Source organism: Mytilus californianus, unplaced genomic scaffold (genome assembly GCF_021869535.1).
Source record: "Mytilus californianus isolate M0D057914Y unplaced genomic scaffold, xbMytCali1.0.p SCAF_23, whole genome shotgun sequence".
In the NCBI taxonomy this organism is placed as follows: Eukaryota; Metazoa; Mollusca; class Bivalvia; order Mytilida; family Mytilidae; genus Mytilus; species Mytilus californianus.
This window is the reverse complement of record NW_026262672.1, coordinates 1,511,582-1,582,639: the sequence shown is the minus strand read 5'-3', so window position 1 is coordinate 1,582,639 and position 71,058 is coordinate 1,511,582. Positions and strand designations below refer to the sequence as shown.

Genomic DNA, 71,058 nt, shown 5'->3' with positions numbered 1-71,058 from the left:
TTTCTATTTGTTGGATTTCTGTTGTTAAACTTCTGCTTTTCAGGGTCTTTTCGGTTACTACCTGATTCAGTCTGTTGAAACTTAAAACTTGGGTCGTTCATCTTTACTGCTAAAGAATGAATAAATTCTGCAAATGTTCTAAATGGTGGATACACCACTGAATTGTTGAGTTTGTACTTGCTGGCTTGGTCAATCCATCTAGTCTGCATGAAATATGGCAGTTTTGTTACAATTTTATTCACTTAATATGAAGCGTCAAAGTACGCCAAAACTAATTGATATTTTTCATTCTGTTTAACTGATTCGATTTCAGACAAAAGGTCTGAGAGTTCATACAATTTACCGTATTCATCGTTTTTAATTTTAGGAAATCTGTCCAAGCGTTCTTTGAGTGAGGCGGCTACACTTTCAGGTGCTCCACACCTCTCATCGAGCCTCTTCCATATTTTCTCTAAGCCTCTAGTTTCATCATGAGCATTTGCGACGCTTAAGCTTGACGCCTGTTTCTTTGATTGTGGGCGCAACCATTTGTTCAACAGATCTTATTCTTCTGAGCTGGTTGCGTCAAGTTCTTTCATAATGTTTTTGAAACTTCTCTTCCAACTACAGTACTTTTCTGGCTTGTCGTCAAATTGTGACATTCTTGACAAAATAATGTCTTTTTTCATAATGTATTTTGTCAGGTCAATTATTCCAGGTGATGGTACTTGATTTGTATTTGTTTTTTCAGGATCTAACATATAGACTGGAGTTTCTGACACGAGCATAGTCTGTTGTGGTTGAGGTGTTTTGATTTCCTTTGGCAGTGTTGTTGAAGGCAAAAATTCTGGCACACAAGGGTTTAATTTTGTTTCCTCAACTGGAACACAAACTTCCGGTCTCTGACTGGCAACATAAGATTTTACAATTGCAGAAGTGCATATCTCATTGTCCGGTAATTTCCAGCTTTTATTGCTTATACTGTCACATTTATCTTCTAGTATTTCTTTTACCACACTTAAATCTGCTTCTGCCTCTGCCACTTCTCGTTTATGTTTTAAAACTGTTAAATTTGATTCCAAATCGGACCTTTTCTTCTGCATTTCTAATTCCAGTTTATTTTTGTTCTCTTTTTAGCGTTTCTTTTTCTTCAATTATCTTAAGTCTGACCTTTGTGGTTTCTGCCTTTGACTTTTTATCTATATAAATGTCTTTGCTGGATCTGGGACTTGTCTTCGTCGAGTGACTTGACTGACTTGACTGACTAGGTTTGCTATATTGTCTTGATTGACTAGTTTCGCTATGACTTGCCTGACTATGTTTGGTATGATGACTTGCCCTACTAGTTTCGCTATGATGACTTGCCTGACTATGTTTGGTATGATGACTTGACCTACTAGTTTCGCTATGACTTGACTCAATTGCATGACTAAGTTGAATCGGTTGACTAGTTTTTCTATCGTGACTGTCCTGTGTCAATTGTTTTAATTCCGCTGTTCTTTCATCAATAAATCTTAGTCCGTATCTAACTTTCTGTTCGGTAGCCTGATACACCACTCTCTGAATTCTTTCGATTGCACATATTTTATTTTAAGCCTTCCAACAGGACCTCCCCCCCAAGGGTGACTGGGGAATAGAAGTATGGTCACCATTGGTCTTCCTCCGACCGGCAGTAAAACCCTTGCTAAAGTGGGGCGTCCGTTTGGCTGTGCGGGATGTACAAATTTGCAGCCGCGTCCGGTCAGAATGGGGACGTTAAATCCGATGCCTCGTATAAAGAGAGTGCCACGCTCTTTGAACGTTAAGAACCCTTGCAACAACTCTTTGAGGGGTCCGTAGGTGACCTGTTGCAAGGCTAAATTTCTGTCCCTATCCAATATACCCTCATTTCCCGTGGCAGTCTAAATTACTCAGACCTTAATCCCAGACGCCCCTATTACAGAACCTACCTATTGTATTTATTGTTAATTTGTTCTCGTCCTGAATATGCATGAAATATTTGCCACTGGACGTAAAGCAACCAACAATCAATTAATAAATCCAACAGGACCTGTCTCACCTCTTTTAAGACTTCTGTATTTTCTGAATATAGCTCTAAGTATTTTAAACTTCCATCTATAACACTCGTTCTGATTTCTGAGAGTACTTAATAATATCTAGAGACGTTTTCTTCAGAATATCCATAGCTTTCAGAGTGTATTTCCGTATTCTTCCGATACCAATGGCTTGTCTGATTCTTCCTGTTTGTCCATGTCGCAGACTTTCTATTGTAGTGTTATAGGGTTCTAATTAAAGCCAATGTTCATATAAGTTCTTTATTTCTTTATTCTAATCACATTACATACTTCCCAGGGGAAGGTAGAAAGCTGAAATTAATAAAATTTTCCCATTACAATATGTCTTAGTAAAATAAACAAAAATACACCAATTGCATGAAGGTAAGTATCAGGTAAGTACACATGCACTAACAGTATATGAAAACACACACCTAAATCAATCAATCAGCCAAAAGTTCACACATCTAAATCTTAGTTAAACACTTGCAAAGTATCCTATATAAACTGTGCCTATAAATATGTTACATGCTTATATATGCATGCCTAAACCATGACTAAAAACTAGCATAAGCATTCCTAATGTGTAAAATACATAACCAACAATTCCTAGTGTGTAAGTTTGCCTAATATTACATGTACATGTAAGAAAAGATAATAGTTCATAACCCAGACAGAGAATTTTACCTTTTGTGTGTAATAAATTAAATGCAAAACACCTAAAAAATATATATGTCTACGAAGGTAAGTACCTATAATACTTTTATACAGGTTTACAAAGTGTGTATTGCCTGGACCAAGTCAGATATTCATTTTGTATGAACCAAAAATATAACCCTTATTTACGGGTTGAAAACACAAAAATATATACCTGGCACTATTTGTGCATACTTCTAAATTCATAATAAAAATATAATCAGGCAGGGAAAATAGACTTACTCTGTGGGGGACTTCTATTATTCTAATTTTGTTTGGATTGAATTGAAAACGTGTACCATGGCTGAATTTTGAGAGCTATATTCGAAAGGGGATGGGATCTACCCCGAAATGCGTTTTCTCTAAACCTGTACAAAGAAGGATAACTCAATACCAAAAAAGTGAAACACTACACCATGGCTCGAATGTCCATTTCAGTCTACTAGCAACGACAAAATAATTTTCTAGGACAATCTTTTTACTAGAGTACTAATAACGACAAAACAATTTCTATCTACCTGTTTGATATTGCTATGAAAATTAAATAACAAAAATACCGGATTGTCTATGCAATCTTGATCCACCCTGTGTACAGAGCACTACTGTATATCAAAGGCAATGCAATCATTGTTCCTTTTTGCAGGTTATCTCTTACTACAATCTTTTAGGCTATATCCTGATTTTACCCCGTACATTAATTTTTCGGGGAAGATTCCAAGAGCACTGAAATACGCAATTTTATTCAATACGAATAAAAGAAAGATTTTGTTTTGAATCACATCTCTACATAAAACTGTTTTGTTTCTTTATTTTGTAATGAGTCAAAAACAAAATACTTGTATTGTAAATGACATTGTTTTTTTTCACCCCTACAAATTTCTAGACCCTTTTTTATAACCCAAAAGAAAAGTCTTTCAGACGCTTGGATATCTATGCGTGTCACTATCTTATATAACTGTTCCTGATTCTACCTCGTAAATTTGTTAAAACACTGTTCTATATAACTGTTCCTGATTCTACCCCGTAAATTTCTTAAAACACTGTTCTATATAACTGTTCCTGATTCTACCCCGTAATTTTTTTAAAACACTGCTCTATATAACTGTTCCTGATTCTACCCCGTAATTTTTTTAAAACACTTTTATATAACAGTTCCTGATTCTACCCCGTAAATTTCTTGAAACACTGTCTAAAGTGTCTTATGTATGAGAGGAACGAAAAATACCAGAGGGACAGTCAAACTCATAGATCGAAAATAAACTGAAAACGCCTGGCAAAAAATGAAAAAGACAAACAGACAAACAAAAGAAGACATGACACCGCAAATTACCTAAAACCTCTTGCACATAGTTGATTCCTTATTCTTCACATGCTTACTATTTCTTAAGATATACGAGTGAAATATACGTATGATGTAAAAAGGTATATTCTTTGAATCAAACTTGAAACATTATCGGTCATATACAACAAAAACATTTTTTTGAGTTCTCTATCTCCGGATTTCTTTCCTAGTGTATCTTGCTCATTTCAATCAGTATCTACCTAGTAAAGAGTGGGAATAGTATTGATACTATTATAACTGCAGCACAGAATATAAATTAACCTGATAAATACTTCAATAAAACTAAAATTTAAACTATTTGAAAATACACAACCAATACTTTTTTAAATTGTTATTTGGGTGGAGAGTTGTCTCATTGGCACTCACACCACATCTTCTTATATCTACTTACAACAAAAATGTTAATGATATTAATATACCAATATATACCAGCACGTCTAAAGCTTATCCGTATACAAACTGGGACTATTACACTTACGTTCGTGTAATAATACAAGGTATATACATGTATAACCTGGGCAATATAAGAAACTGCCGATAGAAACAACTGACAAATTACCAAAATCAGACTGCATAGCGTTCTTTGAATTGGACAGTAACAATATTATATACATGTGTAAGTACAAAGTATTTATTTATTCGAACAAGTTCATGTTGGTGCAGCTGGTTTCCAGTATCTGAAATAAAAGAAAAAACGTAAAACATGGCCTGTCATATTTAATCTAAATTTTACAAAATTATTGCATGTGACAAAAAGTTTATGTTCATAAATATAAAAAACAACATATGATATTTTCGATTCTATAGCAGTACTACTGAACATTACTGACCATAATTTTGGGGTCAATAGGATTTTTTTTAACGTTGAAGGCTGTATGGTGACCTCTAGTTTTTAAGTTCTGTGTCATTTGGTCTGTCGTGGAGAGTTGTCTCATTATCAATTATATCACATCTTCTTTTTTGTGATAACCTATCTCAACTCAATCAGTCATATTACTATAATGGAATCATCCATTGTGTAAACACATATTCAGAACAAAAAACTATAAAAAAAAATATGGTATAAATAATTTCTACTCACATGTAATCATTATTAGCTGCCCTGTGGATCCTACTTCATTGCTTTCAATTACCCTACAGAACAAAAATGTAAGTATTAGAATAAGAATACTTAATTAATTCATATACAACTAATAAATAAAAAAGAATTAAAAAGACATTGGATTACTGTTAAACCTTTTTTTTTTAAATACATGTAAAAACTGATTTTTTTTTACTTTTCCGCCTTTGTAATTAAATGTTCTCGTGTACATAACCAGACTTAACATTTGGCATTTTTGTTACAGTTTTTAAGTTGATTGATTGATTGTTTGTTGTTTTAAATCCAGTGGCAAATATTTCATTCATATTCAGCACAATCTAGTGTTTAAAATTCGTTAGATATTTGATAACGGTTCAATTTGTTACCATCGTCAAACACATATTTACCTGATTTAATCAGTTGTTTGATATTTCCCAATACAATCAATCCATCAAAGTTATAAATGTTCATAATTTAAGCACAGTAAAATTGTTTCTGTCTATGGAGTACAACAAACACAAAATATATGTACATACTGAATACAAAGATAAAACACAATTTGAACGTCCTCGTGAAAGTTAACGATTGATTCATGTTTAAAGTCAAATCTGAATCATGCAAAGTCGCTGTCACTAGAAAAGCTGTACTGAAATGCGGACTTAGCATACGGATTACTTCTCCGAGGTCTCTGTGGCTTTGTCTTTTTAGTTGTGCTACATTTCATCGGTTTGAAATCTGAAGGAAAAAACAATTTTGCAATATTTTCCTCGCTATCTGATTCGCTTGATGTGTTTTGTTTTGAAGCGGTTGCTGTTTTTTTACGCTGTGCACATTTAGGGTAGGATTGTAAAGCACTTGTAGAAGCGACAGCAGTATCCATAGTAAAAGAACTTGAAGGAGGATTATAATTGGCTGAAGAAGAAGCCGTAGCGTATCCAGCAGGAGCCATAACTGTAGAGGGGGTACTGTTTGAACTCGGAGGAGTTGCAGAGACAGCTTCATCATCGGATTCATCATCGCTTCCTTGGACGATGGTTATAGCATGTGCGTTTTCTACCTCTTTGACGGGAGGGGTCCAAGTTTGAAATAATGGCGACGGATAGGTTAAGTTCGGATCATTGGTTAAAGTAAATGTAGCCTTAACTAAATTGAAGAAGGCGTCGTATACGTTTCTCCTGTTTGACGACGCGTAATTCCTCCATATAATTTCTGCGAGATGTTGTTCAAATTGCTTGGTGTTGGTTCCGTTAATGCGCCTAAAATGATCTTTCGACAATTTCCATGCACCTTCAATACGATTTGTGCAGCATTTGACAACTTCTCCGGTATCTGCATTTTTATATATTTGTTTAAAGCTCGTTTTGTGACAAACGGAAAAATGTTCATACCCGGCTTCATTGAGAGGAATGTACGCGGCCCAACTGTCTGAAAAAATGCGTGAACCCGGCGAAACGGGCTTCTTGATAAGCGGAATTAACGTATTAGAGTCCCTTTTATCAACCGGATACATAATTATCCTATTTGATGATGTCTCGACCATCCCAAAAATCCAAATTCGGGTTCCTGTTGGTTTTCCCCGGTTATACTTAATCTTCCTACCAAATAAACTTTCATCTATTTCGACATCACCATCAAATACTAGATTTTGAAACATTCCCCATTTCCATTCTCAATTTTATTTGATACTCTGTGTGAACATGTTCACAGAACAGTTCTCTAACATAACTCGCCCAGTTGACGGACGTATGTCTGTATTCTATCCCCGCGCTAATTGCACTCTGGTGTAACGTATGCCCATCTAAATAGTTCTTCATAAAGAGCAATAAATCTCTGATATTGTAGGCAGAACCTTGAAAAAAAGAAAACTTTCTCATACCGAATTCGTGGCCATTCGAACACCTAAATGAATACCCATCACTGGCCTTTGAGCGCTTGTAAAGAGTGCATTTACGGGTACACTTGACGCAATCTAAATTCGTTAACAGTAACCCGTTTTGTCTAAGCCAGCTGAAAAAATCCTCATCTGCAGAAAGACAAAGATTGAAAAACGTCCACGGATTACGGAAATCCTGAAAGTCAATGCCTTCATGAATATTCTTTTGTAGATGGTAACTGCCTTCCCAATGTTTTTTCCTTCCTTTTCCACGACCAGACATTTTGGGAATGATAAGAACCTGCTAGAACTTAAATTGTAATCACTTAAATTTAATAAAAAATCAAAATCTTAAAGACCGCCTTCTATTCACAAACCCAGTATAAAGCTACCCTAAATTCACAAAGACCTCCCCTTGTATAAACCCCCAGGCTATTTAGTGGAAAATTGAATATGCAAATAAGTGTTTACTACTTACCATTTGCTCACTCCTATGTACGTTATAACGGATGGTTCCATCCACATATTCAAAACTAAAAAAAAAAAATTAAAAAAATTGTAACTTTATTTCTGTTTTTTAGGAATGAACTATTTTTAACAATGCCTCAAGGAAAGGGTTCAATAATACTATCTTTTTAATTCTTTTTAACCTCAATAAAGCTGTTATATGGTTCATCAGAAATTATAATATAATTTTTGTTTACTGTTAATGTTAGTGTTAAATACATAATTTTAAACTTATATATATATCACCAATAAAAAATGAAGCTATAGCTAGAAGACTTTAACTTTCGTAATTTGCATGCAAAATAGGCTATAAATGTGAAAGACTTACCGTCCATTAGAAACGTGGTATCCATATAAATATGGATATCTTCCCTCCTCGAAATATCTCAAGATATTTGCCATTTTCTATACATCTCCTAAATTCATGAGCGTTGCCCATTCAATAAAAATCTCTGGATTTAATCCATTGACATATACAAACGCACACAGAATCCCCCGCCCAAAGTTTTCATTATGGGTCCAAAAAAGTTCCCGAATTTTTCGTGGCCATTTTTTGGCAGGGCCAATTATTTCTTGGATTGTCATCCAAAGTTCCATGACCTTCCTCGATCTCAACTTTTCCCTCCATAATTGCCTATAATTCACTTATTTGTTCAGTTTCCCAATGTTTCCAAGACTCATTAAACTGGCCCAGTCAAGGAATAACGCCACGTCCAGTCTCTTAACCCTAACGAAGGAACACAAAACTTCACTTTCATGCAAGTTATGTGCGGGAGTCCAAAATAGTCTCCGTACATTTTTAGGCCAAGTTTTGGCATCCCCAATTTCTTGCTGAATCTTTTTCCATAAAGTTTGGATATTTTTATTCCTATCCTTATCCACTTTAGTTTTGGCCATTTTGAAAGAAAGAAGAATAGAAAGAATACAGTTATAAAACTTACCTGAACATGAACTCATTTTTAGGCAAGTGAAAATGAATCGCCTGAACTGTCATAACAAATATTTACCTTAAGCTATATCACCCAAGTGATATTGATTATATGTTACACTATTTTTTATTAATCATCAAATATATGTTCAATAACAAAAAACAATACAATTATATAACTCAATTCGTGAAAAGATAAAAAAAAAAAAAAAGAAGAAAAAAGGACAGAATTTAACATCTCTATATGAAATATCCTTTTTCCGTCGTATGTCAAACCACTGCTACTGACCTGATAACGAGTGAAACATAACTTAAACAGTTCGTACGACGGAAAAAGGGGAATGCTTAATCCAATTTTTTTTATCAATTTATCAAAATGTTATTAAAAAAAAGTAAATAAGTATAGTATTCCTTTTTCCGTCGTATTTTGCAGTATATCTTTTACTGCATGGTCATAATTATCGATTTCCCCTTTTACATTTCATCAATATTTTTTTGTTTATACCCCCTTTTCCCCGCCTAAATAAGTTAAAGATAAAAAAAAAGAAGAAAAAAGGACAGAATTTAACATCTCTATATGAAATATCCTTTTTCCGTCGTATGTCAAACCACTGCTACTGACCTGATAACGAGTGAAACATAACTTAAACAGTACGTACGACGGAAAAAGGGGAATGCTTAATCTAATTTTTTTTTATCAATTTATCAAAATGTTATTAAAAAAAAGTAAATTAGTATAGTATTCCTTTTTCCGTCGTATTTTGCAGTATATCTTTTACTGCATGGTCATAATTATTGATTTCCCCTTTTACATTTCATCAATATTTTTTTTTGTTTTAACCCCCTTTTCCCCGCCTAAATAAGTTTTTACATTCTTTTTTAGTATACTTTCATTGTCGTGATTCCCCCTACATTCCCTATATTTTATCCTTTTGCAGTTTCTCTTTTACTGGTCCGGATTCTCCCCCTTACATTTCAGCCACATTTTATAATTTTTCAGTATTTCAACCCCGATTTCCACAACTTCTTTTTAATCATATTTTTATTTAATTTTTACTGGTCGAGATTCTTCCCCTATACATTCTGCATTTTGACCCGTTTTCAATTCTTTATTACTGGTCCTGATTTCCCCCCTAATTGTCATTATTTTTGTCAGTATTTCAACCCTTATTTCCACAACAACTTCCTTTAAATCATATTTTTATAAAATTTTTACTGGTCGAGCTTCTTCCCCTATACATTCTGCATCTTGACTCCCGTTTTCAATTCTTTATTACTGGCCCTGATTTTCCCCCCTAATTGACATTATTTTTTTCATTTCCCCCAAAAAAAATCCTAGCCCCTTTTTTTCCTGAATATAACCCCAAAGAAAACCCTTTCAGACGCTTGGCTATATGTGTCAGGAAATGATTAAATAATTATTTTAACAAAAATAATGAATGTTACAACAAAATATCCTCCTTCTTTCTTGAAACACAGTCTAATATATACCCCGTAAATTTCTTAAAACACTACCTTATATAACTGTTCCTGATTCTACCCCGTAAATTTCTTAAAACACTATCTTATATAACTGTTCCTGATTCTACCCCGTAAATTTCTTAAATCACTATCTTATATAACTGTTCCTGATTCTACCCCGTAAATGTCTTAAAACACTATCTTATATAACTGTTCCTGATTCTACCCCGTAATTTTTTTAAAAACACTGTTCTATATAACTGTTCCTGATTCTACCCCGTAAATTTCTGAAAGCACTGTTCTATATAACTGTTCCTGATTCTACCCCGTAAATTTCTAAAACGCAGCGATGTTAAGGCAATTTCGATAAGATTTTGTCAGGGGCAGATAACCCCGTAAGGACCTCATTATGTATTCATATATTCATTAATGGCGAAGATTCCGTAAGCTGCGTCTATCGATGAAACTGTATGAAATCAAATTACTTACATGCCTGTTAACTAAAAACGGGTATCCGTATGATGTAATTTGTTTATCGAAACACGAATATTGTATGTTTGTGCTTTAATTATTATGGCAAACAGTTGCAATAGCTGTTTTTGTTGACGAGATTGTCGGCTTGTGGACCCCGCCTCCTTTTGCAGATTAACCAATCAGTAGACGATCGCCGTCAAATAGATGTTTGTGGTTTGCAGAATGAAAAGAACCTTGCAGCGAAAATTATTTTCACTTCTATGTGAAAATCTAACCAGAAAAGTAAGTGTGAGCCTCCAAATATGTATTATTTATGAAACATACTTTGCTTGTTTTGTTAATCATTCGCTTCAGAAATCAAGAAACTGTATACTTATAGATAAAAACGAGTTTAGTGTTGGCAAGCATGATATACACGTGGTCATGGTGGTCAAAACGAAACTAGACTGCAACAAATATCTGAAATTTGAATAATTTATCGAATCCCGTCAATAAATGAACAGATTATCGAATGAAACGAGATCCCTCCATTATACCGAGAGCCCATTCTCAACATTTACCCTGAAATTAGTTTCTAATTTTCGTTTAGCCATTCGGGGAAAGGGGGGGGGGGGGGGCGTTCCACTCTCTCCGGCACCCACATTGCTGGAGCCATGACCCATACTTTCAAAGCATGGAGCTCTTAATTTGTAACACTGGGCACACAAACTTGCTCCAAAGGAAGCCTTGCAAGACGTCATAATTATTTGGACTACCTCCCCCCCCCCCCCCTCTTTCCAACTTCTACTCCCACCATTTAATCAGTGTGAAGTCCATACTATATTATTTTCTGCTTAGTGCTGTTGGTATTAATCAACTTTGAATTTAAAAGGGCGGTAAAGGGTTAATTTTATGCAATGATTTCTATTTACCCAGTGTTTATATTTTATTTCACTTGTTTTCTTGTTTTGACGTTTGACCTCTTAATACATGTATCTAGTGTTTTGGTCGATGTGCGTGCTACATGTTTCCCCTTATTTATTTCCATGTTTCCTGTCGTACAATTTATTTCTCATGCTTGTCAAAAAAGTTTTGCAATTCTATTGAATATTTATAGTTCATGTACAAAAAAAAATGTATGTGATAAAGAACTTCAAATTTAAATGTACTATAAATAATAATTTTTTGAAATCGGATGCAACTTAAGCTTTTAAGGAAGTTAAAAGGTGACAGCAACATGATTACATCTTTATGTCCATTAAAAATGACTGCAGAAGGCTGAGTATCTGGGTAATTATTTGGAAATATCCTGGACAGTGCGTCTTTCTCTGGAAAAAGCCTGTGCACCTTGAATAAATTATCTTATTATCTGTGAACCAGTATTTATTAAATCATTACCAAGTCAGAAATATATATATAACCAATTGCAAGTTTATGTACTTAAATTGCTGGCTAAATAGAACAATTTTTAATACATAGTCAAAATAATATTATAATTTCTTGAAAGGCTTTGTTAATGATTAACTGGGACGCCTTCCTCATGTTCCTATGACCGTCATTATTAGGAAGGAATCGCAGCAAAAAATTGAAGCTTTTCATGACACAATAATATTATTACTAATTAATATGTAGTTTGCTCATCAAGACTGCCCACTTTGACATAATCTTTTATATATATGTATGACTAAAGTGCGATGGTCACGCTAAAGTGCAATGATCTACGCTAAAGTGCGATCAGATGACACGTTAAAGTGCGATGGTGTAACGGGAATGGGATTCAGGCGATGGTTTTTGTTTTTTGCTGTGTTCATATTAGTTTTTCGTTTATTGTATTGTTTCTAAATCATGTCGTTGTTATTCTCTTTTGAATTGTTTTACACAAGTCATTTCGTGATCCTGTATAGCTTTCTATGCGACGTAAGCCAAGGCTCCACATTGAAGGTCATAACGTTATTAGGTGCATACATCAACGATATTTGGTCTTTGGTGGATATTTGTTCGTTGACAATTACACCACATCTTCTTATCTGTTTTTTTGTTTATTTTGTATATTAATCAGTCCGTTATCTTTCTCGTTTGAATTGTTATACACTGGTCGTTTTGATACTCTTTGGTCGTTATAGAATACTATCTGTGGGGTTAGCCATACAGTATTCTATATCCTGTATAGCTTTCTATGCGACGTAAGCCAAGGCTCCACATTGAAGGTCATAACGTTATTAGGTGCATACATCAACGATATTTGGTCTTTGGTGGATATTTGTTCGTTGACAATTACACCACATCTTCTTATCTGTTTTTTTGTTTATTTTGTATATTAATCAGTCCGTTATCTTTCTCGTTTGAATTGTTATACACTGGTCGTTTTGATACTCTTTGGTCGTTATAGAATACTATCTGTGGGGTTAGCCATACGGTATTCTATAGTTAATTACATTTATGAGTTAGCATTGGATAGCGACTTGTCGCATTGGCAATCATATTATGATACTACACCTCTGGTCATTATGTTACTGTCTTGTTGACGAGTATCCATCTCTTTTACAGACATGACGAACCATATTTTAAAAAATTGTTTTTACAAAATAATTCAATTAGAAAGTTAAAAAGTAGCTTTTATTTCACGCAAGTAAAAAATTGAAAACAAAACGTTTAATAATTTCATGCGTCCGAAGCGCTTTTCTGGATTTACCTTCATCAGGAACGCTCAAAGCCAAACATTTGAAATCCGAGGATGTATAAGTACCAAAACAGTTGAAGAGCTATATGCTTTTCCAGTAAATGACATAAATACTTTGACACTTGGTGTATTTTGCCATTTTCTCTCTCTTTTATGATATACACCTTCCCCTTACTAACGTCAGTTTCAGTCTTTGTTTATGAAAAGTTTTTTTTTTTCCAGTATACTGACAGAATCATGTTTTTCCCCGCCGACACAGCGTTTGTTTGTACAAACGGCTTGTAGCGTCATAATACGATTTAACGTTGCAAACGTTAATACTTTCGCGAACAAACGCACTTTATCGTATCGCGGCATCAGACTTTAGCGTGTTCAATTAAATAGCACAGACTATCGCACTTTAGCGTATCAAACCATCTCACTTTTGCGTGACCATCGCATTTCAGCGTCCCCATCTCACTTTAGAGTCCTACATATATATATATAAGTAAAACAGTATTTAAATTGAATAGAACACTGCATGCATCATCGTTCTAAAAATAGAGTATTACATAAAATATCTGAACTGTATTACTGTTGGCAGGAATTAAATCCATTACTCGAAGATATATCCCCGGTAAACAGAAGGGACCCATTTATAAAATTTTCTTTGGGAGAGCACTAGTCAGAGAGGCAGAAAAAAGCCCCATTTGTAATAAAGTTGTTTATTCTGTGACAACAGACCAGTTTGTGGAATCACTAATGTACGCAAATCACATAATCAATTTATAAAAGGAAAAGGCCACAGCTCTGTAGGAACCCATAGATTAAGGGGGGTCTCATATTCTTATTGCTCTGAAAGTAAGTCTCCCACCAACCGCTGAGAAAAAAAAATAACGACATGTACAATTGTTATGCACCAACTAGCGTAACGGTTAAAATGAACCAGACACCATGAACACAAATTAAACAAAAATTGATAATCATAAATTAAATAACAGCTATCACACATATTTGAAAGAAATATATTTTTATTTGGAGCAATGCCTTGCTGATGAATCATTCAGATGATAACTCAAAACAGCTTTCACCAATCTTCCTGAAACTTTGGTGAATTGTTTAAATTTATTGACATAAGTTTCCTTTCCATTTCTATTAGATATTTTTGATACCTGGTTTTGGAGTATAGGGACTTTATTCATATTAACGGGTCGAAATTGTCGCGTTTTTTGGACAATGTCTCAAAAACGCTTAAACACATTTTCATGAAACTTGCTGAAATGTAACGTAAGCCTTACGATTTTTAATATATTTTAAATTTTACTTATTCCAGTTATGGGATTTTATTCATAAGAATTATTCATGAATTGTGCCACTGTGCGCAAGTTTTTTTTTTTTTAATTTTTAAAACCCCCACTTTTAGTCTTTAAAAAAGTGGGGGTGGGTATACTGTTTTACTTCTGTCTGTACATCCTCAAGCCAGTCAGTCCTTCCGTCCCACGAATATTTTTCGTTGCATCTTTCTCAGGAACATATTTTACTTATTCCAGTTACGGGATTTTATGAATAAGAATTATTCATGAAATGTGCCACTGTGCGCAAGTTTGTTTTTTTTAAATTTTTATACCCCACTTTTAGTCTTTAAAAAATTGGGGGTGGGTATACTGTTTTACTTCTGTCTGTACATCCTCAAGTCAGTCAGTCCGTCCGTCCCATGAATATTTTTCTTTGCATCTTTCTCAGGAACATTACAAGGATTTCTGAAATTTGGTTTCAGGGTTTATATGTGTCAGCTATACCGTGTGATGCTTTTTCAGATTCATCACTCAACAACCTTTTACTTTAAGGGTATGGGGGTATATTAGTAGCTCACAGATTCACTTTTTTGTTTTAGATTTTTTTTTTGGGGGGGGGGGGGGCTGGCTCTTTATTTAGCATAGGATGCAGCAATTCTAGAAATCCAAGAAAAAATAGGCATTTATATATCTATGGAGGAAATCCTGATATCAAATTAGGGTTGTGTGGCAGACGTAATTTCTTTATTTAAAAAATTATATGAATCATTATAATTATGTTTATGCTCCTTATTTTAAAAAAAGTACCTATATGTAATTAAATAATTACTTACTCTTATTTTTTTTAGCTCCCCTGTCAATTACAAGATACAGTATGCCATTCCAGCTTTGATGAAATAAAGTAATGGTTTGATTTGGAGAGCTTTATTATTATAGACAGGTAAATTGTTTTATCCTGATATCAGCTAACTATTGTACAATGAGACAACTCTCCCCAAGAGTCCAAATGACACAGACCTTAACAACTATGGGTCTTTGAATGGCCTTCTACAATGAGTAAAGCCCATTCTTCATATTTGGCTACTAAAGGCCCCAAAATCACAAATGTAAAACATTTCAAAGGAGAAAATTAATGGTCTAATTTATGTAATCAAAAATGAATGAAAAAGAAATATGTAACACAGCAACAAACGACAACCACTGAATTCCAGGAACATACATTGTACATACAGAATGTGGATGGGTTAAACATGTTAGCGTGCGTGGCTTTTCTTCCTGTTTTATAATTTGTGCAAATAAATTTCTGTTCTTACATCATGTACATTGTAAGAATATTGTATGATGTAAACTCAGAAATTATTGCAATGTTTTTATGAGGCAACTTTGAATATCGCAATAAAAGGAACTCACATTCCGAAATCTATACATATAACTGTACAAGTATGCAGATTTTTCTGAAATCGCAATTATAAATCTCACATTTTTGTCCATTCTTTAAAAATTGCAAAAATAAATGTACCCAATAATCATGATAATTTCTTAATTTAATCAATGTTAATGAAGTATCTGTACCAGCAATAAAATTTATTTTTACAGACATGACAGATATTAATACAATAATATACTGAACTTGCTAGCAAATTTTTTTTAGCTGTGGATTACTGATATTGATATTGAAGTATTCCTGTCTTAAAAGGAGATACAAAACAAAGTAAATTAACATAAATACATCAAATTAAATATTTATTACATAATACATCTTATAGGCACATCTGGGTTTTTGTCTCGCCTTGACGGAGTCAAAAAGCGAGACATAGGTATGCTGGCGACGGCGGCGACAACAATGTATTAGTTTGTGATTAGGTCTAGTTCATGGTGGTAGGTCAATGATATTTGGTATGCAGTTGTATTAGCATTGGCACATCTCATTCTATGGAGATTGTTTAGCCATGTACCTTCAGTCATGGTTCATCGACTTTGAATATTTGCATAACTTGCATGTTAAAGTATTGCTATTTTAATTTCTTCCTGTTTTATAACCTGTTTCTTCCTGTTCAACATTTGCATTATCAAAATTACAAAAAGGCGAGACATATCTCTGTGATAAAAGTTTATTTTTCATTTAACTTTAAAGTTTTATAAAAGTACATGTAGTGCACCTTATTAAAATGTGTGTGGAAAATTAAATCCTTGTTCAAATGATGAATGAAGACATTATTGTTGTACGTTTGTCTTTTTTTACATTGGCTAGAGGTATAGGGGGAGGGTTGAGATCTCAAAAAACATGTTTAACCACGCCGCATTTTTTGCGCCTGTCCCAAGTCAGGAGCCTCTGGCCTTTGTTAGTCTTGTATCATTTTTAATTTTAGTTTCTTGTGTATAATTTGGAGTTTAGTATGACGTCCATTATCACTGAACTAGTATACATATTTGTTTAAGGGCCAGCTGAAGAACGCCTCCGGGTGCAGGAGTTTCTCGCTGCATTGAAGACCCATTGGTGGCCTTCGGCTGTTGTCTGCTCTATGGTTGGGTTGTTGTCTCTTTGACACATTCCCCATTTCCATTCTCAATTTTATTATTAAATAAGGACAAGGAAATTATTTTGTTAGCATTTTAACAGTAACTTCTTGAAGAAATATGTTTGCACTAACTTTTGATTACTTTTCACATGTTGAAAATTTCATTTAATATATTATATTTGCTTTTTCATATTTCAGGGATGATGACCTGCAGTAGAAAGTTCCTTATAACTCATCATGGCCATTACAGCAGATCTGATTAAAATTTGTTTAGAAAGCCACCAAATATGTCCATGAAAAGTATAAAAAAGACAGCAATTCTATATAATGTACATATATGTACTAAGCAGAAGCATTGACTGTTTCAAGACCAAATGAATTGGAATTTAGTGTTTTGATGCTGAGAGACAGAGGAAAATTAACTAGACAATTTAGCTTCTTTTTCATCATCATGTATCACTGAAGTTGATGTTTACCATCTTAAAGAGCTTTTACCTCAGTTAAAATGAATTCTAAATACGGACAGTTTGGAGATTTGTGAATTTTCTTACAATTGGAGTTTCAAAAAAGGATTTCATGGATGTAATTTGTCGTTTCTTTCATGAAATATTTGAAAAATCTGCAATACATTTGTATCTGACCAAGTGAGAGATCTAAAAATAGACATATGATATTCAGTTGAACTGTAAAGAAGGAGATATTCATTTATAAGACTTATATGAGTGTTTTGTTATTTTTATGGCAACTACGGGGAAAAAATAGCAATTGATTTAAACATTAATCCTACCTAGATATACTATCATATACATGTAGGCATACAATTCACTGATGCACCACTAATGGAGATACATGTAATTATAAAACTAAGAATATGACATATGATTGCCAATAAATTAACAACTCTTCATCAGAGAACAAATAGTCATATTATATATTGTCCACCAGCATAACCAGAGAACAAGAAGATCATATTATATCATGATTTATATTTCAATTTCATTTCATTTCATAACAGTTAACACAGAATAAAGGTATACAAAAAGTTCAAAAGCATAAAAAAGTGTTTTAATTGCAGTTGTTGTTCATCTTAAATTGACTTAGTCATATTGATGTTGGCCTTCAATACTGAGCAAGACCTCTGTAACAGCCACAGAATGTTTGAACAAAAATATTATCTTTACTTATATATTTGTCTATACTTAGAAATCAGAATTTTTTTTCATTTCTTGTCTAAATTAAAATAGGTTATACTATGATACAATTGTATACGTTTGGCAAAAAAAATATAAATTTATTTAAATGATGGTATTATTTGTATCCAGGATTTTCTGAAACTGCAATAATTAATCTCGCATTTTTAATTGTCCTTACATTGTTCAATAATTAAAATTATCTTGGGAATAAATTTACTCAAAAAATTTCTGACTCTTTTTGAAGGATATATAAACTTGGAAACTTGTGATGGAATATTTTCACAGTTTTAGAGATTCTTATATCTAGCATGTTTAGCAAAAGATGTTGGGTATACATGTATGGCAATGAGACAGCATCCCCAAAACAGACAGAAATTGCTTTGTTCTCAGTTTGAAATTGCACACATATTTTTGTATTACAGCTAGAATTTGATATAAAAAAAGATGATCTGGTATAATTGCCAATGAAGTTTTGATTTACACTTAAGTAATTTTTTTACTCTTGTGATTGGTTCAGGTAAATATTAACCACTGATTGTACCCTTGTCAATGATATTTGTAGGCAGTAGTTTTATAAGCATTTACATATCATTTTAATTTCCATGCTGACATAGTTTGTCCTGTCTGCTATGTCATGATTAATTCACCTGACACTTCCTGAAACTTTTGGATTGTGTATATATGTATTAATTGTGATTGAGTTAGTCATTTCTGTGTATTTATATTATATATGGTACATAGAATTTCTTTTATTCTGACAGAAAAGAAATACCATTCAGCATGTTCAGTTGCCTCCAATCTCAGCAGGTGATGGGAAATAAGTTTTCTGATTTTGACATGTTTGAGATGTCTTCAACCTTAAAATATTATGGCACTTGATAATGAAAAAACAATTGATTGATTGTGCTGAATGTCATGTAAGCACTTTTGGCTGTCCATTTGTATTGGTGAACACTGGTAGGCAGGGATTTAATATGAAATGAGCAGCAGAAAAAAATAGGTCACTATTTCCAACTTGATGGTATAAAATTAAATGTAAACTATAAGGTTGAGAAATTGAGATAATATATATGACAAGGTTGTTGATTGAATCATAGGTACATGTACATGTATCTGAAACTAATTGGAAGTGGGTTTTTTATACAGATGCGATTAAAATTAGTCGTGTATATATATGCATCCGATATTTGTCGAACTGGTTATCGCTTTATGATATAGTGTAAGCATAAATAATGAGAGCTCAAGGTACATTTTTTTGAAGTATGGGGTACTCAATGCCGTAGCTTTTTTGTATAAAAAAAGCAAGCCATACAAAATACTGGCCTGGTAACTGGTGAAAATTCATATTCATTCATAGGCAAAAAAATTACCCTACCCCACCAGAATAAAATTCAAAAAGACCTCCCAATCATGATTTACAAATTGATACCAGTCACACTTGAGATACAGGAGATATTCAACTAGTAAAATGTGAATATTTATATTCAGGTAGGAGTTAATATTTATGATTTAAACAGTGTCAATGACAAAAAGCAAACAAAAAAATCATGAATTTTGGTATAAAGTTCTGTATGAAAATGCAACTTTTTTCATTAAAATTTTAATGGTTCCCAATATGCAAGCACTAGAAGAGACTTTATAGTATACTATTAATTATACAATGAACTTGCATTTGCAAAAATGAGAACTGCACTATGAACCCAGATGCGGATTCCGGATTTTGACAAAAAAAGGGGGGCTGCGTGTCCCAACACTAATCGAAGTTATGGACATATAAGAAGTGTATACATTAACCATAAATTGGTTGATACACAAGGGATCAGAGCCCACATGAATCCGCCTCTGCCATTTCAGCCATTTGCGGTGATATACACAAGAAGCGGAATGCAAGAAGATGTAAATATTCTATTTTATGAAAGTCCAGCCTGTCACAATGAAAATTCCCTGAAAAAAAACAATACTAAATAGGAAGCTTTAATAAATTAAGCAAGCAATAAGAGAATATTTGTTTATTCGCTCCAACATGACGTTATTATTATATGAAACGCTTCACGGTGAGTACAAAAAATACACTGAGTTTTTCCGTCAGCCGATCCGACTACTCCCGGGTCATTCAAACGTTTTTCTCTCGCATTTCAAGGCGATAATGCTACTTCATGCTAAATTAATTGAAAAGGGCAGGTGCAAGAGCTATACCAACCCACTTGATTCTGGTATTGGTAGAAAGGCCACATTTCAAATTTTTCAAAAAGTGCTGTGCCTAGTTATATAGCGTTCGTGTAAAAGATATTTCACAACCCGAAGTGCCAAAAAGTCAATAAATCGAAAAAATTCTCCACGTTTTATTGTTTTTTATTTACAACACCTCTATTAAAAACTAGGCACAGCACTTTTCCAGTAAAATAAGTTATCCTGATTACAGGGAGCCAAAAACCAGGGCGATCGGATTTCATCTTGCACCTGCCCTTTTGACTTTTTTAGGAAATGTCCTTACTTTCAGTTTGAAGTCACAAGACACTAGTGTATTTATATTTTTCTATAAATAAAAGTTTGGAATGTGATTCAGAATAGACCCTTTTCCCCCTGTTTACGCTTTTGACGTGAATTTTAACCTTTAAGCAAAGAAAACTAACTTTGAGTTCAATATGATTTTTCCTGTGTATAAAAATGGGATATTTCTTGAATCGCCCTTAACGTCCCTGCGAAAATTCGGACTTTTCAATTACGGGGTAGATTCAGGAACAGTTATACATAGATATATATGATATATTAAAACAGACCACTGAAATCTTTCCTTTATTCAAAATATTACTCCATCATGAATATTCATTGTCTGAAATGCTGATATGACATTCAACCATTTGCATTTACAAAAAACTTTCGTACTGCCGACGACAAAATTATTTTAAATTTACCTGTGTGACGTCTTGCAAATTGACAAGATTTTAAACGGAATATCCCTCGTCAAAAGGTAAAATCAAACGCTAAGCACATCAAACAATTGCAAAACAACTGTCATATTTCTTACAAGGTACAGACATTTCACTTTGAAGAAAATAATGGAGTTCACCCAGCTTTTTAAGCAAAACAAACCAGACTTGATACCAAGTAATATTCATACCAGCAGTCAAGACTCTGCCATTATCCCCTTTCCTAAACAAAGTCCATATTGACATTAGTTGTATATCATTGAATCAGCTCTAGTATTTATTATTATATTTTAAGATATACGATAAACACATGTGATTGGCAAATACAGTATTTGTTTGATACATTTTATAGTTGTGTAATGAATTTTTCGCAGACAAGTGGGTCAAACCTGAACGTCACGCGGGTGAATGGAAAATAATTTTGTCGTGTGTAGTACTACAAGTTGTACAATGATGCCTATACTCGGGCCTTTAAAAACACCACAAAGACCATCCTTTGCACAAAGGACCTGAAATCCCCTATAAAGCATAAAAATATTAAAGGTCCTGAAGAAAAATGTATAAAAAAACTAATTGCAATAAAAATTGCGATTTTAATAATGTGCTATTTGGTGTTATCACCGGTATCGGTTCGGAACCGACTCTATATCCGGGTTATGTGATAGCTCATGTAGGAGAATTTTTAAATAGTTATAAAATAATATAAATGAAATAAATGTCAATTATTAATGTCTTAATATTTTATTGTTGTAATATTTTCTAAGATGGACCCCTAACCAAAACTACGAAAATTTTGTAAGGATTCCGATGGTTTGCTGTTTATTTTATGTCTCGTATATCATCATCTGTTTGTTTTCATCCGTATGGTAATATATTTTAGCGATGTAAGAATAATTGCATTATAACAAAAAAGTCTTACTTTATATTTCCAATTAATATTGTGATTTAATAAGATAGAGAAATAAATATGTATGATTTTACAAAACATTTAGACTTTTGGTTTTGTCCTCACTGCAGCTAACATTGGCTGGTGACATTGCCCAGGCGTCTTGGCTAGACGTTTAACCTTCGGTATCTCAAAATTTTACCATTCGCAATATCAAAATTTAAACTTCAAACATTTGAAAAGAAATACTGGCAATAGCAAGTATTTTTTTTCAAATGGTTAACTATTAATAAAATGAAAAGAAATAAATACTTTTAAGTGTATAATGAATCATCTATGCGCTAAGTAGCTTGTTAATATGATTTATCATATATTTAGATAATTAATGAAAAATATAAGAATAAGTTCTCAATTTCCTTAGCAATGCTGATGAAAATAAAATATATATAATTTAAGATTAATACATTACTTTGAAAGTAAATATAATTTTAAACAAACTTGAAAGGTATTTATCCTGTTGGTGTCTAGATAGACTTGTATTGAGAGTGAATCATGTTGAATTTATATAGCTTTGAATGTTTCAATGAAGAACTCTCATTTTATATTTTCTTATAAACTTTTTAGTAAAATGGTTTATATTTCTCTTTGCACGTTAAGAACCCTTGCAACAACTCTATGAGGGGTCCGTAGGTGACCTGTTGCAAGGCTAAATTTCTGTCCCTATCCAATATTCCCTCATTTCCCGTGGCAGTCTAAATTTCGCCGACCTTAACCCCGGACGCCCCTATTACAGAACCTACCTATTGTATTTATTGTTAATTTGTTCTCGTCCTGAATATGCATGACATATTTGCCACTGGACGTTAAGCAACCAACAATCAATCAATCAATTTATATTTCTCATTTACTAAACTTCAATAGACGATGTCTTTGATCGCCGCGTGTGAGATCTATATATAGAAAACCTGTATATTTTGCATACGTCTGAAGTTTTTTTTTTGTTTTTTTTTACTGTATAAAATAAATACATACAATATACATACAATTATTTTTTAAACAATGTTATTGTTTTAAGGACTGCATTTTAACGCTGATAATTAAGTTTAAAGAATTTATAACGCTAGTTCATTCACCATAAGCGCAGTCAAGTTCTCATTATACATTACATTTTAATTGTTGAGTTGAAATCTTGACAAACAATGATAGCGTTATTTATTTTCGGTTTAATGTCCAGTCTATATAATATTTATATGTTTATGTTTTCTCAATATTTTTCAAAATATACATATATGTATTATAAAATCTTATTGAAAAGGGCCGTAATCTTATGCATATCCGTACCGATTCGGAACACGATTAAATACAACTTTAATACCAATCTAACTCAAGAACTTAAAATAATTTTTTTTTCGTAAGAAATAACTTTTCCCTCATTTTATAAACAATTTCAGGTCCTTTGTGCACTTAACAAACGGCTTTCTGCTCAAGGGAGGTCCTTTGCGGTGTTTTTAGAGACCGCAAAAACAATTTCTAACTTTACTTTTTGACATTGCATTGCATAGAATTGTATTCTTTAAAATTTATATAACGAATTTAACGAGCTCTAAGGGAAATTCAAAACGGAAATTTCTTTATTAAAGAGCAAAATCAAAAGCTCAAATGTGTCATATTCCTGACTTGGTACAACCATTTCTTTATTTAGTAAACAGTGGTTCAAACCGTTAATAATCCATTATTTCTTGTGAAATTCTCTAAAACAGCTCAGACAAAGAAAGACATCACATCCACTACATTTAATTTTAACATCTTTCCTCACTTTGTTAGCAAAACATTGTTTGCAACGCCCCCTTTTGTCATTTTCATAAGGCCAATGTTTAACTTCCTGAGGATCAATGTTTGATAAGCGTTGTCTTTTTCTGTTGCCTCCTGAAATTTCCTCGGAGTTGCTTTGCTCTTTCCAGTATTTGTCTTCAAATGATGTTTTGGAGACTTCCATAAATATAAAACAGTTTGAGAGGTCCAGAAGAAAATAGAAAATGTATGTCCACCACCTTTTACACATTCGATATGTTGGATATTCCGTCCTAGTTTGATCGGCTTTATCCACACCATTCATTTTGACATTTGAACTTTGTACAACAGATGGACTGGCAACCATTTTCTGGGTACCATCTTTCTGTCTACGATGTACCTGTAGGTTGTCTAATGTTGGATCGTCCGCAGAGGACAAGAAAAAATCACTTTATTGTCTTTCCGAGCATAAGCTGTTATCCCCCCTTTTTGAATCTCATTTTTTCTCCCCTTGATTCTTTACACATTTAGAATGTAGAGGCTCAACTAATGGTTTACATGGTGCTGTGATCTCTTCTGGAATGTGTTTCATGGCGTCGACTTTAATGTTCTCAGGAATGTCGCCAATGCCTTCTGTCAGTGACATTTATGTGGCACTGTTCGTAATGATGGTGTCATCTCTGTAGAATCTTTATTGAGACAGGTTTTTCTTTATCATCCACTTTATATTTAGCTTCGACTGATGATGAAACATCAGCAAGCCCCAAGATGGTCCATAACTTATCCTTTCCCTCTTTTTTGTATTTTTTTCGACGGTGACACTTTCATCCCTATGACCTTGAGGGGGTTGTATACGGCACATTTCCTATATTCGACTTTATCTTCATTAGATTATTCATGTTGCTGGTTATTCTTGAAAGTAAATAAATATGTAGTAAATAGACATATTGTATTTCAACAAATGTACATAAGAAATGGCATTGTAAGCATAATAAATTCAAATGTTCTGATAGCTTAATGATTAAAATGTCCATTGGTTGAGGCAATTTATATTTATTCACTTAAATAATTATTTTCCTTGTAGAAGTAATTTTTATTTAAATTAAGTCATCTTAATATTTTCGGCAAAATTGCCAAAAATTTAATTGCACATGTAATTTTTAAACACAGCCCACCACCACCACCCTCCACCACCCTTGCAACAACTCTTTCAGTTGGCCTGTTGCAAGGCTAACTTTCTGTCCCTATCCATTATTCCCATTTTTCCATGACCGTTCAAATTTTTCCCGACCTTCATTCCGGCAGTTTCAAACACATCACTCAAAGATTGCTTTTATTAGTCAGAAATTAAAAGTATTCTAAAATATCAATAACGAGTAAAAACACAAATTATTGTATTCACTTCTGAGTAAAAAGTAAAATCACAAAAATACTGAACTCCGAGGAGAATTCTAAATGGAAAGTCCCTAATCAAATTGCAAAATCAAAAGTTCAAACACATCAAACGAATGGATAACAACTGTCACATTCCTGACTTGGTACAGGCATTTTCTAATGTAGAAAATGGTGGATTTAACCTGGTTGTATAACTAGCTAAAACCTCTCACTTGTATGACAGTCGCATAACATTCCATTATATTGACAACGATGTGTGATCAAAACAAACAGACATAGTAGGTAAAAATGTCAAAAATAGGGGTACAGCGGTCAACATTGTGTTAGGATACCCTCCATTTGAGTTATAAAACATGTCATTTATAGTGCATTGTTTTTCAATCAACATTTTGAGAATAGACTATATGTCTTTTAAAAAAAAAGATGTGGTATGATTGCCAATAATGAGACAACTCTCTACAAGAGACCAAATGACACAGAAATTAACAACCGTACGGCCTTCAACAATGAGCAAAGTCCATACCGCATAGTCAGCTTGAGAGGATAGTTTTTCAATAAATATTTTAAGAATAGACTAAAGACATGTTTTGTTAGTTAGACGAAAGCATAGATAATAAGCTTAACAACGACCAAATTTGTTTGCAAATGAATATTGCCTGTTATTTAGCAAGCACGTCAAATATGAGATAAAACTAACTGAGGGGTTTATTAACCTGCAAGCTTATACGATAAGTAAGAGATTTGGTATTTAATATAACGATAAATTTCTCTCCAGTTCTCATACTATGTACAACAAATTGAATTTGTAAAAATTATGTGAAAACATATTTCTGTACAAACAACAAAATTATTATATTTAAAGTTACCTGTGTACGTTAATTAATTTGGTAACCGGACAGAAAGTCACAAGACAACAAAATCACAAATTATTTGTTGACAATAGTTTGAATATATAAGATACAAGAGAAAGATCATTAAATATATTCTTTCTATTTCATATTTTCATTTCACAGTTTAGGAACTTGTAAATTGAAAAATTATTAAATTTTAACGATCTTTAACCAATTGATTTGATAATTGGTATATTGTTTTATCATCACAAGTTACAGATCAAGTTCCAATTTTGTTCCGGTCTGATGATTTTCTGCAGAGTTATGGTCCTTAGACTTAGAAAAAAATCACTTAAGTAATCAGTCTTTAACACTTTTCTTCGTCATGCTGGAACCCCCAAGGGTGACTGGGGAATAGAAGTATGGTCACCATTGGTCTTCCTACGACCGGCAGTAAAACCCTTGCTAAAGTGGGGCGTCCGTTTGACTGTGCGGGATGTACAAATTTGCAGCCACGTCCGGTCAGAATGGGGACGTTAAATCCGATGCCTCGAGTAAAGAGAGTGCCACGCTCTTTGCACGTTAAGAACCCTTGCAACAACTCTTTGAGGGGTCCGTAGGTGACCTGTTGCAAAGCTAAATTTCTGTCCCTATCCAATATACCCTCATTTCCCGTGGCAGTCTAAATTTCTCCGACCTTAATCGCAGACGCCCCTATTACAGAACCTACCTATTGTATTTATTGTGAATTTGTTCTCGTCCTGAATATGCATGAAATATTTGCCACTGGACGTTAAGCAACCAACAATCAATCAATCAATCGTCATGCTGGAAGATATTGACTTGATATTTGTTATTTAATTTACACCATAAAAGTTATAGATCAAGTTAGAATTTTGTTCCAATACAATATTTTTTTAACTGGTAGGGGACTATGTATTTCCATGCAATACTCACAAAATGCTTGTTTTTTTATGTAACTGCCATTAGTTTAATTTATAGATGTACAAAAATCAGTAAATCCATCAGCAGTCGTTCACCTAGGGCAGAGTTAATCTGTCATAATTGACGCAGGCTCCTTTATATTATTTTATCATTTTGTCACGTCAGGTTCCTTTATAGATTACCTTATGGTATTGGTTACCCTCACGTACCACTAAATTTAAACATTAGAAGCGTGAAAGCCTACTCAATGCACCACCAAGTCATAGATAAATCAAACGAACTGAACATACAGTTTTGGCATCCAATGGAAATATGAGTATTAAATATTTTTGGTGGCATCAGGGTAATTATTACAGAATGTCAGTAATCTCAAATCCTCTGTCTGCCATAAGATTGTCTCCTGGCGGAAGTAAATCAAGTAAGCCACTATGTTTAGTGATTTCTTTGTCGGAAACTCTTCCACCCCAAAATTCAGAAACAAAAAAAGGTAACATTACCAGTTGGACCAACGCCCACTTAAACTTGCATTGAAGAAGGAATTTCCACAAACACTTTCGTTTTTATTTTTTTTAAAGAACTCAGGAGATTTAACTCTTTCAATAAATTTCTCAGTATAGGTACGTCATATGATTAGATGTTATGACCGACAAGCAAGGTCGAGATTTTGTTTGAATCTTTTCTTTAACTTGAAGCAAGGCTTGTTTTATACACACTGGAACACCACGGTAGTACATTTGGTTTCTCTAAAAAGAGAAAGTAATAACAGTAACATCGCTGGCCTTTCGAGAAATGGGTGTCGAAGAGACCAATATAGATTCAGCATGTTCTTCCCATCAGATGCTGATATTAGTGTCATGTTTGAGGTTCTTGATAATAAAGTTCCTTTTAAGTCAAGTACAACAGATTCAGCTAAGCCATCTTAAGAACATTTAGTTGGGATGCTTTCAATATAATTTACCGACAAATCTCGATTTTAATTTTAAAAAAAGATTCAAAATTAATAACTATATGGTATCTTTACGATTAAATTCTTTCTTCACATTGTCCTACTTTTGGTTCATTTAGTTTAAACATAATCATCACAAAACGATATGATGCAATTGAAATAAATATTAAGAATCCAGAAACAAGCAAATTTGCTTTTACAAATATGTCTTCTAAATTAGATCATTACGCAACTCCAAATGTGATGCTTATACTAACTAGCATCGGTCATGATGACCCTAAGCCAATTAGGTGAGCTTAAAATAAACAGCAACACTGCAATGATAAACAATTAGAAAGACATCTACAATGTACATACAAACCTGTTTGAAATTCATTTTCTCTCATACCACGATAGAAGTAATCCAAAAAGATATAAAAGTAAAACAAAAATAACCTAATTGGAAAACATTTGAGTGAAGAAGTATATGAGTAAATGTGTAAGAATTAAGCTAGCCTTGAAATCCTCTGACAAATGTTCAGAAGAAGAATAGGATTCAAATCTGATTCCAGCAACAGTGTGACAATAATCTTTATTCCACCATTTACATTAGCGACAAGTATTTTTTTGCGTAGACTGTTTTTGCTGAAAAGCAGCCTCTGGACATAATGACAAAGAAGATCAATCATTCGAGTGCAAACGGACGGCTCCAACATTTGAGAATTCTGTTCTCACAAAAAAGTTCTACACACGGCAAAAGACCCTTTGACCCGCATGTTATTGATTGGAAACATATTAATGGTCGGGGGAAATGTTTCTCCGATTATATCGTTTTCAAAGTAGAAACCATCTGGTTTGACCTGATTGTATAAATGCTCTTAATATTATTTTAACTAATCCAACATTTAGAGCTTTTCCACACTTTCTCATGATCATCATTTATTTTCGATTTCATCACTATATCCTGTTGTCAGAATTATGAACCACATACAAACCATCCAATTCGAGGGTCCGTATGTGTTGGAAGGCAACATTAGAATGGGGACGTTAAATCCGATGCCTCGTGTAGAGAGTGTCACGCTCTCTGCACGTTAAGAACCCTTGCTACAACTCTTTGAGGGGTCCGTAGGTGGCCTGTTGCAAGGCTAAATTTCTGTCCCTGTCCAATATACCCTCATTTTCCCGTGGCAGTCCAAATTTTCCCGCCTTCAACCCAGTTGACCTCTATTACCGGACCTACCTATTGTATTTATTGTGAATTTGTTCTCGTCCTGAACATGCATGATATATTTGCCACTGGACGTTAAGCAACCAACAATCAATCAATGTCTTAATTTAATATACCCTGATTTTCCAGTGGGATACCAAATTTCTCCGACCTTCATCGCAGACGGCCTCTATGCAGGACCTGCCTATTGTATTTATTGTTTATTTGTTCTTGTCCTGAAATGCTTAAAACAGTTGCCACTGAACGTTTAGCAAACAACAATCAGAATCCATCAAATTGGGCACATTTGAACCTGTCCTCTTTTCCACTGAGCCCGATTAAGATTTTTGTACACCAGAGTAACATCACTTGTCACAGACCTTTTAGATAAAGATAATAATTGTAGGGACTTGAATTTGTCTCAATAAGTCGTAGTGGAAAGTAAAATCACAAATATACTGAACTCCGAGGAAAATTCAAAACGGAAAGTCCCTAATCAAATGGCAAAATCAAAAGCTCAAACACATCAAACAAACATGTATGAGAGTTTGCTGTTTTATTGTTCCATTCGGGTTTCGTTATTTTCCTCCTCATCACTTCTGATGATAATACCATCATTTTCTTCTAGGTTGTCTTCAATTCCTGAACTAATTGAATCATTTGCAGTTATCGATTCAACTCAATTGTCGTCTTTGTTATTTTAATCTACCACTTCCATACTGTCACCCTCTGAATGCGTGGAAAAATAATCATCTATATCAAACTGTTCAACTATCCTCCACTTTATTTAAATCACTTACCAAGGATAGTGTCATCCTCGCTTATATCAGAATAGTAACAATTTAATACCATTTTCAAAAACAAGTTGTAGATTATCAATACAAATAGTTAAAAATTCAATAACTCTGTTGGTAATACTACCCATCCGTAAAGCATTTTTAACTTCACAGCCTTAATTTTTGAAGTAAGGTTCCGTTAAATTTTTACATATTAATCCTAGAGCTTTCAATATGCACAACCCCCCGGTGGATCGCTATCCTTGCCGTGGTCGGGGGGCTTGCGTGTCTCAGTGACCCCAAGAGCTATGCCAGTTGGAGCTTCGTCTCCTGGTAGGGTTACCCATGCTGGACAGGTCGAAGGGTAGAGACCAGACTAAAGTGATCCGAACATCGTACGAGTTGCCCGATGTTTTGAATAAAATAGGCTCTCCAACCCGTTGGCCGTGGGTTGCTACCCGTGTCGGTGGTTGACGAGATCCTTGCGGATGAGGGCTGTAGCCAGACTCCTTACGGTCAGAAAATACCCGGACGGGCAAGACTATAGTTCAATAAGCTGCTTTGGCTCCAATATCATCTAAACGGGAGGTCGGATGGACTCGGTTCGATCAATCGGCTGGTCATGTCGAGCCCTTCAGTTAATCCTCAACAATAAGCTTTCTTGTAACAATTTTCATGATATACACATGTGTTTTAAATAAAGCTATTTATATTTCGGATAACTGAAGAAGGCGATGGCTCATGGGTCAATCAAGTGGTACGCTTTCTATTTCGCTTGATGGATACGCTCTGCTTGAGTATACCATTCTTGGAACATATGGTGCTTTCCGCAGTGGATCTTGGGTGCTAATTTTGGGGATCAGCTACGTTATACATGTTATACTTGGAGCTCGTTTTCAGCATTAGCACTTGACCCCGGCTCGCCACGGAAACACAGCATCGCCCTTGTAGGCACTCTGAGGTGGGTGGATGACAAGAATGGTGAATCTTTCTCATTTCCTATGGCACAACAAAACCAACCCTCTAAATCAGCTTTAATACATAAAAAAAGAAAATGTGATGATTCAGTGCCCTGTCAGGAAGATGACAGTTGGCCCAGATTTATTGTAATAAAAGGAACAGATGAAAAACCAATTTCCAAAATATCTCCCTTTGTGATTCACAAACAAATTCAAAGCGTTGCTGGTACTGTAAAAAGTTTCAAAAATGAGATCAGGCAATTTGTTGGTTGAATGTTCCAACAAAAGTCAATCAACAAATTTGCTTACACTGACAACAATTACAAACTTTCCTGTTTCTGCCTCTCCTCACAACAGTTTGAACAGCTGTAAGGGGATCATTCGAGACAGAAGTCAATACCTTGGTGACCTTACCGTGGAAGAAATCTGTGAGGAACTTTCAAGCCAAGGTGTAACTGATGTTGTTAGATTTCAAATAAAAAAGAATGGAAATATAATCAAATTAAATACATATCTTTTGACATTTAGAACTCCAACTCCTCCTCCATCTATTACTTTAGGTTGCTTCGGAATCAGAGTTGACAGGTTTATCCCTAACCCAATTCGATGCTTCACTTGTCAAAAGTTTGGTCATGGAAGCAAACAATGTCGTGGTACGCAGAGATGCTTCAAGTGTTCTGACGAAGAACACGAGGGAACAACCTGTAGCTCTGAATCTTCTAAATGCGTAAACTGTGGTGAATCCCATTTTTCATCATCTAGGGACTGCCCTGTTTACCTTAAAGAAAAAAAATATTATCAAAATTAAAACAGAAAGAAACATCAGTTACCCAGAAGCTAAACAGATAGCTTCTGTTTCGAAGGATCTCCTTGTTTCGAACAGACCATCGTACGCCAGCAAAGTTGTCCGCTCATTCAGTCACGAGCATACACAAACTCGCATGACCTGGCCAATTGATGCTGAGACATTTACAATGCTGCCTGTTGAAACAGAACCTAACGATAAAATATTAATTCCAAGAAAACCAACACCTTCTAAAACCAGTACTCAGTCAACTCAATCTTCCTTACAGAGCTCAATGTCATCATCTAAAAAAAATGAAAAAAAGAAATCAAATAAAAGAGATGCAGTTAAATCAGACAGTTGGGGCGGTGAATCTGTCTGGGATCTTCCCAGTGACATAGATGATTCTTCCATCTCCAATAGTCCTCCTTCATCTGCATCTAATAAAACTAGTTTATCTTCTGCATCTAGTACAAAGTATTCTAAAGCCCCGTCTCCTCTTCGTTCTCCGGAACAGAGGGATGTCCCAAAGAAGCCAGCAAATACATCCTCTCAGAAGTCTTCTGATTCAAGGTCGCGGGGTAGGGGTCGAGGCGGAGTAAAACCAGCTGCGCATGGTCCTGGAGATCGACGACTCTCCTCACACAACAGATTTTCAACATTTAACGACGAATCAGAAATGGAAATCGAAAGTGTCCCGCCACCCGAAAGATTACAATCTCAGGGTGAGCGAAATAAGAATGCTGGCAAACTCGATAGCATTCGCCCGTCTATTGACAAATCATGACTAATATCATCCAATGGAATTGCCGAGGTCTTAAAATAAATCTTCTCGAGTTAACGCTTCTAGTTCAGTCTTTTATTCCTACTGCATTTTGTCTTCAAGAAACTCATTTAAAAGAAAGTGACAATGTATCTTTAAAAGGATACAACATGTATAGCACATTTTCTAAGGTAGATGAACTTGCTGCAGGCGGATCATCCATTTTTGTGAAGGACAACGTCATTCATAGCACAGTCCAACTCACCACGGATCTGCAGGCAGTTGCAATTCGTTTATCATTAGATAAAACAATTACATTATGTTCTATATATATTCCACCCAATTCAATTATCGATAAAGCTAAACTCAAAAACCTCACTGATCAATTACCCTCACCATTTATACTTATGGGCGACTTCAATGCACACAACCCCTTGTGGGGAAGCAAGTCTCATAATATCTAAGGTAAGATCATTGAGGACTTTGTCTCTCAAGAAGGATTATGCATTTTTAATGATGGATCTAATACTTATCTTCATCCTGGAAACGGGTCTTATTCTGCTATTGATATCACTATTTGCGATCCCTCTCTTCTTCTGGATTATTCATGGCGTGTTCATGATGATCTATGTGGAAGTGATCACTTTCCAATAGTACTTGAACATCTTTTTACTTCTGCCCAACAGAGAGTACCACGTTGGAAACTTGACAAGCGGACTGGTCCTTGTTTGAGAATCTCTGTCAAGCGGAACTTCAGTCAAAGATGTTTGAGACTGTACAAGATCCAATTTTAACTTTTAATACAGTTTTAACGTCAATTGCTGACAGAACTATTCCTAAGACCTCGGCAAATCCGAAACATCCCAGCAAACCATGGTTTGATGATGCTTGTGATCAAGCAATAGGTGACCGTAAAAAATCTGAAAGACGGTTCAATCAACAACCAACGACGGAAAACGAGTAATTTCCGTGTTTTTCGCGCTAAGGCACGGCGGACTTGCAGGCAAGCACGACGAACGTCTTGGAAGAAATTTGTCTCGGAGATAACATCTCGAACTCCGATGACAAAAGTATGGAACATGATACAAAAGATAAAAGGTAAAAATTCTAAAGCCACAGTTAAACATTTAAAAAATGGCAATGATTTATTAACATCTGAAAAGGATATTGCCAACAAGCTTGGTGAAACTTTTGCGAAATCTTCTTCTTCTAACAACTACAGGGGAGATTTTAAAAAAGTTAAAAAACAAAAAGAAAAAATTAAATTAAACTTTAAATAAAAAAATGGTGAAAATTATAATAAACTCTTTTCTCTTGAAGAACTTAAAACATCTCTGTCAAAAGCCCATGATACAGCTTGTGGGCCTGATAATATTCACTACCAACTGTTAAAACACTTGCCAGATTCCTCGCTGGAAGCTCTTTTGCAGCTTATGAATAACATCTGGGAATCTGGTGATTTACCATCAATCTGGAAGCTTGCAACCGTCGTGCCTATTCCAAAACCAAGTAAGGATCACACGGATCCTATTAATTATCGGCCAATTGCTCTTACCAGTTGTGTCTGTAAAACACTAGAACGGATGGTCAATGATCGCCTTGTTTGGTTCCTGGAATCCAATGGGCTTTTAGCCAATATCCAGTGTGGATTCCGCCAAGGTCGCAGTACTCTTCACCATCTTGTTCGATTCGAATCATTTGTCCGTAATGGTTTTGCGAAAATGAACATGTAGTGTCGGTCTTTTTCGATCTAGAAAAAGCCTATGATACTGCATGGAAGTATGGTATTTTAAAAGATCTCTTTGATATGGGGTTGAAAGGCAATATGCCAAATTTTATTTCGAATTTTCTATCTAACAGACAATTTAATGTTAGAGTAAATTCAACCATGTCTGATCTGTATGATCAAGAGATGGGTGTCCCTCAGGGCAGTATTTTATCTGTTACATTATTTAGTCTTAAAATCAACAGCCTTGTTGAAGTTTTAAAAAGTAATATTGAAGGTTCATTGTATGTTGATGACTTTTTGATATGTTATAGAGGCAAAAATATGAATAACATAGAAAGACAATTACAGTTATGTCTTGGACGAATTGAAAAATGGGCCTCGGAAAATGGGTTTAAATTTTCCACTTCAAAAACGGTCGGGATGCATTTTTGTAACAAAAGGAAATTGCATCTTGATCCAGAACTCACTTTGTACGGCAACCCAATTAAAATGGTTGATGAAACCAAATTTCTTGGGTTAATTTTCGATAAAAAGTTAACCTTTCTACCCCATATCAAAATGTTAACATCGAAATGTTTAAAAGCATTAGATATTTTAAAAGTTGTCGGCAATAAAATATTTATCGTGTGTTCATTGAGAAAAGGGGTATACAATAATGAAAACTTTGTGTGTCTTGAGTATCCTTTTGTGTACATACAATGCACTGTCCATTTCAATTAAAATGACAATGAATTATAAAATTTCTTCTATGTTTTAGGTATTTGTTGACATCATGCTGCACTTTCGTCTTAGAGGGAGGGAAAACCTGTCCAATCTTACAAGAAAGCATTTTGCAGTTAAGCGTGGTGCTGATGAAAAGTTGTATGTCTACAAAGTATTGATGAGCAAACAAAAAACCACCAATCAGACAGTGAATTATCCTCAGATGGACGGATGTATGAAATAACTGGTAACTTTTATCTATATATATTGACCTACATTGTAACTATTCTAATGTTTTTTGCATTAACTTAATGTATCCAAACATTATTTTTCTTGGCTTGAACATAACTTGTATACTTACATGACTTATATGCATGAGATGCAATCTATATTAAACCATTGCTTTTAAATAAAAAGAAAACAAATGGACCAACCTACCTTTTTTCATTAAGTTATCTGAACCACACACTAGTTTTATTGACCTGATTAAAACTCAAATATACATGATTCATTTCATACTTAATAACCGTTAGTGTGTTAAAAAAATATCAACAGTGACAACTTACCTACATACATGTATCTCATTTTTTTTCATCAAGTTATTGGAAGCACAGTGGCACACATTTTAATATTATTTTGCCATTTGTACATTAATAGACAAATGTGATATTTACAGTTAGTAAATACAATGTACATTAAATATGTCAAATATATGCATGGGAAACATACCAAAAACAATAAAGAAATTATTGTATAGACTCTATGATCATATAAAAAAACACCTTATTTGGCTGCAGAACACTCTAATCTGGAGTATTTTTTTTTTTAAATGTTTTACATGCTTTTTCAGATGGCGAAAGATGTCCAGTAAAGTCTTTTGTGAAATATATCAGAAGGTTGAATCCAAAGTGTGTTAAATTATTTCAACAAGCAAGATCATACCCTAAAAAAGGCGTGTATTATGACAATGTACCTCTAGGTCATAATAGACTTGGCCAATTCATGAATGAAATTAGCAAAATGGCAAGTCTTTCTCAACTATATACAAATCATTCTTGCAGAGCAACAACTGTTCATCTTCTTGACGAAGCGGATATTCCAAGCAGACATATAATGACAGTTACGGGACATAAATCAGAAACATCTCTAAAAACTTACTCTGGAAAAACTTGTGAGAAAAAAAAAACGGCGTATGTCGGAGATATTACCCCCCGGTGGATCGCTATCCTTGCCGTGGTCGGGGGGCTTGCGTGTCTCAGTGACCCCAAAAGCTATGCCAGCTGGAGCTTCGTCTCCTGGTAGGGTTACCCATGCTGGACAGGTCGAAGGGTAGAGACCAGACTAAAGTGATCCGAACATCGTACGAGTTGCCCGATGTTTTGAATAAAATAGGCTCTCCAACCCGTTGGCCGTGGGTTGCTACCCGTGTCGGTGGTTGACGAGATCCTTGCGGATGAGGGCTGTAGTCAGACTCCTTACGGTCAGAAAATACCCGGACGGACGAGACTATAGTTCAATAAGCTGCTTTGGCTCTGATATCATCTAAACGGGAGGTCGGATGGACCCGGTTCGATCAATCGGCTGGTCATGTCGAGCCCTTCAGTTAATCCTCAACAATAAGCTTTCTTGTAACAATTTTCATTATATACACATGTATTTAAATTAAGCTATTTATATTTCGGATAACTGAAGAAGGCGATGGCTCATGGGTCAATCAAGTGGTACGCTTTCTATTTCGCTTGATGGATACGCTCTGCTTGAGTATACTATTCTTGGAACATCTGGTGCTTTCCGCAGTGGATCTTGGGTGCTAATTTTGGGGACAGGCTGCATTATACTTGCAGCTTGCTTTCAGCATTAGCGCTTGACCCCGGCTCGCCACGGAAACACAGCATCGCCCTTGTAGGCACTCCGAGGTGGGTGGATGACAAGGATAGTGAATCTTTCTCCTTTCATATGGCAAACAAAAACCAAACTTCTCAATTAGCTTCAACAAAAAAAAGAAAATGTGATGACTCTGCGCCCTGTCAGGAAGATGATAGTTGGCCCCGATGTATTGTAATAAAAGGAACAGATGAAAAACCAGTTTCAAAAATATCCCCTTTTGTAATTCATAAACAAATTCAAAGCATTGCTGGTACAGTTAAAAAAGTTTCAAAACTGAGATCAGGGAATTTGTTGGTTGAATGTTCCAACAAAAGTCAATCAACAAATTTGCTGACCATGACAAAAATTACAGACTTTTCTGTTTCTGTCTCTCCTCACAATAGTTTGAACAGTTGCAAAGGAATCATTCGAGACAGAAGTCAATATCTGGGTGATCTTACCGTGGAAGAAATTAGTGATGAATTAACAAACCAAGGTGTATCTGATGTTGTTAGATTTCAAATAAAAAAGAATGGAAATATAACCAAATTAAATACATATCTTTTGACCTTTAAAACTCCAACTCCTCCCTCATCTATTACATTAGGTTGCTTCGGAATCAGAGTTGACAGATTTATCCCTAACCCAATTCGATGCTTCACCTGTCAAAAGTTTGGTCATGGAACCAAACAATGTCGTGGTACGCAGAGATGTTTCAAGTGTTCTGGCGAAGGACACGAGGGAACAACCTGTAGCTCTGAATCTTCAAAATGCGTAAACTGTGGTGAATCCCATTTTTCATCATCTAGGGACTGCCCTGTTTACCTGAAAGAAAAAAATATTATTAAAATAAAAACAGAAAGAAACATCAGTTACCCAGAAGCTAAACAGATAGCTTCTGTTTCGAGTGATCCTCTAGTTTCGAACAAACCATCGTACGCCAGCAAAGTTGGCCGCTCATTCAGTCATGAGAATACACAAACTCGCATGACGTGGCCAATTGATGCTGAAACTTTTACAATGTTGCCTGTTCAATTAGAAACTTCCGATAAATTAATTATTCCAAGAAAATCAAAGCCATCTAAAACCAGTACTCAGTCAACTCAATCTTCCTTACAGAGCTCAATGTCATTATCTAAAAAAAATGAAAAAAAGAAATCAGATAAAAAAGATGCAGTTAAATCAGACAGTTGGGGCGGTGAATCTGTCTGGGATCTTCCCAGTGACATAGATGATTCTTCCATCTCAAAAAGTCTTCCTTCATCTGCATCTAAAAAGTTATCTTCTACACCCAGTACAAAGTCTACTAGGCCCCGTCTCCTCTTCGTTCTCCAGAAAAGAAGGATGTCCCAAAGAAGCCAGTAAATACATCCTCTCAGAAGTCTTCTGATTCGAGGTCGCGGGGTAGGGGTCGAGGCGGAGTAAAAGCAGCCGCGTGTGGTCCTGGAGATCGACGACTCTCCTCACACAACAGATTTTCAACACTTATCGACGAAACTGAAATGGAAATCGAAAGTGTTCCGCCACCCGAAAGATCACAATCTCAGGGTGAGCGAAATAAGAATGCTGGCAAACTCGACAGCATTCGCGTTTCTATTTTCAAATCATGACTAATATCATCCAATGGAATTGCCGAGGTCTTAAAATAAATCTTCTCGAGTTAACGCTTCTAGTTCAGTCATTTTTACCTTCTGCATTTTGTCTTCAAGAAACTCATTTAAAAGAAAGTGACAATGTATCTTTAAAAGGATACAACATGTATAGCACATTTTCTAGGGTAGATGAACGTGCTGCAGGCGGATCATCCATTTTTGTGAAGGACAACGTCATTCATAGCACAGTCCAACTCACCACGGATCTGCAGGCAGTTGCAATTCGTTTATCATTAGATAAGACAATTACATTATGTTCTATATATATTCAACCCAATTCAATTATAGATAAAGCTAAACTCAAAAACCTCACTGATCAATTACCCTCACCATTTATACTTATGGGCGACTTCAATGCCCACAACCCTTTGTGGGGAAGCAAGTCTCATAATATCAAAGGTAAGATCATTGAGGACTTTGTCTCTCAAGAAGGATTATGCATTTTTAATGATGGATCTAATACTTATCTTCATCCTGGAAACGGGTCTTATTCTGCTATTGATATCAGTATTTGCGATCCCTCTCTTCTTCTGGATTATTCATGGCGTGTTCATGATGATCTATGTGGAAGTGATCACTTTCCAATAGTACTTGAACATCTTTTTACTTCTGCCCAACAGAGAGTACCACGTTGGAAACTTGACAAGGCGGACTGGTCCTTGTTTGAGAATCTCTGTCAAGCGGAACTTCAGTCAAAGATGTTTGAGACTGTACAAGATCCAATTTTAACTTTTAATACAGTTTTGACGTCAATTGCTGACAGAACTATTCCTAAGACCTCGGCAAATCCGAAACATCCCAGCAAACCATGGTTTGATGATGCTTGTGATCAAGCAATAGGTGACCGTAAAAAATCTGAAAGACGGTTCAATCAACAACCAACGACGGAAAACTTGAGTAATTTCCGTGTTTTTCGCGCTAAGGCACGGCGGACTTGCAGGCAAGCACGACGAACGTCTTGGAAGAAATTTGTCTCGGAGATAACATCTCGCACTCCGATGACAAAAGTATGGAACATGATACAAAAGATAAAAGGTAAAAATTCTAAAGCCACAGTTAAACATTTAAAAAATGGCAATGATTTATTAACATCTGAAAAGGATATTGCCAACAAGCTTGGTGAAACTTTTGCGAAATCTTCTTCTTCTAACAACTACAGGGAAGATTTTAAAAAAGTTAAAAAACAAAAAGAAAAAATTAAATTAAACTTCAAATCAAAAAATGGTGAAAATTATAATAAACTCTTTTCTCTTGAAGAACTTAAAACATCTCTGTCAAAAGCCCATGATACAGCTTGTGGGCCTGATAATATTCACTACCAACTGTTAAAACACTTGCCAGATTCCTCGCTGGGAGCTCTTTTGCAGCTTATGAATAACATCTGGGAATCTGGTGATTTACCATCAATCTGGAAGCTTGCAACCGTCGTGCCTATTCCAAAACCAAGTAAAGATCACACGGATCCTATTAATTATCGGCCAATTGCTCTTACCAGTTGTGTCTGTAAAACACTAGAACGGATGGTCAATGATCGCCTTGTTTGGTTCCTGGAATCCAATGGGCTTTTAGCCAATATCCAGTGTGGATTCCGCCAAGGTCGCAGTACTCTTCACCATCTTGTTCGATTCGAATCATTTGTCCGTAATGGTTTTGCGAAAAATGAACATGTAGTGTCGGTCTTTTTCGATCTAGAAAAAGCCTATGATACTGCATGGAAGTATGGTATTTTAAAAGATCTCTTTGATATGGGGTTGAAAGGCAATATGCCAAATTTTATTTCGAATTTTCTATCTAACAGACAATTTAATGTTAGAGTAAATTCAACCATGTCTGATCTGTATGATCAAGAGATGGGTGTCCCTCAGGGCAGTATTTTATCTGTTACATTATTTAGTCTTAAAATCAACAGCCTTGTTGAAGTTTTAAAAAGTAATATTGAAGGTTCATTGTATGTTGATGACTTTTTAATATGTTATAGAGGCAAAAATATGAATAACATAGAAAGACAACTACAGTTATGTCTTGGAAGAATTGAAAAATGGGCTTCGGAAAATGGGTTTAAATTTTCCACTTCAAAAACGGTCGGGATGCATTTTTGTAACAAAAGGAAATTGCATCTTGATCCAGAACTCACTTTGTACGGCAACCAAATTAAAATGGTTGATGAAACCAAATTTCTTGGGTTAATTTTCGATAAAAAGTTAACCTTTCTACCCCATATCAAAATGTTAAAATCGAAATGTTTAAAAGCATTAGATATTTTAAAAGTTGTCGGCAGCACCGACTGGGGTGCTGATCGCAACATTTTACTTAATTTATATAGATCTCTAGTTAGATCTAAACTAGATTATGGTTCTATAGTGTATGGCTCTGCAAGGAAGTCCTACATACAGATTCTCGATGCTGTGCATCATCAGGGTTTGCGTCTCTGTCTTGGCGCATTTAAAACCTCACCAGTTGAGAGTCTGTATGTAGAGGCTGATGAGCACTCACTCTCTAACAGACGTTTGAAGCTTGGACTTCAATATGCTGTCAAACTAAAAGCCTTCTCAGATAACCCTGCCTACAGCTGTGTTTTTAATCCAATTTATGAAGATATTTTTGCAAAACATGAAAATAAAATTCCTCCGTTAGGTATACGTTTAAAATCACATTTAGCTTCTTTTGATTTAAAATCTATTGCTCAAGTTGAAACTTGCAAATGTCCTCCATGGGAACTTCCCAAACCAAAAATGATATTTGATCTCCGTGAACACAATAAAAATAAAACAAATCCTCTTTTAATTCAGCAACACTATGCTGAAATCAAAGCCAATTATTCAGATTTTTCAACTGTCTATACTGATGGATCAAAAGATGGTGACAGAGTTGCATCTGCTGCTGTCTTCATGGACAGAGCTGCAACTCTCCGTTTGCCATCTGATGCATCGATCTTTACTGCTGAAGCAGAAGCAATAATTTTGGCTTTGAAATTTATTGCTTCTTCAGATAAATCCAAATTTATTATATGTTCTGATTCACTTTCATGCTTACAAGCTATACAAAATACTAAAATTAAAAACCCAACAATTCTCAAAATCTTATATGTAATGAGGAATTTAAAAATTCTTCTTAAAGAAATATTATTTCTATGGGTGCCGAGTCATGTTGGAATCCTTGGAAACACAGCTGTAGACCTTGAGGCAAAGAATGCCCTGGGTGACCCTTTATCCAACTGTGATATACCATATACCGATTTTAAATCTAATATTAGAGAATATGTTTTTAATATATTGAAAAATGAATAGAGTAAAAAAGATGGCAATAAATTACATGAAATTAAACCTAATTTATGTAAACCTTTCAATAATTTTATGTGCAGAAAAGATCAGTGTGTTATTTCTAGATGTCGTATTGGTCATACTAGAATAACACACGAATATCTTTTAAAAAATGAAGTAGAACCACAATGTATACCTTGTAACTGCAAGTATACTATTAAACATGTTTTAATCAATTGTATTGACTTTGCTGATATTCGGAAGAAGCATTTCAATGTAAATAATATGTATGATTTATTTAATAATATTCCGTTTACAAATATTGTTTCATTCTTAAAAGAAATTGGAATATATTATAAAATATAAAAATGTTGTTATATTTAAAACGATTTTAATTTTTATCACGTTATCTTAGTGTTGATTTTTATTTGTAAATAATCAATTTGCTTTAGTCTAGAATTTTAGTTTATTGAAAGACCTTTTGTCTGATTTTAAAAATATACCTTAAATTGTTATAATATTCGAATTAGCTCTCGCCGCGATATAGCCTTTCTGTGCTAATGCGGCGTAAAGCAAACAACAATCAATCAATCAATCAATCGGAGATATTAAGCTCAAAAACGTGTGGAAAGAAATCGTGTATATCTAATATTGATTTTCTTTACTTGTCTCAAAGTACCATTACAGTTGAAGGAGAGGAAAATCATGAACATATTCCTGTTGACTTTTTTTTGCAAATTTTGAGTAAAGAGCTTTTATCAAACTCACAGAGTGAAACTGTTATGAAAGACATATCGCCTAATGATCAATTTGATGAAATTCTGACAGAAATCGGTAATGGTGCCTCAAAGAGAAATACAAATATAATGAAGCCAGAGACATTGGTGCCAAATCCAATTTTTTTAAAAGAACCACATCCAGATATGAAAATGCCATTTCTAAATAACTCTAGCAATGTAACTGTTAATATAAATTACAATGTTCACCCATATGTGAACAACCCAGCAAAGGTATAGCTTCATATACAAAATGTTTTTGTTGTAAATTTCTTGTTACTTAATCTGTTAATTGCTATATATTGTTTCAATTAAATAAGAAAACATCTATATATTGATTGTTGTGATTCTGTTATGTAAATTTGAAAATTTCACAGTAATAATGGTTTTGAAGACATGGATGATGTCCTTTTTGCAAAAAGATATATTGTGTTCATGCAATAGTTCTTGATTAATAATATAACAATTGTAGCCATTGTTTGAGGTCAATACGAGGTTATATCGACCAAGAGAAGCATATCGACCTCGGACTTCGTCCTCAGTCGATATGCTTCTCTTGGGTCGATATAACCTCGTATCGACCTCATACAAAGGCTAGAATTGTATAATATTAGTTCCGTTATTCAAAATCTTTAGACTTAATGTATACATATATATTCAACAATCATCAGGATTAGTTCTGTTGAATTTGCCTCACATTCTATCTAAACTCGCTCATTTCTAAATCAGGAATGATAATGGTATTTTTCATCTCTGGTAGTAATAAGTGTTGTATCACCCCAAAACCTTACAGCAATCGTGAACAAATTTCCAGATATGTTTAGTGTTCTCCTTTTTAAGCGTTTTCGTACACCTGCGATGACTAAAATTACAATACAAAGTCATTAAGGGGGAATAGGAGTTTTAATGGTTTCATATTGGATGTCCTGTAGTTGGTGATCGTAGTACTGGTATATCATACAAATTTTGTACCAGTATTGTAACTTAAAAAAAAAACTGGTACATTACTAGTAGACAATACTTTAAGGTGCATCTCAAAATTGTTATTGAGTGTATTTTTCAGCCATTTTTTCATTACGTTCGTGACATGTCAGATAGAAATGGATCTTTTTTGTAATTCTTTTATGAATATATCTAGTTGCATTCTCCCTCTTCGGAGTGAACATGAGAAATTCAATCTAGAAAGACGAGTACACATCGCAAGACACACCATATAAATCTGAATTTTTTTATACCCTCGCTTTGAAAAAGTAGGGGTATACTGTTTTACCTCTGTCTGTCCGTCCAATGAATATTTTTCGTCGCATCTTTCTCTAGAACTACATTTCAAGAATTTCAGAAATTTGGTTTCAGGGTTTATATGGGTCAGCTATACCTTGTGATACGTTTTCAGATTCTGCACTCAACAATTTCATGTTTACCGAACACTTACATCATTTTACACATGGGTAGCCAAGTTGAAAATTTTCGTCACATTTTTCACAGGACTACATTACAAGGATTTCTGAAATTTTGTTTCAGGGTTTATATAAGTCAGTTATATCGCGTGATGCGTTTTCAGATTCATCCCTCAACAACTTCCTGTTTACCGAACAATTACATAATTTTAAACATGAACAGCCAAGTTGAAAATTTTCGTCACACTTTTCTCAGGAACTACAATACAATGATTTCTGAAATTTGGTTTTAGGGTTTATATAAGTTAGCTATACCTTGTGATGCGTTTTCCGATTCATCACTCAACAACTTCCTGTTTACCGAAATATTTGGGCGGGGCTATCATCAGTGAGCAGTAGCTCGCAGTTTTACTTGTTACATATTTATATCGCTGAACTTCTTTGGCAATTTTCGTTTGACAGAATTAAGTTAACTGCGTTGGCAGTCCTGTTGTGGGCAGAATAAAGTGAACTGCTTTAGCAGTCCCCTATGGGGCAGAAAAAAGTACCGCGTTGGCAGTTCCTTTAGGACAGAATGAAGTGAACTTCTTTGACAGTTTGAAAGAAAAAGACCCAACATGCAATTATTAGTACACAAAACACAATATAAAAAACTAAAGACTGAGCAACACAAACCCCATTAAAACTAGGAGTGATCTCAGGTGTTCCGGAAGGGTAGCAGCTCATGCTCCACATAGGGAACCAATCGAATAAGCATTTCCACCACCAACCATGTAAATTCAAAGGCAAAATTAAATGTAATGATTCTACAACTACATACGAAATAAAATTTCATTTGTCTGTTTTGGTTCCACCTAAACTAACCCGATCACAAACTTAAACATTAAAATAATACATTTGCTTGAAAGTCAATAAACCATGAATTACAATGGCGGGCCAAGTAATCCACATGAAAAGTACCTCACAGCATCTGCATGAGAGCAAAAGGCAAACGGCCCCAGTATAACCGAACATGTGTTACTCAAACTACGCATATTCTCTTAATACAATTTTAAAAACTGACTTTTCTTCAACTTTCATGTCAAGCTCGTCATCAGTAAAACAAAGAACAAAAGAAACTTACATTTTTTATAGTTCTATCTATTTATTTATTTATATGCACACTTATCTTGGAATATTTTTTCATATTCTGGCCAACATGACCAGTTATCCGAGTGAAGGATTCTGATCAACATATTTAATCTGTATTGGTAACATGACCATGGAAATCCTCAAACAAGTATTCCTACAACAATTTTCAATAAATTGTATTGGTATGTATGTAGTAACCAAATATTTATCCATTATTATTTTTATTTCTTCTTTTCTTTATGTATTTTTACAGGACAAGATACATTAGTGTGTATAGTTTCACTAACAACCATAACAATAACCCTAAACCTGTTACGTATTATTAACGAAAAGACCTTTCTTCTTTTAATTCAGTTGATGTTGGTGAAACCCACGTATTTCCAGTACCATTAATAATTTAAAAAGAAGAATGTGTTTGTGGACACGAATGTCCCTGCTCAAGCTTGATTATCCATTTCTTCAGCTTCGTACATGTATTTTATAGTTTGACAATGCATATGAACATTGTTCATTGTTGAAGGCCGTACAGTGACACATAGTTGTTTTCATTCTTGTCGTTGGTCGATAGGTAGGTGTCTCGTTCCCAAATATGCCACATAGTCTTATTTCATAATAACGGGATAAAATGTTCGCTATCTCATTTTACGACTGCTTTCATCATTTTGGTCTAATGTCTCTTCTTTTTTTTTTCGAGATTTGGACTTGACATTCTGAAATAAAAACGATTAACCTAAAGTTATACTATTATCTAGTTGTATTTTTTAAAATCAATTTGGTATTATTACCAGTGACACATGATCATGAGTCAGTTAAAATTGAAGATAAAGATATTTTTCAATATCATATAAATAAACCCATACAATTAAACCACTATAAAAGTATTTAGCATGATGAAAAGAGCAGGATATATTTTGAAGTAGTTTAATATATAAGCAACATCCTTAATTCCAATAATATCTGAAAAAAAACGATGCTTTCAAAATATGCTTTAAAGACAAATTTGAATTAAATGTTTTTCTTTGATCATGTTGATGGCAAAATATGCATTTTGTAGATTGCACATAAACTTGGTGTCACTAATGTCTAGCAGATTTATTCACTGTACTTAATGATTTGGAGTTGTTTTAAAGATAACGGGCATGTCATAAGATTAACAATAATGTTGACACTTTTTAATTAATCAAATGTTTTTGAACTTCTGTATTTTGCAAAATCAAATAGCGTTTATTTTAATAATATACCACACTCATATTAACTCAACTTATGCCATATTAGATTTTTGAAGTATCAAGTGGCAAATATTATATCAGAACTTAGAAAGCATGTGCATTTCATATGAATAGTACAGTAGAATTAACCAAATAGATCAAATAATATGGATCTTTTAAATCATTTAATGGAATAAAATAGTAATTAAATTATAAAACACCTGTCTTATTCTCTGAAAAGCTAAATTATCCGTTGTGTTAGATGGTTCTTTTTTAAGTCGTTCCTTGGCCATTTTTTTCAAATTTAGCTTCTTTTCTTTCTGATAAAAGTCCAAAATGTGTTGTAGTATATCGTTTGCCTTGGTTTTATGCTATTATCAGTTTTTCCTTCTTCTCTCCTGCTCCCTGTGATTATCTGGACATAAATTCATTTAAATATATAAAATGCAACAAGTGTTTGCATTTTCATTGTGGTCAGAGCACAATTTTGTTGGCATTAACTGCACTTTAATTCTATCAAAGTGGAGGGAGGAGGAGGGGTCCGTATCCGTATGCACATCAAAGTCATGGCAGGATAATCACTTTGTTAATTGTGGCCATTATCCGGCAGAGAAAAAAATACCATGTGCACGAAACAGTTGAAAGGCAGTATGGGGTAGATAATGGGACAGACGACATTTATAGAGTATGATGTCATGTATCCTACACTGAAAGATGTTGGACTTAAGTTTATTCTTGGTTTTAATGCTGGGAGGATTCTACCCCCAGTCATCAACAGTTTAAAAGCGTTCATTGCTTGTTTGGTTTGCGGAACCCTTGACCCTATCTAATCTGATTTCAAGAGCGTCAGATTCTAGAACAGTACACATGAATTTGAAATCCCTGGCATTAAATAGATGTACAATTTCCCCAACCGTCACCAGTTTGGGAACAACCCCACTATGTAATGACGATCCCTTTTATTAGGGGTTATTTTCGAGTGATCAATACTATTTTTTTGTAAAAACACTTCTTTATTTTATTAGTAGAAACTTTTCCAAAAAAAACTATATATCTGTCATGTCTATCTTGTATTATATTGTCAAAACATGTCCTTGAACTTTGGAATATTCATGGACTTCAATATTATTTACTATCAAAAATAAGAGGACCCCTTTTTTGAGAAAAAGTTATTCCAAATATAATGATTTTTCACCTTTTCAAGTTAAAAAGCTCAATTTTTCTTTTTTTTTTCTACAAGAGCAAAACAACCCCTTGTCTGAGGGACAGCTCCTTTATTTAAGGGATATCACTCATTTGTGGGGCTGGACCAAACCTGGCCAATGTGGGAGATATAATAATTTTCATGGATTTTTCTGGTCACAGTAAATTCAGTAATTCAATAATTGTTTTTTTTTTTTATTAATCCAAAGTCCTGATACTGATTGAATATATCATAAAGGTGGTAGAATTTGAAAATGAGCATTTTTTATCTTTCCCTTGTGAACAATCTTAGAATGTTTATGACTGAAGCAGTGGCAGTAGCCATGCTGTTTGTTTAGCTTCAATCTATATCATACAAATGCTTACTGCATTACAAATTTCCTTTGAAATCAAACGTTTAAAAAATGTGATTCAAAGGCTATACCCAGTTCTAAGCTGTCCTTACAGATGTGCACCATTGTTAAAACTAGAAAATAATTTGGACATATTAATATACAGCCATATGGGCTTTTGGATGAACATATTTGGAAGCAATAATAAATGGGTTCTGACTTTTGTGAAATATATGTTCATTGTGTTGACACACTTTTTAGTTGAATTCCCCTTAAAATGCTTCTGCTCTCATCTTTTATTATGTCAGTGCTGATCTTTTGTTTTTGCATCTTAAACCCGTCTCAGAGCTCCTCACGAGCTGGCTCCAGCTCAACCATGTCATCCTCATCAATGATAACTTCATCAATTTGATAAGCCGGTTTAAGAACTATAACCGAGAATAATCTGGCACGATGTACCACTGTCTTGCAATGCTCAGGTTGACTATCACTTGGCAGGGGAGGCAACTGGGATCAGTACAGGCTCTGGCTCCAACCCAAACATCCGAAGGGATCATCGTGATGCTTCTGGGCGTAGGGCCACATGCGGTATGACATTCCATCTGGTCGGAGACGCCTGTTCATCTGTTTGTCCTCGTATGTCCTCACACTGCAATACAAATTGAAGACGCATTCTGCGTTCCTAGTTACTGTTTAATAACATGCACATGTCAATGAAACATCAGAACTGAAGATGATAACTGGCATTTGTTTAAACATATGGCATTTTCAGAAGCTGATATCTAATCAATGCAAGGGTTTCTTCAAACGATTTCATGTAACATATACTTTAAACGTAGTTCTAAACAAAGTCTTTTAAAGATGAGCATCATTGTTAAAACTAGAAAATAATTTAGACAAATACATATACAGCCATATGGGCTTTTGGATGAACATATTTGGAAGCAATAATAAATATGTTCTGACTTTTGTAAAATATATGTGCATTTTGTTGACACACTTTTTGGTAAATTCCATAAAAAGCTTCTCTCATTCCTTATTATATCAGTGCTGATCTTCTCTGCATCTTAAACCTGTCCAATAGCTCCTCACGAGCTTGCCCTACCTCAACAATTTCATCTTCATCAATGATAATTTCCTCAGCAATTTGATAAGCTGGTTGAGGAACCATAACAGAGAATAAACTGGCACGATTTCCCATTGTCGAAAAAATGCTCAGGTTGAGTATTTCTTGGCAGTTCAGGGGAGGCAACTTGGATTTTTAATAGTTCAGGCTCTAGCTCCAGCCGAAGAATCCAAAAGGTAGCAACGTGGTGCTTCTAGGCGTTGGGCCACATGCTGTATGACATTCCAACTCGTCGGAGACGCCTGTTCAACTGTTTGTCCTCGTATGTCCTTACACTGCAATACAAATTGAAGACATATTCTGCTTTCCTAGTTACTATTTAATAACATGCACATGTCAATGAAACTGAAGATGACAACTGGCATTTGTTTTAACATATTGCATTGTCAGAGGCTGATATCTAACCATTGTCAGGTTTTCTTGAAACGATTACATGTAGCATATACTTTAAACCTAGTTCTAAGCAGTCCTTACAGATGAGCATCATTGTTACAACTTGAAAATAATTTAAACAAATTCATGAACAGCCATATGGGCTTTTGATGAGTTCTGACTTTTGTGAAATATATGCGCATTGTGATGACACACTTTTAAGTGAATTCCAAAAAGACTTTTCTGATGTCATTCCTTATTATTTCAGTGCTGATCTTCTCTGCATCTTAGCTCCAAGGGTGACTGGGGAATAAAAATATGGTCACTTGGTCTTCTTCCGACCGGCAGTAAAACGCTTGCTAAAGCGGGGCGTCCTTTTGGCTTTGCGGGATGTACAAGTTTGCAGCCACGTCCAGTCAAAATGGGGACGTTAAATCCGTTGCCTCGTGTAAAGAGAGTGCCAAGCTCTTTGCACGTTAAGAACCCTTGCAACAACTCTTTGAGGGGTCCGTAGGTGGCCTGTTGCAAGGCAAAATTTATGTCCCTATCCAATATACCCTAATTTTCCAGTGGCAGTCCAAATTTCCCCAACCATCGTCCCGGATGGCCTCTATTACAAGACCTACCTAATATATTTATTGTTAACTTGTTCTCGTCCTGAACATGCACAAAGTATTTGCCACTGGACGTTAAGCAACCAACAATCAATCAATCAATCTCTGCATCTTAAATCTGTCATAGAGCTTCTTGCGAGCTGGCTTCACCTCAACCATTTCATCTTTATCAATGATAACTTCATGAGCAATTTGATTAGCCGGTTAAGGAACCATAACAGAATAAGCCTAGATTGTCGTGAAATGCACAGGTTGATTACTTCTTGTCAGTTCAGGGGAGGCAACTGGGATTACTAGTAATTCAGGCTCTGACTCCAACCCAGGAATCTGAAGGGAAAATAGTGGTGCTTCTGAATGTGAAGCCAACATGCGGTATGACATTTCAACTGGTCGGAGACGCCTGTTCATCTGTTTGTCCTCGTATTTCCTCACACTGAAATCGAATTGAAGCATATTCTGCTTTCCCAGTTACTGTCTAATAACATGTACATGTCAATGAAACATCATAACTGAGGATGAAAGTGGCTTTGTTTTCAATCAAACCAATGCCAGATTTTTTTCAAACGATTACATGTAACATATACTAGTACTTTAAACCTTGTTCTAAGCTGTCCTTACAGATGAGTATCATTGTTAAAACTAGAAAATAATTTAGACATTCATATACAGCCATACGGGCTTTAGGATGAGAATATTTGGAAACAATAATAAATGTGTTCTGACTTTTGTGAAATATATGTGCATTGTGTTGACAAACTTTTAAGTATATTCCTCTTAAAATACGTCTGCTTTCATTCCTTATTATTTCAATGCTGATCTTCTCTGCATCTTAAACCTGTCCAAGAGCTCCTCACGAGCTTGCTCCACCACAACCATTTCACCTTTATTAATGATAATTTCATCAGTAATTTGATTAGCCGCTTTTGGAACCATAACAGAGAATAATCTGGCACAATGTACCACTGTCGTGAAATACTCAGGTTCTTTATTACTTGGCACTTCAGGGAAGGCAACTGGGATCAGTACAGGCTCTGGCTCCAAACCTAGTATCCGAAGGGAGCATCGTGGTGGTTCTGGGCGTGGGGCCACATTCTGTATGACATTTCAACTGGTCGGAGACGCCTGTTCATCTGTTTGTCCTCGTATTTCCTCACACTGAAATACATATTGAAGCATATTCTGCTTTCCCAGTTACTGTCTAATAACATGTACATGTCAATGAAACATCATAACTGAGGATGAAAAGTGGCATTTGTTTTAAATCTAACCAATGCCAGATTTTCTTCAAACGATTACATGTAACATATACTTTAAACCCTAGTTCCCCTTAAAATGCGTCTGCATTCATTCCTTATTATTTCAATGCTGATCTTCTCTGCATCTTAAACCTGTCCAAGAGCTTCTCACGAGCTTGCTCCACCTCAACCATTTCATCTTTATCAATGATAACTACTCCCCAAGGATGACTGGGGAATAGAAGTATGGTCACCATTGGTCTTCCTCCGACCGGCGGTAAAACCCTCGTCAAAGTGGGGCGTCCGTTTGGCTGTGCGGGATGTACAAATTTGCAGCCACGTCCGGTCAGAATGAGGACGTTAAATCCGATGCCTCGTGTAAAGAGAGTGCCACGCTCTTTGCACGTTAAGAACCCTTGCAACAACTCTTTGAGGGGTCCGTAGGTGACCTGTTGCAAGGCTAAATTTCTGTCCCTATCCAATATACCCTTATTTCCCGTGGCAGTCTAAATTTCTCCTACCTTAATCCCTTAATCTATTACAGAACCTACCTATTGTATTTATTGTAAACTTGTTCTCGTCCTGAATATGCATGAAATATTTGCCACTGGACGTTAAGCAACCAACAATCAATAAATCAATCAATGATAACTTCATCAGCAATTTGATTAGCCGGTTTAGGAACCATAACGGAGAATAATCTGGCACGATGTACCACTGTCGTGAAAAAATCAGTTTGATTATTACTTGGCAGTTCAGGGATGGCAACTGGGATCAGTACAGGCTCTGGTTCCAACTTTGCTGCATGTTTAGTTTATCCAAAATCAATTTTACATATATACATATTGGTCAATCAATTTTTCCCAAATGAAGTTAAGAGTTCACATTGAACTTTTGATGTCGTCCCAAATTATGATTTGAAGGCATCCAAGCACTTTAACATCATGTCAGTGGTTATTATTCTACCAGAACTATCACACTTTTCAACCAGTAACAAAAAACAAAAACAAAAAATTAAAATATTGTTAGTCATTCCCTCATTCGACACTGTTTCAGAAACTATATCAAACATTTTTCACGGCGGAAAATTGGTAAAATTATAATGAGGGAATGTTGGTAAAAGATATATGATTAAGAGTATACCAAACTCCTTGACTAAAATAAATTTGGCTCTTTCGACAAAATATATAATTTTATCTGTTGACAAAACTAGAACAAATTAAGGGTCAACATGGTCTCACCTTTTAATGTTTACTGTTTCTGTTTCTCTAATCTTTATTTTATTTAGTCTCTTTTTCTGTAGGTCAGAGAGAGTCATGTTGTTTTCAAAGGATGTTGATGGTACAATTTTGGGCCAATAAACCCAAATGTATACTTATTTAGCGTTAGTTTTTCTATTTGCTAGTGCACTTGTTTGTTTTTGATCCGGAAAAGTATACTTTCTAATCTTCGAAACCTGTTTTGTCAATGGCAAGCTATTCTCAACATTGTCACAAATGTCTCCAAAACCAACACACTTAAATATGTTGCTTTATTTTTTAATATGAAAAGACACTCCACTGGTTCTTTCTCATTGGCTTTCATCTCAAAAACTAAAGCTGTTAGAGCAAAACTGACAGAGGTGAAAGTGTTTAAACGGGTTTGAATCTATTAGTCAACTTCTCTTCAGACCAATACAAGAACGACAAGAAATAGTTAACTTTTAGAAATTTTTACAGTTTTGGGTTATGTAGTATCTGTAATAATATTATAGAAAGAGAAAGTGTCTAGTATACTCTACCTCTCCTCCTGTTCATAATCTGTTTTAATCCTTTTAAAAGGATTAAGAAAAACAAACTACAGTCAGCAGTTTTTATACGACCGCAAAAAAATTTTGGGGTCGTATATTGGTATCATGTCGTCGGCGTCGTCGTCGTCCGAAGACATTTGGTTTCCGGACAATAACTTGAGTTTAAGTGTATGGATCTCTATGCAATTTAACAAAAAGGTTCAATACCTCTAAAGGAAGGTCTCCCAAGGGTGACTGGGGAATAGAAGTATGGTCACCATTGGTCTTCCTCCGACCGGCAGTAAAACCCTTGCTAAAGTGGGTGTCCGTTCGGCTGTGCGGCATGTACAAATTTGCAGCCACGTCCGGTCAGAATGGGGACGTTAAATCCGATGCCTCGTGTAAAGAGAGTGCCACGCTCTTTGAACGTTAAGAACCCTTGCAACAACTCTTTGAGGGGTCCGTAGGTGACCTGTTGCAAGGTTAAATTTCTGTCCCTATCCAATATACCCTCATTTCCCGTGGCAGTCTAAACTTCTCCGACCTTAATCCCGGACGCCCCTCTTACAGAACCTACCTTGTATTTATTGTTAATTTGTTTTCGTCCTGAATATGCATGAAATATTTGCCACTGGACGTTAAGCAACCAACAATCAATCAATCAATCAACTGAAGGAAGGTTGGGGGTGATGGTCCCAAACGTTTAGAAATCAGGGGCCCAAAACAATTTTTTTCGGGGGGGGATTTTTTTCCCTCAAGATTTAAGAAATTAAATATGTCCACAATTGCACGTTCAGCGTTTTCACCCCAGAATACCGCTTTGCATATTTTTTGGCTCCTACTTTTACTATGGATTTCCCCATGAAATAATATATGTATCGAATCGTCTAGGATAATGGACACTGCGCAGATAATAGAGTATTGTATGAAAAGGAGCATTTAACCCGTTGTAATCTTGACTTTCATTGTTCAACCAATTGTAAATTTAATTGTGTGAACTGTGGTAACTCTTCAATTCAAAACTAGGTCCACTAGCTGAAAAAAGACAAAATCTAGAAAAATACTTAGTGTTTGAACAAGCTGAATGCATTATTCTCATCAATTACATACTTAGTCAGGAATCTGATGTTCGGTAGTTGTCGTTTGTTGATGTGGTTCATAAGTGTTTCTCGTTTTTTATATAGATTAGACCGTTGGTTTTCCCGTTTGAATGGTTTTACACTAGTAATTTTTGGGGTCCTTTATAGCTTGCTGTTCGGTGTGAGCCAAGGCTCCGTGTACTTTGACCTATAATGGTTTACTTTTTTAAATTTGACTTGGATGGAGAGTTGTCTCATTGGCACTCATACCACATCTTCTTATATCTATTAGATACTCCTACTCATTTTATGGACACCATCACAAATTGTATAGTTGATCTGTACGATATGTCTGTGACTTCGCTATCTGACAACATTTTTACCACGTCTTAGATTGTGGCCCCCCAATGGTGACTGGTGAATAGAAGTATGGTCACTATTGGTCTTCCTCCGACCGGCAGTAAAACCCTTTCTAAAGTGGGGCGTCCGTTTGGCTGTGCGGGATGTACATATTTGCAGCCACGTCCGGTCATAATGGGGACGTTGAATCCGATGCCTCGTGTAAAGAGAGTCACGCTCTTTGCACGTTAAGAACCCTTGCAACAACTCTTTGAGGGGTCCGTAGGTGACCTGTTGCAAGGCTAAATTTCTGTCCCTATCCAATATACCCATATTTCCCGTGGCAGTCTAAATTTCTCCGACCTTAATCCCGGATTGCCTCTATTACAGAACCTACCTATTGTTTTTATTGTTATTTTGTTCTCGTCCTGAATATGCATGAAATATTTGCCACTGGACGTTAAGCAACCAACAGTCAATCAATCATCTGTACTATTATTTGTCTGTTTGTCTTTTTATTTTAGGCCAAGGCGTTGTCAGTTTGTTTTCGATCTATGAGTTTGACTGTCCTTCTGGTATGTTTGATATTTTGAATAAAAGGATGAGCACCTTTGCCAGGAAGTTAACAAATCATGGTCTTCAGGAATGTTTCTGCTTCACGGCAGGTTTGCTGGCGAAATTTTGCACATTTATTTACAGTTTAATTTACGTTCAGCTACTGCTCTGATTAATTTCTCGATGGTGTCCACATCTCAAGCAAATTGGTGGAGAATATGAAAACACGAAAATATAATATGACTTCCGCAACCACATGGAACTTTTTATTTGTTTCAAACTACATTTGTATAAAAGTATCAGTAGCTGTACGTTTGTATTTGGTGAATGAAAATAAAAGATTCATTCAGAAGATTCATAGAATTGTTACCGACTATATATATATATAGGTCATTGTTGGAAACAAGGTCTGGTTTTCAAATTGATATACAAGTAATTTAAAAAACAAGATAATGTGTATTTTATTTCATCTTGCACATTTTAAAATAAATTAATGAAGATGTGCAATTTCGATGGTATAATACAAATATTAAAATAAAGATGCGATGTTCTCATTTTTATACGACCGCAAAACATTGGTTTTTCGCACAGTAATTTTAGTTTAAGTGAATGAATCTCTATGAAATTTTACCATAAGGTCCAATACCACAAAAGGAAGATTTTGATTGATTTTGGGGGTTATTGTACCAACAGTTAAGGAATTATGGGCCAAAAATAAGCATTTTTGTAACTTCCAGACAATAACTTGTGTGTTAGTGTATGGATCTCTCTGACATTGTACCACAAGGTTCCATATCACAAAGGGAATGCTGGGATTGATTTTGGGGGTAATTGCCTCAAAATTTTAGGAATTAGGGGCCAAAAAAGGGGCAAAAAACAAGCATTTTTCTAGTTTCATGACAATATCTTGTGTGTAAGTGTATGGATCTTTCTGAAATTGTACTACAAGGTTCAATATCTCAAAGGGCAAGCTGGAAATGAGTTTGGAGGTAATTGCCCAAAAACGTTTAGGAATAAGGGGCCAACAATAAGCATTTTTCTAGTTTCAAGACAGTAACTTGTGTTCAAGTGTATGGATCTCTGTGAAATTGTACTGCAAGGTACCATACCAAAAAGGGAAGGCTGGAATTGATTTTGGGGGTAATTGGCCTAAATGTTTAGGAATTTGGGCCCAAAAACAAGCATTTTTCTAGTTTCCAGACAATAATTTGTGTTCAAGTGTATGGATCTCTCTGAAATTGTACTGCAATGTATCATACCACAAAGGGAAGGCTGGGATTGAGTTTGGGGGTGATGAATCATAAGGGGATTCAAACAATTTTTTTTTATTGGGGGGGGGGGGGGGGGGGGTTTCCTTTTTTCCCCTCTTTTTTTCTTTTTTTTTCTTTAAAATTTTCCATTTTAAGTTGATTATTTCTGATTTATATACCCCCAAGGGTGACTGGGGAATAGAAATTTGGTCACCATTGGTCTTCCTCCGACCGGCGGTAAAACCCTCGCTAAAATGGGGCGTCCGTTTGGCTGTGCGGGGATGTACAAGTTCGCAGTCACGTCCGGTCAGAATGGGGACGTTAAATCCGATGCCTCGTGTAAACAGAGTGCCACGCTCTTTGCACGCTAAGAACCCTTGCAACTACTCATTGAGGGGTCCGTAGGTGGCCTATTTCAAGGCAAAATGTCTGTCCCTATCCAATATGCCCTCATTTTGCAGTGGCAGTCCTAATTTCCCCGATCATCATCCCGGATGGCCTGTTTTTACAAGACCTACCTATTGTATTTATAGTTAACTTGTTCTCGTCCTGAACATGCATGAAATATTTGCCACTGGACGTTAAGCAACCAACAATCAATCAATCAATCAAACTGATTTATATATAAAAGCAAATGATAATGATATGGTTTGATTTCATCAAAAATTGAAATATTGGGTTCTTTGATATGCTGAATCTAACCGTGTATTTAGATTCTTAATTTTTGGTCCCGTTTTCAAATTGGTCTACATTAAGGTCCAAAGGGTCCAAAATTAAACTTATTTTGATTTTAACAAAATTTGAATTCTTGGGGTTCTTTGATATGCTGAATCTAAACATGTATTTATAGTTTTGATTATGGGCCCAGTTTTCAAGTTGGTCCAAATTGGGGTCCAAAATGAAACTTTGTTTGATTTCAACAAAAATTGAATATATGGGGTTCTTTGATATGCTGAATCTAACCATGTATTTAGATTTTTGGGTCCCGTTATCAAATTGTCCACATTGAGGTCAAAAGGGTCAAAAATTGAACTTTGTTTGATTTCATCACAAATTGAATTCTTTGGATTCTATGATATGCTGAATCTAACCATGTATTTAGATTTTGGATATTGTTTAAGTTCTTAGACCACATTCATTCTGTTACAGAAACCTATGCTGTGTCAAATATTTAATCACAATCCAAATTCCGAGCTGTATCAAGCTTGAAAGTTGTGTCCATACGTGCCCCAACTGTTCAGGGTTCGACCTCTGCGGTCGTATCAAGCTGCGCCCAGCGGAGCATTTTATTAAATTAGAATTCCATAATATAGCTGACGCACCGTTTTGGTCATTTACATTCTTATTTACACATTTTCCCCCGATAGAAAATATATGCAAGAAATTAAAGATATTTCAAGTATATTCAAAATTCTTTGTTCGGAAAATATTTCTTAACTGTTCAGCGATCGTTATCTACGCCGTAGCAATGCTTAAAGAGCAGTCTGGTTAACCGGATTTTCGAAGTAAAAATCGGTTATTGATTTGGGAATATACGGCGGGCGGGCGGCTGCCGAACAGTGTCCGTTCATTTACATGGAAACGCGTTGAAGATTTTTTTTAAATTAAGATATGTTGTTTCCTGTAACTAAATGAAGGTCAAGTTCAATTTTCACGATTTTAGCTTATCTACTTGTTCAGTTATAGCCCTTTCCCCAAGAATTAAATTTTTGATGAATTAATTCATTTCTGTACAAAGGGAAATGTTTGTATTTAAAAGATTTTTAAAAGACGTTGTATTAATGATAAATGACATTATGGTTTTTTTTTCTTTGGTAAATTGTTTGAAGAAATGTGTGGTAGGTTTGTTTGTGATTCTGTAAACTAATTTTCTGAATGCTATATATTTATATATATAATTATGAAGTGAACTACTTTAATTAGATAATAATCTATTTTTATTATAGGATATATTTCATTACATTTAAAGTTGTTACATCGATAGATAAGTTGTTGATCTGTATTAGTTTTTGACAAATGAAAGGAAAAATATTTGATACTATTAATTATATTTGACTATAGTTTGAAAATAGATATCCATTGTGTTACCACAGACTGGGGTGCTGATCGCAACATTTTACTTAATTTATATAGATCTCTAGTTAGATCCAAACTAGATTATGGCTCTATAGCGTATGGCTCTGCACGGAAGTCCTACATACAGATTATCGATGCTGTGCAACACCAGGGTTTGCGTCTCTGTCTTGGCGCCTTTAAAACCTCACCAGTTGAGAGTTTGTATGTAGAGGCTGATGAGCATTCACTCTTTGACAGACGTTTAAAGCTTGGACTTCAATATGCTGTCAAACTAAAAGCCTATTCAGATAATCCTGCTAACAACTGTGTTTTTAATCCAATTTATGAAGATATTTTTGCAAAACATGAAAATAAAATTCCTCCGTTAGGTATACGTTTAAAACCACATTTAGCTACTTTTGATTTAAAATCTGTTGCTCAAGTTGAAACTTGCAAATGTCCTCCTTGGGAACTTCCCAAACCAAAAATGATATTTGATCTCCATACACACTATAAAAATGACCCCAAGGGTGACTGGGGAATAGAAGTATGGTCACCATTGGTCTTCCTCCGACCGGCAGTAAAACCCTTGCTAAAGTGGGGCGTCCGTTTGGCTGTGCGGGATATACAAATTTGCAGCCACGTCCGATCAGAATGGGAACGTTAAATCCGATGCCTCGTGTAAAGAGAGTGCCACGCTCTTTGAACGTTAAGAACTCTTGCAACAACTCTTTGAGGGGTGCGTAGGTGACCTGTAGCAAGGCTAAATTTATGTCCCTATCCAATATACCCTCATTTCCTGTGGCAGTCTAAATTTCTCCGACCTTAATCCCGGACGCCCCTATTACAGAACCTACCTATTGTATTTATTGTTAATTTGTTTTCGTCCTGAATATGCTTGAAATATTTGCCACTGGACGTTAAGCAACCAACAATCAATCAATCACTATAAAAATGAAACAAATCCTCTTTTAATTCAGCAACACTATGCTGAAATTAAAGCCAATTATTCAGATTTTTCAACTGTCTATACTGATGGATCAAAATATGGTGACAGAGTTGCATCTGCTGCTGTCTTCAGGGACAGAGCTGCAACTCTCCGTTTGCCATCTGCCGCATCCATCTTTACTGCTGAAGCAGAAGCAATAATTTTGGCTTTGAAATTTATTGCTTCTTCAGATAAATCCAAATTTATTATATGTTCTGATTCACGTTCATGCTTACAAGCTTTACAAAATATTAAAATTAAAAACCCAACAATTTTCAATATTTTATATGTAATGAGGAATTTAAAAATTCTTCTTAAAGAAATAATATTTCTATGGGTGCCAAGTCATGTTGGAATCCATGGAAACACAGCTGTAGACCTTGAGGCAAAGAATGCCCTGGGTGACACTTTATCTAACTGTGATATACCATATACCGATTTTAAATCTAATATTAGAGAATATGTTTTTAATATTTTGAAAAATGAATGGAGTAAGAGAGATGGAAACAAATTACATGAAATTAAACCTAATTTAGGTAAACCTTTTAATAATTTAATGTGCAGAAAAGATCAGTGTCTTATTTCTAGATGCCGAATTGGTCATACTAGAGTGACACACGAGTATCTTTTGAAAAATGAAGATGAGCCACAATGTGTACTTTGCAACTGCAAGTATACTATTAAACATGTTTTAATTAATTGTATTGACTTTGCTGATATTCGGAAGAAGCATTTCAATGTCAATAATATGTATGATTTATTTAATAATGTTCCATTTACAAATATTGTTTCATTCTTAAAAGAAATTGGAATACATTATAAAATATAAAAAAATGTTGTTATATTTAAAACGATTTTAATTTTTATCACGTTATCTTAGTGTTGATTTTTATTGTAAATAATCAATTTGCTTTAGTCTAGAATTTTAGTTTATTGAAAGACCTTTTGTCTGATTTTAAAAATATACCTTAAATTGTTATAATAATCGAATTAGCTCTCGCCGCGATATTATAGCCTTTCTGTGCTAATGCGGCGTAAATCAAACAACAATCAATCAATCAATTTATTTAAAAATTTTCTGTTTTCTGATAAGATCTGTAGTACTGTATAAATAAAATTTGAAACTTACTGTTCATTATTAGACATTTTGAAGATAATTACAGATATGTTTTATAGATTTTTTTAAGGGATATTGTAATAATGATATATTAAATATATATAGGGTTCTTTCAAATGCTGAATCTAAACCTGTATTTAGATATTAGATTTTTGGGTGCAGTTTTCAAGTTGGTCCAAATCAGGGTCCTATATTAAACTTTTGTTTGGTTTCAACAAAAATTGAATTTATGGGGTTCTTTGAAATGCTGAATCTAACCATGTATTTAGAGATTTTGGATTGTGGGCTCCTTTATTAAATTGGTACACATTGAGGTTCAAAGGGTCCTTAATTAAACTTTTGTTTGATTTCATCAAACAATTAATTCTTGGGGTTCTTTGATATGCTGATTCAAACAATGGACTTATATTTTGGATATTGGACCATAGTAGGTCCAATTTCAAATTACTCAGTTCTTTGACCACATTCATTTTGTGTCACAAACCTATGTTGTGTCTTCTATTCAACCACAATCCAAATTCAGAGCTGTTTTAAGCTTAAATGTAGTGTCCATACTTGCTCAACTGTTCAGGGTTCGACCTCTGCAGGAAATCCGGTTTGCTGTCACTCTGACAGCCTCTTGATTTTATGATATAAACTGTTGTGTGGTCCGATTTTTTGGTGTAGAAAGAACCAAACTAAGTAAAAAAACTTAAATTTCAACAACTTCTTCCCTATTCTTTTTTGCCTTGATGTTAGTATTTGAGGCAAAATGACCGGCAGGAAAAATCGTCATAGAACTGTTGCCATTTTATGAATAAATGAAACCCACTCAATTGGATCAGAAGCACTAAGTGCCCCTTGTGGTACCACGACTGGGGTGCATGTATACAGTTGACTAGATCGTGGCGATGCAGAACCATCATCATTTCTTCTGGGTCAAGATAAGGAACCTGATCTTGAACAACATTCGACATTAAAAACATCTAATCGTCATAGCTTTTGAACTTGGCCTTTGGTTTTGCAAAGTTGCAGAACTAGGCTTTTCAGGAGGTTGAACTTCAAGAACATTAGCATTGATATCAATCAATGTCTTTTTGAATAAGTTTTGTATTTGTAATTGTACCTGTTCCATAACAATGGTCGAATATTGACTATACAAGTGCTGTTGTCAGGCGAATTGTCAGTGACAGTGTCGTGATTTGAAGCTGTGATTGCCGCCTCCACAGGTGGACTTATGTCTTTGAAATCTGTCAACCCGTCTACACAGGCGGGGTTGAGACAGTTTATTCAATTTAATTGTCTTCTGAACACTTTTTCGGTCATTTTTATGATCAAGCTTCGATGCTCCTTTGACCAAATACGATGTGTATATCATTCATCGTGCTCATTCAGAGTGTTCATCTTGTTCGGACACTTTATAAACGTCTTAAACTTATCTTCCTGTTTCTCCATCTTACGATTCCAATTCTTATTATCCAAATAAACGCACGATGAAAGCAACCCATGTGCTTAAATGGCGGCCGCCGAGAGAAACTGAAGAGTTACTTACGTAAGGGAGATAACTGGAGGTATTACTGTATTTATAATTAATAAAAACTCGACGAACTTATGGGGAAGTAGAGGGAAATTGCAATTAGTTAAGGTATGATCGCGAAGGAAGAAATTCTCCAACACAGACCAAAGGCCGTTTTTCTTTTATCTTTATACTTTTTGTCCATTGTTCTATGTTCTTTATGTTTAAGCACCTCATTATTCTCTTCAGCACTCCTAAACTTTTATCTTCTGTGTCATCTTCTCCCGACAATCTCCTACAAACCTCGTGTAAAGATGTAAAGAGAGTGTCATGCTCTCTGCACGTTAAGAATCCTTGCAACAACTCTTTGAGGGGTCCGTAATTGTCCAGTTGCAAGGCAAAATTCTGTCCCTATCCAATATACCCTCATTTTCCAGTGGCAGTCAAAATTTCCCTGACCTTCATTCCGTATGGCCTCCATTAAAAGACCTGCCTATTGTATTTTTTGTTAACTTGTTTTCGTCCTGAACATGCATGAAATATTTGCCACTGGACGTTAAGCGACCATCAACCAATCAAACAATTTTAATTGACTAATGCTTAACCCATAGATAACCATCGGACCTTGTGGACATCTAGTTGATTCAGCTGTGGATCGTCTAAGATTGTTTGACATGTACGAAGCTCTTGACAGGTTGGATGATGACCTCTTGATATACATGGACTGTTTTGATGATGCTGTCTACAAATTTGATTTCTGGAATATCTTTGGATAAGTCAACACGTGCTAGACGATGAGCAACACAGTGCATCTCTATCAGATATGGACTGTTCTCTTTAAGGAACCTGGAAACAACATTGTGTTTACCGATCATGTCAGCTGCACCTTCGGATCCCGTACCACACAGTTTGGAAAGTTCAACATCATTATCTTGCAGGTATGCTTTAAGCTGGTTGGTTATGGCAACACTGTCGCAGGCAGCCAGGTGTATCAGCTTGGAGTGGGTGATCTTAAGTTTGGCATCTTTCAAATAACTGAGGTAAAATATTAAGTTTCCTGTGTTGATAGGTCAGCGGACTTGTCTGTCATTATAGAGACCGCTGGTGCAGAACATGGCATTACGTGTACTGTCAAAGGTAAGCCATGTGAGCAACTGTTACCATTTGTCATTGAAAGATCTGGCAGGTTTAACTTAACCTTTTAAAAGTAAGGATAACGTCCTTTACATTCTGTGCGAAAGTTTAAAAAAATCGGAAGTGCAGTAAAAAAATAAACCAAATCTAGATTGTTCATTCGCTGAGTATATTTCTTTGAATAGGCTGTATGGCTTCAAATCTATATTTCCCCAAGGGTGACTGGGGAATAGAAGTATGGTCACCATTGGTCTTCCTCCGACTGGCGGTAAAACCCTCGTCAAAGTGGGGCGTCCGTTTGGCTGTGCGGGATGTACAAATTTGCAGCCACGTCCGGTCAGAATGAGGACGTTAAATCCGATGCCTCGTGTAAAGAGAGTGCCACGCTCTTTGCACGTTAAGAACCCTTGCAACAACTTTTTGTTGGGTCCGTAGGTGACCTGTTGCAATGCTAAATTTCTGTCCCTATCCAATATATCCTCATTTCCCGTGGCAGTCTAAATTTCTCCGACCTTGCTCCCTTAATCTATTACAGAACCTACCTATTGTATTTATTGTGAACTTGTTCTCGTCCTGAATATGCATGAAATATTTGCCACTGGACGTTAAGCAACCAACAATCAATCAATAAAATCTATATTACATTAGTTTTAATTTTTTTAATACACATTTTTAATTCTCTTAATTATACCATTTTACCAATTATGCAAATCTATAATATCTCTATCTTTTCCTACCGATAAATTAACAGTAAAATCAATCTTTAGAATTAAAGATTTTCAATTAACCCATTTTGATCCCCATTATTCCTGGGCAAACTCAGTTAACATAAATCTTTATTTAACAAACGTTGAAACAAATCAGCTGATCGATTATTAATGGATTATTTGTTTTATATAGATAAAAATAAACCAATTATCGAGTCAACTGTCATTTGTCTTCCTTAATGAATATAATAATATCTGTTTTGCAGAATGGGTAAAACGTAAAATTTGATATACAGGGAATCGCCATTGTTTTTATTGCTAAACAGGTGTTACAGGTGAGATTTGTGTACATCGCCTGTAATGCTTCAATCAATACATTTAACCTAAAATCGACGACTTTGTTATTGATACATAAATCAAAATGGCCACTTTTTATAGATAATAGCTTTAGATGTAACTTTAAATCGGTCAGTTTCTTTATTGATTATTTTACTATATTTAAGAATAAATTAAACCACTTTTCTAGTTTATTGTATTAGATGTAACCTTAAATCAGTCACTATTTGTCTCGCCTTGACGGACCTTTTGGAAAAGCAATTGGAATATATGTAATGAGAAATTTAACAATTCTTCTTAAAGAAATAATATTTCTATGGGTGCCAAGTCATGTTGGAATCCATGGAAACACAGCTGTAGACCTTGAGGCAAAGAATGCCCTGGGTGACACTTTATCTAACTGTGATATACCATATACCGATTTTAAATCTAATATTAGAGAATATGTTTTTAATATTTTGAAAAATGAATGGAGTAAGAGAGATGGTAACAAATTACATGAAATTAAACCTAATTTAGGTAAACCTTTCAATAATTTAATGTGCAGAAAAGATCAGTGTCTTATTTCTAGATGCCGAATTGGTCATAGTAGAGTGACACACGAGTATCTTTTAAAAAATGAAGATGAACCACAATGTGTACCTTGCAACTGCAAGTATACTATTAAACATGTTTTAATTAATTGTATTGACTTTGCTGATATTCGGAAGAAGCATTTCAATGTCAATAATATGTATGATTTATTTAATAATGTTCCATTTACAAATATTGTTTCATTCTTAAAAGAAATTGGAATATATTATAAAATATAAAAAAATGTTGTTATATTTAAAACGATTTTAATTTTTATCACGTTATCTTAGTGTTGATTTTTATTTGTAAATAATCAATTTGCTTTAGTCTAGAATTTTAGTTTATTGAAAGACCTTTTGTCTGATTTTAAAAATATACCTTAAATTGTTATATTCGAATTAGCTCTCGCCGCGATATAGCCTTTCTGTGCTAATGCGGCGTAAAGCAAACAACAATCAATATGCACAATATTTTGTCATTTGACAGTGCACATAAAATATAATCTTGAATGAAATTTAATAATGCTTTGAAGAATTTAAATAATTGATGAGATGTTTATGTCAAAAAATAAGTACCAGCTGCATTATTGAATACATAGTTAAATCGATTTTAACGTAATTTCATAATAGGTATTCGAGTAGTATTCAAACTTTTTATAAATATTGTTGGCAGTTCTGGATCTGCAGTGCCATCTTTTAAAAACAAAAATTTGGAAACACGGTTCAATAAAAATGACGATGCTTACATATTGCTACATCCGTCAACTTAGACATTTAAATGCTTTTCCAGTTGAACTATTCGTTTGGTACAAACATCACTGTGTAAATGACCAGAACATTTAAAATAATGAGTTATGGTACTTTTATTTCCATCGTTAGAAACCAATAAATTGGCTTTTATGTTCCGTAACACAACGGTCTGTCATAAATCATGATACTTTAGGTGAAATTTAATCGTGGATTAATATCTTTAATTATTTCTTTTTTTAAATCTACATACGTTATTGCCTTTCCATTCTCAACCTCTCTTAGGCCAGTAGTTAATATTATGTCTCCTGTTGATAATTCCAATCGAAGAAAATGTCTATAGTTTTTTTTGTTGTTTTGTTTCGTTGCATTATTTTGTTTTTTAAAGGGGCAAGCTTTTTCCTTTTGTTGGTTTATAGCAATAATTCATAATTCTGAAGTAAATTTCGCAGCTTTTAACTTGCTTGGTAGTTCATCTGTTGAAATATTTATAACAACCAGTGAAAGAACACATTTTATCAGTGGGGCTATGGGTTCCAGTCAATCTTTTGGCTGCGAAAGCAGTAATAAACCTGCCTAATTTGATTTTTTTTTTGAAAATGATTTGCCTTGTGTTGGCTCTCTCAAATTGAAGATGTCGTTTTATTTATATGTTCTCTATTGTCTTCTAATGTGTCAATTTCAGATTCTAAATACTCTATGTTGGACTTCAGGTCAGAAATATGTTGGATGGAGTGCTTTTATCTACAGCTGATGGTTTTGGATGAATTTATATTAAAATTTCTTTCGATTTATACAATTTCAAATCATTAATATATTTACGAGTAATGTCCCTTGATATGTTAAGGCGTATCGTGCAATACTCCATATAAAAAGTGATTTAATTTGTTGATAAAAGCTGAAAATGAACGCAGAAGTAGAAGCATTATGCAGAAAAATGACTCAGGATCGCCTTAAACGGCTTATAGAAGGTCTACAGGATACTGATGCATTTACATTACAAAATGAAGTGACGGTAAGTCCAGATGTAAACAATGAAAAAAAAAATGGCGACATACGCCGAGGCAGTTTATATTCATAAAAATCAAAGTAACATTCAATCTGATCAATCATATACAGAAAATAACACTTATTATAATACACAAAGAGAACAAAGTGACCCGAGTGATTTTGTAAAACCTATTTTCTTGAAAGATCAAGATGTTCATGGCTCAGTCAAACCTCCTCGCGCCCAGTGGCTTACAAATGTCGAAATATGCAAGTCAAGTGGAGCTAAAGTCCCGAAAGAGTGCATTAAGGGAATACAGACAATAAGAGAGATGTGGCGTATATACATGGACAATGAGGGTGACAGACTGTCTTAGTTGATACAGAAGTTAAATTTACGTGGCAGGCAAGTACCCCTTCACTCACAAAACCCTCACAACCCATCTACGTTGCAAAGTGACACAATCCGCATAAAGGTGAAGAACATTCCCCTCTCCGGACGATGGGCAAATACATCGAGCCCTATCCCTTCAAGGCTGTGACATTCAGAGATTGTTTAGGGAGCGTTTGCGTGAAGACGGAAAAGTTACCAAGTGTGAGACTGGAGATAGACTAAGGATTAGCAAGACACTAGAAAACCAATACCTATAAATTTGCCAATTTGAAAATACATATTAGGCAGAATTTTCCATTCGGGCCAACCTGAATTCGAAAACAGAAATAATATTTCAATAGAAGAAAAAATCTGTCACAAATGTCTTAAACCAGGGCATATGCTGTTCCAGTGCCCCAATGATTGGGCTTGTAAAATTTGCAAAGAAAGTGGACCCAAAATGATTGACTGTCAAAAACACTTCCAGGACAAAGATGAAAATGAACAGCAATTAAAGCAGAATGGCAATGAGTATTGTGATGATAATGTACAGGAGGAAAGTGTAGAACTTACAATATCAAAAACTCCAACAAAATCTCCTACTTCAAAAACTTCTGAAAACAGAAAAAGTGGTAGCATGAAACATGCCATTAAGTCAGGGCAACCAAAAACCAATCTGGGCAATGGTGGCATTCCTTCTATTTCTCATTAATACGTAGATTTTTTGGAAAAAACACCGTCATGCTGGTCCATCAGGATCAAATGACTATGTTTTAGTGAACGATAGTAGGAATGACACAGATGTGTCAAGCATGGTTGAGATGTGGGAGAAAAGGGACAAGAGGTTTAAATTGCATACAGACAAAGAAAACCTGGAGAGCTTTTATATATTTCATGTGACAATGAGCATGATGGTCGTAGTATGAACGTAGTCAGGTCGTAAGAAGAGCGTGATGATGAAGGCATGGGCGTGCTATAATCGTACTATGGTCTTAACAGCGTGGTATAGTCGTAGTAGAAGCGTGGTTGGGTCGCGGTAAGAACGTGATGGTCGTAGTAACGTCGCTGAGATCGTAGCGCAGTCTCTCAGACTAGAATCGCGCTTTCGATACGACGGTACAGCGATCTTGCCAACCTTACTGCGCTCTCATTACGCTTCTACCACGACCTGATTTCGCCACGACCGCACCACGATTGTTTTGAACATGTTCAAAGTTGGCCACGCTCATCACGATCATGAGGACCTCACCACGACCTTACTGCGATCTACACGATCGCACTACGATCGTCAAATTTTTTCAGAGATCGTAGTGCGATCGTGACGTAGTGTGACTGGGGTATTACATATATGTTATAGGCATATTTTACCTACAGATTCACTTCTTCGACTTAATACCAAATAACTCGCCATAAAGACAACAAAAGTCCAAGACCCGAGTCTTCTTCCGTTAGTCTTCCTGCTCAACAACGAGGAGTTGGAAGTGGGGTTCCGAGCACGATAAGTTAGTTTTATTATGCACAAGCACTAAGTCCTTGAAATATGTACAGATGAAATAATAAAAACAGCAAATTTAAAAAGTAAATGTACTGTTTTTACATGTCGGTACGAGGAGAATACTTAAAGTCAATTTTAGTATTGTTTCATCAAATAGTCACCATTTAATATGTTTAACACATTTATTATCTTCAGGCTTTGTATTTTTCATAGTTAACAGTACCGAATATGTAAAAATAAAAAAAAAATAAAATTATAGTATCTATTGCATGTACAGGGACTTTTTTAAAACAAAATTGTCTAATTCATGACAAATTTTGTTTTCAAAATTTTTTCATCAATTTCATATCACAAATGCATCCTTTCTCAAAGTTGAATGTTGGCTTTTGATTAACTGCAACGGTGAACGAGAAATAATAAGATAGAAAGCACTGAAACTCGTCGAAAAAGAGAGTTGAATGTTTTACTCCCAACTCACCCTCTCCGTCCTTCCGTCCGAATTGTGTTGCACTTATCTCAGCTCCAGCTGGACGGTTTGCTTTTAAAATTGATATGCTGCTTTGTATTGATGGGGCATACGTTGTAAGTGATTTTCACTGCTCTCCAATATCAACTTCCAGTTTCGTGGGACTTAGCTACTTACATCATTATCTCCATTTAAATATTTAATCCAGTCACCAGAATGAATTAACTCTAGTTTATTTGATGTCATTGCAGCTCCCCTTTTGATGGTATACTGCTCAAGGTGTAGATCTTGCAAGTTCAAGGTGATTAATGCTTGCAGAATCACATCTTCATCTTGGTGTTCCAGAACCACATGGTTATTTGTTTGTCTGCACAATTTGGAAATGGACCCTGCCTGTCTGGCGATATTTGCTGAAACACCCATATAACTTTAAACTGCTTTTTCCTTGAATAGGACCCCCAAGGGTGACTGGGGAGGCGAAATATGGTCACTTGGTCTTCTCCCGACAGGCAGTAAAACGCTTGCCAAAGTGGAGCGTCCGTTTGGCTGTGCGGGATGTATCAGATTTGCAGCCACGTCCGGTCAGAAAGGGGACGTTAAAACCGATGCCTCGTGTAAAGAGAATGCCACGCTCTTTGCACGTTAAGAACCCTTGCCACAACGCTTTGAGGGGTCCGTAGGTGGCCTGTTGCAAGGCAAAATTTCTGTCCCTATCCAATATACTAGTATCCTTATTTTCCTGAGGTAGTCCAAATTTCCCCGACCATCATCCAGGATGGCCTCTATTATTACAAAACCTACCTATTGTATTTATTGTTAACTTGTTCTCGTCCTGAACATGCATGAAATATTTACCACTGGACGTTAAGCAACCAACAATCAATCAATCAATCCTTGAATAGGTTCATGACAACCTATGTAGCCTGATTCCTTAAAAAGTTCATATGTTAAAGCACACACACAACTTGAAACACCTTTTTTTAAACTTTAAAGAACCATATTTCCTGAACAGTGAAATTTAAAATCGTTACAGCCTAATGCTTTGAGTGTGTAGGTAAAGGTTATATCTTTGGTTCGAGTAGACTTATATATCCGAAAGAAGACCAATCTATCTGTCTATAGGACTATACTACTCCAAAAGGAGGATAGTATTGCTAACCTACTAATGACTTTTAGCTAGCAAGCAAGCTAGCCAAAGATATTACCTTTACCTACACACTCAAGTCATTTGGCTGTAATATCTAACTTGACCTCCATTTTGTCATCAGTAACAACATCTCAAAATTTGAAAAAAACTTTGGTTGAACGGTTCATGTGTAAATGCTCGGACACTGTTTCTCAGCTGCCATAACATCCGAAAATCAATATCTGATTTCTTTCTTCAGAAATTCATGTTATTAAAGTTTGTATTTTGCTTCTAAAAAAATTATCTCTCTTCCTGCACCCCCCCCTGTTTATCAGAATAGGTGATTCAAATTGACATGAAGTCCTGTCATGAAACTAGAGACATTTTTTTTATTAAAGCATTAAACACAATTCTAATATGACGTCCTTCTTTAGCAATTGATACAAAGCCATGTTCTAATTCCAATAAAACATGGGCTGCACGTGATTGACATCACAATTGAAATTGCAACGTTAGATGAATTTTGAACAACGTCGGAGAGCAAGCTGGACATTTTTGTTGGTGTTTCTTGTTAGGAAATTAAATAAAACATTCTAAAAGTAAGTTTAAATGTGACTGTTCTTTTTTATTGTTAAAATGTTTATTTTATATAACGTTTTTGGTTCTTCAAATCAAAATGGCGACATTTTAAGTGTGTATAATTGATTCAAAATATTCCTATTAGAATCGAAATAATTCTATCATGCCATGCTCTATGCTCATTTTAACATGGGAAGGCAAAATATTTGTCAACATTTAATACCTTGCTTACATTTGGTATTAAGATCGTCACGTAGGTATAATTAAAGGCTTAAATTATATAATTAGCAAAGCAGAGAAACATATATTTTTTACACTTCAGTGATCACTGAGGTTAGAATTAGAACTTTATAAGGAGTCTCGTGAATCGAAATCTACTCACTAGTTATTTTCCCTATTTGATATGTAAATTTCCTTTTTTTCCTGTTTTATTATTTTGATATTGTGTTGAATTTGTATATGCAAGAGAATGATAATCCCTTTTTATGATTAAGTACGAGCGTTAGCGAGTACTTATCATGAAGTAAAGGATTATCATTCTCTTACAAACTTAGAATATTGTAAAGTGCTCAAGGCTCGAATAAACCCTTGATTGGTTTTATTCAAGAACTACACTGTAAATAAAAGTGTTAAGAATCTGAACACTTTTTGAACGCCCATTTGTAACACTTCTGGAACACGTAACAGTGTTCTAAATATTAACATTGGTGTTCCAATTTTTAATATCATGTGTGCATCTTTCGAACACTATGTGTGTAATTCTGGAACGGATAGTGTGTACTCCTTGAACGCCTAGTGTTTGATTCTGGAACATGTCCTTGTGAGCAAGATTTTACGCCATTACGCGTTCCAAGCCTTGTAACACTTCTGGAACGCTCGGACTGTGTTCCAGAAATATGTGTTAATATCCGGAACGCATAGGGTGTACTACTGGAACACATTTTTACATGTTCCAGAAAAAAGTGTTCCATTATCTGAAACATTTTTTTGTGGTCAAGTAAAAATAATAATTGAATCATTATAAAAAAAACTTTAATAGATTAAAAGAGGCAAAAT

The 71,058-nt window shown here is 35.0% G+C and overlaps 1 long non-coding RNA gene across 1 annotated transcript; it reads left to right on the top strand.

Moving 5' to 3' along the window:
- The first annotated feature begins 10,415 nt into the window (after positions 1–10,415).
- On the top strand, positions 10,416–17,419 carry LOC127732309 (uncharacterized). The gene is made up of 3 exons (XR_007996175.1): positions 10,416–10,677; positions 15,177–15,268; positions 17,046–17,419. It is a non-coding gene; the product is annotated as an uncharacterized LOC127732309 (long non-coding RNA).
- Positions 17,420–71,058: the final 53,639 nt, after the last annotated feature.